At 40.8% G+C, this 72,089-nt stretch overlaps 1 protein-coding gene and 1 long non-coding RNA gene across 2 annotated transcripts; one reads left to right on the top strand and one right to left on the bottom strand.

Annotated features, from left to right (window-relative positions):
- The first annotated feature begins 3,393 nt into the window (after positions 1-3,393).
- On the top strand, positions 3,394-14,426 carry LOC117197261 (uncharacterized). The gene is made up of 3 exons (XR_004477795.2): positions 3,394-3,719; positions 11,904-11,998; positions 13,873-14,426. It is a non-coding gene; the product is annotated as an uncharacterized LOC117197261 (long non-coding RNA).
- Positions 14,427-27,246: 12,820 nt separating this feature from the next.
- On the bottom strand, positions 27,247-37,955 carry DYNLT3 (dynein light chain Tctex-type 3). The gene is made up of 5 exons (XM_004281333.4): positions 37,828-37,955; positions 35,332-35,373; positions 30,110-30,233; positions 29,388-29,465; positions 27,247-29,098 (listed from the first exon to the last, which is right to left on the bottom strand). The coding sequence occupies exons 1-5, from the start codon at positions 37,855-37,857 to the stop codon at positions 29,022-29,024; spliced, it is 351 nt and encodes a 116-aa protein (XP_004281381.1). The 5' UTR covers positions 37,858-37,955; the 3' UTR covers positions 27,247-29,021.
- Between the last annotated feature and the right edge of the window lie 34,134 nt (positions 37,956-72,089).

Consider the following 72,089-nt stretch of genomic DNA (forward strand, 5'->3'; position numbering starts at 1 on the left):
ATTACCGTGATAGAATTAGCTAACACTTCCATCCTGTCACATAATTACCATCGCTTTTTTTGTGGTGAGAACATTTAAGATATACTCTTTGCAGTATCCCACAGGTTTTGACATGTTGCGCTTCCATTTGCATTTGTTTTGATATACTTCTTGATTTATCTTTGATTTCTTCTTTGACCCATTGGCGTTCAGGAACATGTTGTTTAATTTCCACATATTTGTGAATTTTCCAGTTTCTTCCTGTTATTGATTTCTAGCTTCATACCATTGTGGTCAGAAAAGATACTTATGATTTCAATCTTCTTAAATTTACTAACACTTGTTTCTGACCTATCATTTAATCTATCCTAGAGAATGTTCTGTGTGTGCTTGAGAAGAATGTGTATTCTGTTGCTGTTAGATGGAATGTTCTGTATATTTCTGTTGGTTCCATTGGTCTAAATTGTGTTTCAGGTGCAACATTTCCTTGTTAATTTTCTGTCTGGATAACCTATCCATTGTTGAGAGTGTGGTATTGAAGTCCCCTACTATTATTGGATTGTTGTCTATTTCTCCCTTCAGATCCGTATTTGCTTAATGCATTTAGGTGCTCCAATACTGGGTGCATATACATTTATGATTATTATATCTTCTTGACTAATTGGCCACCTTATCATTATATAATGACCATCTTTGTCTCTTGTTACCATTTTTGCCTTAAAGTCTATGTTGTCTGGTATAAGTATAGCTACTCCTGCTCTCTTTTGTTTCCACTTACGTGGAATATCTTTTGCCATCCCTTCACTTTGAGCCTATGTGTGTCCTTAAAGCTGAAGTAAGCCTCTTGTAGGCAGCATATAGTTGGGTCTTGTTTTCTACCCATCCAGCTACTCTCTGCCTTTTGATTGGAGAATTCAATCCATTAGCATTTAGAGTAATGATCGATTGGTAAGGACTTACTAATGAGATCTTTTAAATTGTTTTCTGGCCATTTTGTAGTTCTATTTTTCTTTTATTCCTTTCTTGCTGTCTTCCTTTGTAAATTGAGGAATTCCTTAGTGGTATGCTTTACGTTTACCTTCCTTAGTGGTACCCTTCCTCTTTACCTTTTGTGTATGTACTGTACATTTTTGCTTGGCGGTTCCCATGTGGCTTACATAAAACATATATATAACAGTCTATCGTACACTGATAATTTCATTTTGATTACATACAAAAACTCAATCCTTCTACTACGCCCTTTTATATTTTTATGTCACCATTTACATCTTTTTATATTGTGTAACGATTGACGTTAACAAATTGTTGAAGCTATAGCCATTTTAATACTTTTGTCCTTCAACCTTTATATAGAGTTAAGTAGTCAACACATCACCATATTACAGTATTCTGAATCTAACCCTATGCTTACTTTTACCAGTGTGTTGTATATTTTCACATGTTTTCATGTTACTAATTAGCATCCTTTTGTTTCAGCTTGAAGAACTCTTTTCAGCCTTTCTTGTAAGGCAGATTTAGTGGTAAGGAATCCCCTCAGCTTTTGTTTATTAGGGAAAGTTTTTATTTTTGCCTTCAATTCTAAAAGGCAGCTTTGCTGGGTAAAGTATTCTTGACTGTCAGCTTCTTTCTTTCAGCGTCTTGAATATATCATCCCATTCTCTCCTGGCCTGCAAGGTCTCTGCTGAGATATCCACTAATAGCCTTATAGAAGTTCCCTTGTACGAGAGTTTTTTTTTTCTTTTGCTGCTTTTAGAATTCTCTCTTTGGTTTTAGACAGTTTTTGTTGTTGTTGTTGTTGTTTTGTTTTGTTTTACATCTCTTGGAGAAGATTGTTTTGGGTTGAAATTTTTAGGTGACCTATTAGTTTCATGAACTTGGATATCTAAATCTCTTCCCATGTTTGGGAAGCTCTCAGTCATTATTCTTTAAATAAGCTTTCTTCTCCTTTTCCCCTCTCTTCTCCTTCTGGAACTCCAATGATGTATACATTATTTTTTATGGTGCCCCATAATTCCCCTAGGCTTTCTTCATCCTTTGCCATTCTTTTTTCTTCTTGCTCATTGATTGGATAATTTCGATTGGTCTATCTTCGCACTCATTGATTCTCTCTTCTGTTTGCTAAAGTCTACTGTTGAAGCTCTCTGTTGAATTCTTCAGTTCAGTTATTGTATTCTTCAGCTCCAAAATTTCTGTTTGGTTCTTTTTAATTTTTTCTATCTTTTTTAGAACTTCTCATTTTGTTCTTGTATTGTTTCCTGATAGCATTAAATTGTTTATCTGTGTTCTCGTGTAGCTCTCTGAGCATATGTAGAATAATTATTTTGAATTCTTTATTGGGCAATTCCTGGATCTCCATTTCTCTGGGGCCAGTTGCTGAAATGTTACTGTATTCCTTTGGTGGAGACATGTTTCCCTGATTCTTCATGATCCCTGTAGCCTTCAATAGATGTCAGCATATTTGAAGAAGCAGTCATTTCTTCCAGACTTGATGGACTGACTGCTGTAAGGGAAGCCTTTTACCTGCAGAAGGGGGCATACTGGATCATGTTGTGACCCTGGGTCTACTGGTGCAGGGTGCCAAGTGTGGTCTGGAGAAGTGCAGTGTCTCTTCAGCTCAGGCCGCTGTGTGGTCCTTGGTGAGTACTGCATGGGGCGGGGGCTGGGGGCAGTCTGCAGTGGCTGCAAGGGCTGTTAGGATCCTAAACTGTACCTCCAGTTCCAGTAGCTAGTGTAGGCGGTGGGGGTGGCCAGAACTGGTGGTATACATACACTTGGTTGTGGAGGCCAGCTGCAGGTGCCCATGTAGTGACTGAGGCTAGTTGCAGACACACTCGTAGTGATGGGAACCAGGGCAGGTAGCAAGGGTCGGGCTAACTATGTGCTCTCTAGTAGCTGCAGGGGACCTGGCTGTTCACATGCTTTCCTGTGGCTGCATACTCTCCCCTGCTGGGTGTGCACCCTGCAGTGGAGGCTGGTGATGGGGTCAGGCTGGGGGCGTGCAGGTGCAAAGCCGGAGGTGGGCACAGGTGGGCAGGGTGGTGCTGGCCAGTGACAGACACGGCCTGATCTGGGCCCACAAGCAGCTGTGGTTGTGCGTGCACTCACCCATGGCTGCTCACTCACCCGTGGCTACACACCCTCCCCCGGGCTTGCAGGCTGCAGTGGTGCACAGCTGCAGGGGCTAGCCTCCAGAGCAGGCCGTGGGATCACCTAGGGGTGGGGGGTAGGCTGGGATTTTGCACTTAGGCAGCTGCAGAAGCTCCACCCGGCTGTGAGCATGGCTCCAGGGCTCTGATAGGGGTGGGGAGGGACTCAGACGGCTGGCCTCTTACACTTGCCCAGCCGCAGAGAGCTCACTGGCTGCAGGTGTGATCTCGCTTCTGGTGGGTGGGGTGGCAGTAGGTGGGGAGCGGGGAGAGACTCAGGTAGTTAGCGTCATTGAACAGAATACCTGTGGGGCAAAAGCTGGAGATATCAGCAGCGCGTCTGCAGCAGCTGTGCTGGCCATTGGCTTCATCAGTGGGAAAACCTGAGTTTCTGTGCAGGGCGGGTCTCTGTGAATCACGCTCTCTCCCACTACGTGTCTGCTAATAATAGCCTCTGCTTTCCTTCCTAGCTCGTAGCCGGCTGTATTGACATTTCAGCTTTGCTGGTGGGGTGGGGTGAAACTGAAGCAGAACCTTCGTGAGGGGTCCCAGGAAGCTGAGGACGCTGTCACTCACCCCACTCTTAAGGAAGGGGTAAGTTTTGGTGAGGGGAACTCTTTCTAACTGGGAGCTTCCTTCTTAGCCCTGAACAACGCCAGCTGCAGGGGCTGGGGTGGAGGGGTGATGGGGGCCGAAAGAATTCGTTTTTCTTTTCTTTGTGTGTGATTGTTCTCAGGTTTTTTGTTCCACGGTGTTGCTGAAAGTCCCTAAGTGGACTCTAGAGGTCTCCCAGAGCTGTTTCTGTTCAGGGAGAGTGTCCAGTCATTAATCTTTGTAGGGAGATCAGGAAGCTGGGTTCTCCTACGTCACTATCCCGTAACCTAATTTTCACTTACGAATGGACCTATTAAGAAATGGAGTGATTTTGCTTGGAGAAAAGAAGCCTTCAGAGTGGCTCAATAATATTTATGTAATCTACATTTTTATATTTATTTTGTGCATAAAGGATTTCTATCTGACAGAAAAGGCCAGTTATCGTCAATATTGTGTGTGTGGGGGGGGGTGGGTGTGTTATGAAGTAAAATTGCATGAGGAAGAAGCTAAGTTATAAAAGGACAATTTCTCAACTCTAAATGTTGTTGTGTATATACCATTCTGTGGACAAAAGGAAGTACTAAGAAACATTAGACATAAATAGTGGCCGCTATGAATTTATTTTCTTGATCTTACTCTGAGAACTGTACCTGTCTGATTTCTGGAAACAGCCCAAAGTATTATATTCTGAAACTTCATCCTTCGGAGAAGACTACTCCAAATACAGTTAATCTGACTTATGTTTTAAAAATTAGGCTCAAAAGACCTTCATAAGTTTCAGAATTACATTAGAATATTAAGTAATCACCAAGTTTACCATTGTGTTAGATCACTTGATTACTAAACATGGCTTCCTCTTTCCAGTCATGCAGTTCCCAATTAAGTAACAAGAAAATCACCAGCCCTCCCACTCACATAGAAGCTAAACATCACTCTTTCAGATCAGATGGGGGACGGTGGGGAATTCAGGGCAGAAGGAAGGAATCACCTTTGTCTTTCCTGAGATTTTAGAGCAAATTTCAGATATCCTTGCATTGGTTGATAAGAAAAAAGAATCATGCTATCTAAGCATTACCTGGGGTTAGTTAACGCACCTGTAGTGGCTGAAAATCACCAGAGCACACGATTCACATGGTAGTTATTCCATATGTAGCTAATGAAGGTCAGCACACCTATCTGATGATCCTGTTTTCCAGTTGGGACCTCTGCAGCACCTATCCAGGGCTAAAGTATTAAACTCAGGCAACTCTGCTGTCAACTTCCTGGTGCATTTATTACTCGGTGTTTCATTCTTCTAGGGCCAATGTGCCTGTGACTTTACTGAGATCAAAGGCCACATCCAACTCACAATGAAAGTAGACTGTAAAACTCCTTTCAGGAATATGACTTTTTGCACTTTTTTCCTTTGTAGAAAACATTCAGCAAATTTTACTTTCCACTTGGTAGGTAGAAAAATGCATTTTGAGAAATCTTCCTCTTTAAGATATTGTATATGGAGAGTGGAGGTGGAAATAGGGAAAAAATGAAACATCACTAGATGATACAGCATTAATTAGACGGAGTGAAACAAAATAGGGAATATTAAAATTAAATGGAGTGATTCTTTTTCCTTGCTTTAAAAAAAGTAAATAACATTTCAGTTGATTGCAGTGTGGCCCCGATTTTCCACTTCTCTCTGTATCCATGTCCTCTGATATGTGGCTTCACAGTTTCTTCCATCAAGAGGAGTGTATTTGCTCACCGCTTGAATCTGGGCTATTCCTGTGACTTGCACTGACCAATAGAATGCAGTGAAATTGATGTGTGTGTTCTAGAGTCTAGACCTCAAGAAACCTGGCATGCTTCTCTTCTCTCTTTTTCTCGTCTACCTTTTCCATGATAGTATGCCCAGGCTGGCTTGCTCAAAGGTGAAATGTGTAGAATGGAGCAGATTCGACCTAGTAGTGCCGAATCTGGAGGGGTCCAGGATGAGAGTTGAAGGTGATTATATTCATGCTCACATTGCATGGGAAAGTTTTCTGGGGGTTGCCATAAAGAACATGTTGGCTTCACTATGAGTAAAAACACTATATCCTTTGAATTGTCATGACTTATGTGGAGTTTTACTTGCTTTGAAAATCCCTGGGATCATGGATCCCAAATTGTTGCCACGTAGAAAATACAGGAAATTTATTTTAGACAGTTCTACCCAAATGACTAGCATGTTGTTCTATGTAGAAATAAGCTATCGGGCAATCTTACTGTCTGAAACAGAACTAAAAACTGGGGATGAGGGCAGGAGGAAGTGTCTGAGCTGCCAAAGTAGAACTAAAATCCACAAACAGTACATTAAACTCTGAAACCAAATCTGCCAAAAACAATCTGAAATTCAGTCAGAGCTTTTTCACACTTGCCATAACAAGCTTCGTGATCTTGGTCCCAGGGTTAAAAGAAAAGAGAAGAATTATTAGAGGTATACACACAATAGTACCAAGTGACATCTGAGAACCTAAAGAAAGGACAAAGAAAGAAATGCTACAAACAGACTCAAAAACTCAGAAGCGGGCTTCCCTGGTGGCCCAGTGGTTGAGAGTCCGCCTGCCGATGCAGGGGACACGGGTTCGTGCCCCGGTCCGGGAAGATCCCACATGCCACGGAGCGGCTGGGCCCGTGAGCCATGGCCACTGAGCCTGCGCATCCGGAGCCTGTGCTCCGCAACGGGAGAGGCCACAGCAGTGAGAGGCCCGTAACTCAGAAGCACAACAATCTGGGGTCATTTAGTGTAAGGGCAAAGAGGTCCATATACCTCAGCAGAACTTAAAGGCATCATGGTACTGTATTTCTTTTTTTTTTCTTTTGGTACTGTATGTCTTCATTCATTCATTCATTCATATTCAACAAATGCTATATACACTGAGCTTTTTCTCTGGTCAGTGTACTGGCCAGAACCTAAAGGGCTGGGAATACTCATTAGAACCTACAATTTGACACAATAACATGTGTAATGGCAATGATGTTTTTAATGCTCCATTCACAAAAGAGTTAAATCATGTTGAGTCAGCTAAATATTCATGCACAGTGGTTAAGATTTTTGCCTATGTTTAAAGGGTAAATTTTCAGTTATCTGGAAAGTGCAGATATTGAGAATGACTCATTTCAGGGTGTTCCTAGACAGCTTAAGTTTTGCATTATTAGTATGTCTAATAATAAGTTAGTATGTCTAATTTCCAGTACAGGAATGTCCACATTTCTTGGAGAAAGGGAAGGAGAACTTGTATAGGTTTTCCTTAAAAAAATAAACTTTGTTTACAATTAATTTAAAGATAAAAATCAAGAATTAGGTTGCTTTAAAAGTGGGGAGGGGAAAACAAAGTTACATGATATTTAAGGCATTGAAGAAGAAAAGTAGTTTTATTCTTATAAAAACAATTCCTTAAATCTTCTGCTGAAAGTGAAAAATACAGAATATACTAAAAAAAGTTTTTCTTTTAACTTTCACTTTCTTACTGGTATTTAAAAACAAAATTAGTTATTTTCAGAAATGAGGAAGTTTTGACCTGCTGGATAAAGTTCTGCTGAAGGTGGTATTGATTGCTTTCAGATGGCAGAGAACTTACAAGCTCTTCTCTAAGTGAAGATTATACTGGGAAAATGAATCCAAAGCATACCCAGCATTTAGAAAAAACATAGCCTTGTTAAATAGTCATGAAACCCACAAGTCACATGGAAAAGACAGATTGAACTACACAATAAAAATTGAGACACTTACAGTTCAAGATGGTGAACTGACCCTAAGCAATTCTCCTTCTCTTTCTCCCAAGACTCATAAAGCACATTTAAAAATCATAATAGTATAACCCGTGCAAAAAGAATAGAAGAGGACCATCAAGGGATAAAAGATTTCAACATATTCCTAGAAGCTGGATAGTTGGTAGAGGAGTGGTGATTCATGAACTGGGATGGAGGAAACCAAAACCAGAATTATGTGAGGAGGAGACTAAAGCTTAGGAAGATGCCTACCTATCCTGAAGAATGCCAGAGGGTTTAGGGACATGGAGGTACCAGAGATGAAGGAGAATAGTGACAACTGAGACTGACAAGAGTAGAATCCCTCATCCAACCAATGAAAGTTCCAGAAAGAGTACAGAGATAGCAGGTGGGAGAAAAGCATCAAAGAGATAAGATAATTTATCTGAGCTAAATGACACAAGTCATCATGCTGATAGATTCCACTGAGTAACCAGTACATTGAAAACACATCCCCACATCTAGACACAATTTTACAACATTTCAGAATATCAGGTTAAAGCAAGATGGCAATAGCCTACAGAGAAGAAAAATTAAAGCAAAATCAAACAAATCAAAACACAGTTAACCCGTAATGCAGAAAGACTCAAACTGTTTCTACCAACACTGGCAACTAGAAGACCATGAACTAAGGCCCTCAAAGTTTTGCTGGAAGTTATATTCAACCTTGAATTCTATGCTATCTCAGAGTAGGGCCTCTCAAAAGCAGAGTTTAAAGCAAAGATTAAAGTGGTGATACTTTGCTTGCTAGGTATAAGCCCAGGGTGTTGAGGGTGAGGAACAGGGGAAGTGAGGCAAGGAAGTATGAAGCACCAGATGTTAAGCATCACTGCACTGACCACCGATTCACATTGAGCCCCAAACTCATTACGTGTGTATGCTCAGTGCTTGAGTCTTCTCTCGAAGGCCTTCGAAAGGCACTGCACCTCCAAGTGGTCCAAGAAAGAAAGGAGTGGGAATTTATCTTGCCAGTGTATTCCTCTTGTCCGTTTTCCACTGGTCAAGATCCATTCCATGGGACTGTAACCTCCTATGACATTGCAATATAAGATATACATATATTCCAGACTACTGGCCAGATCTCCTAAAACCTTTGTAATTTCCTAAGCAATATAGGTGCTAGGAACATCTTTTGTTCTAATATTTGGTCTTTGACCCCAGTTGCTGATACAGAACTCCTAAATCTCTTGGAATTTCCTGAGTGATGGGAGCATCTTTGGTTCGAATGTGGCGACTGTTGGTGGACAGAATTCTAGAGAGTTTTAGTATAGGGGCTGGTCACCTGAAAGACCAAGCCATAATTAGAAGCAGGGAAATTTCAGCTCCACTTCCCTATCCTCCAGAAAGGGGAGAGGGGCTGGTGATTGAGTTAATAACTGATCCTGCCTGTGTGATGGAGCCTCCGTAAGAGTCTCTGAACTGCAGAGTTCGGAGAGCCTCCAGGTTGCTGAACACATAGAGGTGCTGAGAGGGTGGCACATCCCAAGAGGGTGTGGAATCTCTGCGGCTCCTCCCCCATACCTCAAGCTGTGCATCTCTTCCATGTGGCTATTCCTGAATTGTATCCTTTTATAATGAACTGGTAATCTAGAAAGTAAAATGTTTTCCTGAGTTCTGTGAGTTGATCTAACAAATTATCAAAGCTGAGGAGGGGATTGTGGGAACCCCAATTTATAGCCCGTGGGTCAGAAGTACAGGTGACAACCTGGGACTTGTGATTGGCATCTGAAATGGGAGCCATCTTGTGGGACTGAGCCTTTAACTTGTGTAATCTGTTGATAACTCCAGGTAGATGGTGTCAGAACTGAATTGAATTGTAGGACACCCAGCTGGTGTTGGAATATTGGTCACACTTTTGGGTTGCATCGTCCAGCCTCAGTGACGTGTCAGGAACTAGGAAGACATCATACTCTGCATCGGGACATTTCATTGAAGTCTGTGTGGGGAGGAAAGGAGCCAGCCCACACAGATGGGGCTCTGACCCAGAGGCAAAGAAAGGAGGCATTTGAGAGAATCGGAGAGAAAGAAGCACATAGTTTACATCCCATAACCCAGCTAAACACTCCATGGTGAGGCAGAATAAAGACACTTTCTGACTTCCATTTTCCTTTTTTTGAATTATTTATTTTGGCCATGCCTCGTGGCTTGCGGGATCTTGGTTCTCCCACCAGAGATTGACCCGTACCCTCAGCAGTGAAAGCACCGAGTCCTAACCACTGGACCCCCAGCAGTTAGCCAGGGAATTCCCTCGAATTATTTATTGACATATAATATATGTAAAGCAAGTTGTATAATGAGCACTAATCTTGACTGTACAACTCGAGAATTTTTTACATATGTAGGCACCATGTAACACCATGAAGATCGCGATATAGAACATCTCCAGAACCCGATTTCCCTCATGCCCCTTGACAGTCAATCCCCTACCCCTTAGAGGTAACCACTGTTCTGACTTCTAATATCATATACTTGTTGTTTTTTGCAAGCTCTGAATTTCATACACATGGAATCCTGTAGTATATGCAGTTTTGTGACTTTTGCTCAAAAATCTTCCTGCGATTCATCCATGTTGTGTGCAGCAGAAGTTTCTTCTTTTTTATGGTGGTGTAATCTTCCATTGTGTGATGCCACTGAAATTCATTTATCCATTCTTCCATTAATAAACATGTGGTTTGTTTCCAAGTTTGGGTTATCATGAGTAAAGCTGCTCTAAACATTCTTATATATCTTCTGGTAGACATATGCATATATGTAGGAGTCAGATTCCTTGATCATAGAATAGTGTATTTTTTGAAGGTTTTTATTTTTTATTTTTTTATTCCTGGCTGTGCTGTGCAGCATGCGGGATCTTATTTCCCCAATCAGGGATCAAACCCATGCCCCCTGCAGTGGCAGTGCAGAGTCTTAACCACTGGACCGCCAGGGAAGTCCCTGAGTAGTGTATGTTTAGCTTTAATAGACACTTTCAAACTTATCCAAAGTGGTTGTCCCAATTTATAACTTACTAGCACACTATGAAGGTATAATAATTAAGAAAGTGTGGTATAAGGGCAAGGATATAAAATAAGCTATATATATATTTTTCAAGTTTATATGTATATTCAACTTAATACATATTGATAAATCAAGTTAATATATTAACTTGATGTAAACCAAATGTACGATTGCAATTAAGTCAAGGGAAAGGATGGTCTTTTCTATAAATGGTGCTGGAACAATTCTACATCCATATGGAATCATATAAACCTTGACCTCTACCAAAATTAGAGATTAGCATAGACCTAAGTGACCTAAATGGAAAAGGTAACAAACAAAACTTCTAGAATAAGACATAGGAGACTATATTTATGATCTTGGGGGTAGGCAAAGATTTCATAAACAGTATACGATGAGCACTAACCATAAAAGAAAAAAGTTAAAAATCCGACTTTATAAAATTAGGAACTTCGGTTCATCAAAAAATATCATTAAGCAAGTAAAAAGACAAGTCACAGATGGGGAGAAGATAATTACAATACATATATCCATAAAGGACTCATATTCCAAATATATAAAGAACTTGTACAGATCTGTAACAGAGACAAAAAAAATTCAAAATGAATAAAACACTTGGGCAGTCACTTCTCAACAAAATATATCTAAATAGCCAATAAACATGAAAATTTCTCAATATTATCAGGCATCAGGAAAACTCAAATTAAGATCACAAGGCAATCCTACCTCGTATCGACCAATACAGCTAAAATTAAAACTTTTGGTGTTAGTGGGTACATGGAGCAATTGGAACTCTAAGACATTTTCAGATTTTTAGGTACACTAAAATTAACCTCCCGTAACTCTTTCCTGAGAAGTCACTTGAGGCTGTATTTTTGAAAAATGAGGAAGTAATCTAAAACAAATGAGGAAATAGGATCTAGAAAGCAATTGTTCTAACCCAGGAGAGCAGAGAAAAAATGTCCCAGGATTATGGCTGTGGTGTATTTCAGGCTGAGCAGCTGTTTTAGACAGAAGCAGGAGAAGAGTGCTCCAAAACGATCTCCAGGAAATAAAGGAAGTTGATGGAATAAGTAAAGTGTTAGAGAGCTGGGTTTCTTGAGCATGTGGGAAAAGCATTTGATGGGAGTTAAAAAAAAAAAAAAAAAAGGAATCCATTCAGACGTCACTCTAGGAATATTCTCTCTTTAGTGGTATAGACATGACATTAGATCCATAGAGAAGGAAAAATAATACTAGCACAACTCAGCTTGAAGATAATAATACTAATAAAAAATAATGATCTATATTATGTATAATGTTATAATGTCATAATAATGTAAATGTTGTTTATTGGTTTTCTGATTTCAGAATTATTACAAGCATACGTCATTTTATTGTCCTTCCCTTTATTGTGCTTTGCAGATATTGTGTTTTCTTACAAAATGAAAGTTTGTGGCAACCCTGTGTGGAGCAGGTCTGTCGGCACCATTTTTCCAACAGCATTATTTTTAATTAAGGTATGTACATTGTTTTCTTAGACATAATGCTATTGCACACTTAATAGACTACAGTATAGTATAAACATAACTTTTATATGCACTGAGAAACCAAAAAATGTGTGTGACTCGCTTTACTGAGATATTCGCTTTATTGTGGCTGTCTGGTACTGTAATATCTCTGAGGTCTGCCTGTAGACAAATCACAGGAGAATTAGGTATATGTAAAAAGTTCTGGAAAGATGCACACCAAAATAATGATATGATAATCTGAGGAAGTAAGAGAGATTTGGGGTTAGGTGAAAGGGAATTCTCACTTTTACTCCATGTTGTGTTGTGTTGTGTTATGTTATGTTATGTTATGTTATGTTATGTTACTTTTTGGATATTCTGATCAGATTTCACATGATCAGAGTCATGCATAGATATTGCTTACAAAACTTTAGCCTATTCTGAATTTCGGTGGGAAATGCAATCCCAGTCAGTCCATCTTATGTCTTTCCTCTTTTGAAAAACTTTCAAGGCTTCCTACTACTTCAGAATAGAGCCCCGACTTTTTAATGTGACTTAAAAGGGACTGTGTTTACTTCTTTGGCTTCACTTCTTTACTTCTTGATTTTGTACCTAATAATATTGATATTATGCCTAATATCAAGGGAACTGGAAAGTGCTATCCTGCCACACGCCTACAAGTAATACTTGACACTTGTGGAGAGCACCAGTAGTTCATGGTCCTTTTGTATACAAAATACACGCAGCCCTTGCAGAAGGTTGACAACCCCAAAGGTCTCCCTTCCTGTCACAGCATTAAGCTCAAAGTCCAGGAATGTTGGTTGATACCCAGGAGTTACTGTAATTTCTACCTGCAAGCCAGTCAGTTCTCAGTTAACAGCCAAGAGCACGTTGCCAACATTAAGTTTTCCATCTTCCCCTCCTAGATCTACAGGCTTAATAGATACATGATTTTAGATACAAGTGACTACAGGCAACATTTTTAACAAATGCTTTGCCTCTTGCATAACAAAGATCTTCACTTTTTCAGCCTTCAGTATCTGCTTTTTTGCCACTCACCAACAGATCGCTATGTCAAAGTCATTTATTTTAGAGTTTTTTTCTTTAAGTTTTCCTTTTTTTTTGGCTGCATTGGGTCTTTGTTGCTGCCTGCGGGCTTTCTCTAGTTGCGGCGAGCGGGGGCTACTCTTCATTGTGGTGCGCGGGCTTCTCATTGAGGTGGCTTCTCTTGTTGCAGAGCATGGGCTCTAGGCACACGGGCTTCAGTAGTTGTGGCACATGGGCCCAGTAGTTGTGGCTCACGGGCTCTAGAGTGCAGGCTCAGTAGTTGGAGTGCATGGGCTTAGTGGCTCCGCGGCATGTGGGACCTTCCCGGACCAGGGCTCGAACCCGTGTGCCCTGCATTGGCAGGTGGATTCTTAGCCACTGTGCCACCAGGGAAGGCCTATTTTAGGTTTTGTCACAGTATGCCCTACTTCTGATCTCAGTTTCTATGTCAGTAAGTCAGGATTAGGCTCTGCTGCAGTAACAAACAACTTCCAAATCTTACCAACTTAAAGCAATAGAAGCTTACTTCTTGCTCTACTACGTGACCATTGCATGTTGGCTGGGCTGAGGGGAGACTGTTCAACATTTTCCTCCTATATGGACCCAGGCTGGGGCAGGCTCCATCTTCTTGCTTCTGCTATGTGCTAAAGATGCTATATGCTTCACCTCATTGAATCCTCACAACTATTATTCCTGCTTTTCAGAGGAGGAGATTGAGGCATAGAGATATTAAGCAATTTTCCCAGTGTCATACCTCTAGGAAACAAAGCAGTTAGGACTTGAATCTGGGTGGTGTGTCTCCCACCAAGCTTAACTACTACCCTGGATCTTCATAGAACAATGACGAAGGATCGAGGTAAATGAATGAAGACACTGGCGTTCACTGGGATGGAGGGTAGGAGTTTACCTCAGAAGATGATCTTGGAAAATCACTTCTATGGTATTCTTGCTAAAATTGCTAAAAATGCATAGCCTGAATTCAGTCAAGATCAGACAAACCCAAATTGAGGGACATTCTTAAAAAATACCTGGGCAGGTACTCTTCAAATATGTCAAGGTCATGGAAGACAAAGACGTTGAAAGTCTGTTCCATATTAAGGGAGACAAAACAACTACATGCAACATGTGGACCTGGACTGGATTCTGGACCAGAAAAAGAACATTAGTCAGACAATTGATGAACTTAAGGACTGTGGATCAGATAACAGTATTTTGCTAGTGTTAACTTTCTTATTTTTATCATTTCTCTGTGGCATGAAAAATGATAACATTTGGGTAAACTAGGGGATGGGTATTCAGGAATTCTTTGTGGTATTTTTCTCACTTTTTTTGTTTTTTGCAAGTCGAAAGTTATTTCAAAATTAAAAGTTGAAAAATGGAAAAAAAAAAAGATGATCTTGGAAGAGAATCCTACTTTCAAACCCAGAAGTTTAATTAGTGGCAATATATAAGAGCGAAATTAGATTATGATGTTAAGTAAACAGTTAATCATTGAGTAAGAATAACGTGCACCTATTTTAGTAATTCCATTTACTTTGACAAAATGCTTAAGGCATAATCCTTGAATATAGTGCAGTATGGTTTCCTGATCTAGGGCCACCGTGGGTCCTGGAGTACCTGTGATTATCTGGGGAGATTGGATGTGAGAGGTGAATGGCTGTGGAAGGGGTTGGTGTTGCTTGAAGCCCTAGGTGCTCTGTGGATGGTCAACTCGAAGCAGCATTCTAGGTGGAAAAGAACCACCCCGAATGGAGAAAACTGGGTTCCTCTTACAGACTTCCTCCAGGGCGTGCTGGACAGGAGCTCTGAGTGATGTGTCCCTTTGTCTCCTGCTGTGGGATGAGAGTTCAGCTGTCTACCATCTAGTGGGGCTCCAAGAAACAGGAAACTGAGAACGGAACACAGAGGACAGTCGTGTTTCGCGGTCGTGTATGAAAATTGTCTCTAACACTTGGGAAAGGAGGACTAGCAAGTGTTGGACATGACAGAAAAGTCCACTGATATCAGTGAGATTGTGGGGTAGGCAGCAACTGTCACCACAGCTGCAACCACAAGGGATGCCATCCACCTCCTTCATGCATGACAACTGATCACACCCTCCCTCCTTGTGAAACTCTCTTCCCTGGACTTTTCGGGACCCCACCCTCTTCTCATTTTCTTCTGACTACACTGCCTGTCCCCCAGGCCTTCCCACTCCAGTGTGTGGAAACTCCATTTCCTTACCCAGAACCTCAGCCTGCCCTTGACTCTTCTCTTACACACCACAGGCAGTTCATTATCAAGTCCTCTCGACCGTATCTTGAAAGCATGTCTAAAATCGGACCTCCTCTGCTTCTCATCACCTCCACCATAACTACCTTAGTCTGAGCCACTGTCATCTGTCACCTGCACTACCGCAGTGGCCCTAACGGGGCTCTTTGCTTCTGTCCCCACCGGCCTACTGTCCACTGTCAACACAGCAGCCATGGGGATCACATTCCTTCTCGGCTCAAAAACATCAGCGCAACGTCATCTCACGCAGAAATGGTCCCATGTGATCAAGTCCCCTGGTACCTATTTGGTCTTATTTCCAATTAAGTCCCTCCTTTTCTCACTCAGCTCCAGCCACACTGGCCACTTTCTGTCCCTTAAACATACCAAGATTGGTTTCACCTCAAGATCTTTACGCTTATGGTTCCGTCTGCCTGGAAGGCGCCTTCTCTCAGGAATCTGTGTGATCCACTCCCTCACCTCCTTCCCTTCTCAGATGAAATGTCACCTTTATGAGAAAGGTCTGCTCTGACCACCCCATCTGAGACAGCAGCCCTGCCACTGTCCCCTCCCTGAATCACCCCCCGGCCAGTGTAACTTCTTACTTATTATGACTTCTCTATGGCACTTTTTACCCCCTGAACATACCTGTTTATCGTCTGCCTCTCCAATAGGATGTAAGCTCCACGACAGGAGAGTTTTGTTCATTCGTTTCCCCAGAGCGTGGAATGGTGTCTGGCACGTAATCAACCCTGAGTAAATATTTACTGCATGAATTACTGACTTCATGCTGTACGTGGGAAGAGACTGGGGAAGTAAAGTAGGTCTTGGGAGTGTGGCAAGAGGAGGCCCAGAAGGGCTACTGAGGAATACAAATGAGACACCCAGCCCAGAGACCACAAATGAAACAGAAGGATTTGGAATTCTGGTGATTTCTCTGAGGACGAGTTGCTACAAACCAGTAACTACTCTGTTTCTCCTACTTATACTCAGAGGCCTGGGAAATGCAGGTTCCAGTGTGATAGGTTTAAACTCTGACATATTTTAGCCATTTGAACAAATGGATATGTTTTATGGGAAAAGCTGGAGATCTCTGACTATCCATCTTGGGTAAGTGATCAAAGCCACCAGAGAGCCATGGTTTGGAATCTCAGGGAGAGCAGAGATTTTGAAGCTTAGACTTCAGGACACAATCAGTGGCGTCCTTCTGTCCCCTGGTGGCAGCACAGCTAACCTGCACAGGAAGACAAATGCCTGGAAGAAGAGAGGCAAAACAAAAATGTCAGGGTTCTCTCTCTCAAAGCCTGTAGCCACCAGAAGTGTGTGTGCACATGTGTGTTTGCCTGGGATAAAGATCTCGCAGTGTTTTTCCTTCCTGAAACCTGACCATGCTTCCTTACCCACATGACTTCAGCATCCCAGGGGACTGGTTTTAATGGGAGACATTACCCCGACAGCTAAGTTTTGATGTAAAACACACCCCTTAATCCAGGCTGTAGACAACCTCCTCTCATAACCGTCTGCCACATGTGCTTGTAGGAAGGATTTCTGTATGACTTCATGATGAGCCCTTCTCACTCCACTCCCTTCTATCAAGAGTCTACGAGTCCGGGGCTTCCCTGGTGGCGCAGTGGTTGAGAGTCCGCCTGCCGATGCAGGGGACGTGGGTTCGTGCCCCGGTCCGGGAAGATCCCACATGCCGCGGAGCCTGCGCATCCGGAGCGTGTGCTCCGCAACGGGAGAGGCCACAGCAGTGAGAGGCCCGCGTACCGGAAAAAAAAAAATTAAGAAAAAGAGTCTATGAGTCCAGCCATCCCTAACCTTCCCACTTCAGACTTTCACTTGCCGGAGGCATCTCCATCCCCCTTGTATTCTTCACTGTTTGCATCTTACCTCTGCCTAGCAACACATGTTTTACTCTTGCTTTTGTGTGACTGGAGAGCTTATGTTTAAAATGTGTCCTGAACATAGTGGACTCCCAAGACTAATGGTCCCCTTAACTTTAACATGCATACAGATCACCAGAGGAGAATGTCAAAAATGGAGAATTCCAGTTCTCCCCTACCTCGCCCTCTACCTCTGATTCAGCACATCAAGCACGCACGGAGCCTGGGCATTTTCCTTTTAGCTGGCACTTCCGGTCTTCCCACTGTAGGTGGTTGGTCTATGGACAACACTTGGGGAATACTGGCCCAAATGGTAATAGAACAGACAGGGTTCTAAGGCCCCTCCTCTGACACTGCCCTGAACCATTAAAGCCAAAGAGTCAAAAATTTGTAAATATCATACGTAGAATTGATATGGGTTTTCTCATAAGATATGTCCTGTGGGCCGACTTGGAGAAGAATATCATCCGATGTTGCAAAGCCTTCTGGCCTCAGCTGCTGGTCATTCTCCGTCTGTCTTTCCTGTTTCTGGATCACGGCCAGCTTTAGCCAGGCTTGTTGCTTGAACCTGCTCCTTTGCTTGGTGCCAGTCTAAAACACTGGATTTTCTATTTGTTCCATTTTAGTTCTGTAGAGCCCTATAACATATTATGAGGGAAAAAGTACCAGAGAAGCTTCTGGACAGATGCAAATGGTTGATGTCGTGTCAAATATCTGTTAGATGAGAAGACTCTTGGTTTGGATTTTTTTTTTAGTCCATGATACTAAAGTTTAAAAGGCCCTAACCTGGGTCTTCCCTGGTGGCACAGTGGTTAAGAATCTGCCTGCCAATGCAGGGGACATGGGTTCGAGCCCTGGTCCGGGAAGATCCCACATGCCGCAGAGCATCTAAGCCCGTGTGCCACAACTACTGAGCCCACGTGCCACAACTACTGAAGCCCGTACACCTAGAGCCCGTGCTCTGCAACAAGAGAAGCCACCGCCACGAGAAGCCCGCGCACCGCAACGAAGAATGGCCTCCGCTCGCCGCAACTGGAGAAAGCCCACGCCCAGCAACGAAGACCCAACGCAGCCAAAAATAAATAAATAAAATGTATTACCTGTTAAAATACATTAAAAATCAAATAAAATAAAAGGGCTTAACCTGCCCTCTTCATTGTACAGATGAGTAAAGTACAGCTGAAGAAAGGTGAAATGATTACTTCAAGATCACATAGCCAACCGGAGGTAGAGCCAGAACTAAAATGGAGGCCTTCTTACTCCCAGTCAAATGCCATTGTTGGCAGCAAAGAGGCAAAGCTACGGGCATTAACGAAGCTGATCCCAGTGAATGGTGCTCCGTGTGATTTTAGATACTTCAACAAACCTTGTTCAGCTCAACCGATGAGAAACCAAACCCTATGGCATCCTTAGTTTTTCTCTCTGCTTGGCTCCCTAGACCTACCAGTCATGAGTTCCAGATAATTCAAACTCCATTATATTTCTTACATTTACACATTTCCCTCCTACTTCCACAGCAATTGCTGTGGTTCAGGACAGTCATGCAGAAGAAACCCTACTGCAAGTTCTATGCAGCACACACACACACAAATACACATAATCACATATAAAGACTTGGGCGGGTAAGATATCCTAGGAATGAGAAGAGCAGGCCCAGCGTGTATGATTTTTGTGCTTTGTGATTCCCGATGAATCCCATTAGAATGGGTCATTTTAAGGGCTGGCACAGGGTCTCTTTAGCCATGTGTATACATGTATATTTGCACATGGGAGGGGAAATTCCCTCCCATGTACAAATATATCTGCTTGCTGTTTTCAAGAGTCTGAATTACTTTCTCTCTTCTTAAGACAAATTACAGAAGAAATACGATCTATTAAGACTTAAAAGGTACACATCTTATAACCCAATGATTCCAATTCTAAAGTGTTCTAGAGAAACATTCACACGTGGACACAAGAAGCTTTGAGCAAAGGTATTCATATCAGCATTGCTTGTAAGAGTGGAACATTGGTGGAATGTCCACCAATAAGAAATGGAATAAACTGTGGCCCATCCATACCATGTGATACAATATAGCAGCTAAACTCAACAAGGTGGCTCTGTATATGTTGACATGAACAAAAATCCCAAAGGCATACCATTGCCTGAAATGAGCAAGCTGCAGAATAACATGTTATATACATTTTTCAAATAATACATGCGTACATGTATATAAATGTGGAAAAATCCCTAGACTCATATACATCAAAATGATAGCAGTTATTACCTCCTATTACCCTTGGGAGTGGATGGCAAGATGGGAGATCAAAAGGGGATAAGATAGGGAGCAAGGGGCTTGTTAAGCTTTTGTTATATGGAAAAGCTTTGCATAAAAAATGTATTCATGTATTGTGTAATTTAAATTACATTTTAAAAAGTAATGTATAATTGTTTAACTGTTTCTAACCGTATAATACATAAAGTGAAATGTGATACTTCCCCTTTTCTTCTCCGTAATTTCTCTCTTCCCCTATTGGTGGACATTTTAGTTGTTTTCTTCTGTTTGTTTAATTTGCTTTTACAAATAGTATTGCAAGGAAAATGTTTGTTTTTATCCATTCATGTTATTATTTCTGTTGTATAGATGTTAAGAACTGTGTTCATGGGATATAACACTTAAAAAACTGATAGACGTTGCCAAAGTGCCCTCCCCAAAGAGCATACTGATTCACAGAACAGTAGTTCTGTGGTAACTCTCTAGTTAGTATTATCAAGGGTGCAAGAATAATAGCTGCTCCCAGACATACTGCGTTGGCCTTAAGGCCAGACAACAGCTGACTTAATTTTCTTCCCCTTGCCTGTTGACCATGTGTAGAACGATCACAGTGCCCGACCACATCAGGCGAACGGTGGAGGAGACTGGGATAGGGTGGGAGGGGAAGGTAGAGGCTGGTAGACCATGAAATTGAGGCAGACTAATGACCCATGGGCCACATTAACCCACGGACATGTTTTCTTTGGCCTGTACAAGGTTAGGCTACACAGTGTTTAAAAAAATAAATCGGAATCAGTGACAAGTGTTAAGGGAGCAGTGCTTCATCCCCACTCCTGTTGGGATTTCATATGAAAGGGATTTCACATGGTTCTCCATGTGGAGAATCATCAATTCACAGAGCATTCCTGATCTTTCTTTACTCTCTCACTCATTCCCGCCTTGGGAAGTGGAGTGGCTTCTTCTTACCTTCCTCTTTATTGATTCATCAGAGAGTATGTTTCTGCTTATGACTGGGCGGTAACTCTAATTCTGGGGGTCAATATTAAAAAGACCAGTTTCCCTCAGTCCCATTCTCCAACGGAAGGGTGATTTTTAAAAAAAATTTTTTTTTTATTGAAGTATAGTTGATTTACAACATTGTATTAGTTTCTGGTGTACAGCAAAGCGATTCAGTCATACATATCCGTATATTTTATATATATATTCTTTTTCATATTCTTTTCCATTATGGTTTATTACAGGATATTGACTAGAGTTCCCTGTGCTGTACAGTAGGTCTTTGTTCTTTATCTATTTTCTATATAGTAGTCTGTATCTGCTAATCCCAAACTCCTAATTTATCCCTCCCCTCCCTTCTTTCTCCTTTGGTAACTATAAGTTTGTTTTCTATGTCTGTAAGTCTGTTTCTGTTTTGTAAATACATTTGTATCATATTTTAGATTCCACATATAAGCGATATCATATGGTATTTTTCTCAGAAAGGTGATACTTTTTTTTAAAATTTTTTTTATTGGGGTATAGTTGTTTTACAATGTTGTGTTAGTTTCTACTGTACAGCAAAGTGGATTCCCCTGTGCTATACAGCAGGTTCTTATTAGTTATCTATTTTATACATATTAGTGTATACATGTCAGTCCCAATCTCCCAATTCATCCCACCACCCTCCCCCCACTTTCCCCCCTTGGTGTCCATGTGTTTGTTCTCTACATCTGTGTCTCTATTCCTGCCTTGCAAACCGGTTCATCTGTACCATTTTTCTAGATTCCACATATATGCGTTAATATACGATATTTGTTTTTCTCAGAAAGCTGATACTTCGATTTTAACCTGTCTTTCTCCTTGCCTCTTAATTTGTTCAGAACTCAGGAAGGGAAGAGGTGTACTATTTATGAGACCCCCTAGGTCCAAACACCAATGCTGAAAAGAACTGAGGTTTTGAAATTGAGACTTCATATGTTACATGGTGAAAGGACTTTGCAGGTGTGATTAGATTAAAGATCTTGGGATGGGAGATCATCCTGGGCGGGCCCAATGTAATCACAAGGGTCCTAATAAAGGGAAGGATAGAGGCAGGAGGCTCAGAGTCAAAGGAGGAGATGACAGAAGCAGAGGTCAAAGAGGAAAGAGATTTGAAATTGCTACATTTCTGGCTTTGAAGATGGAACCACTGACCAAGAAATGTAGGTAACCTCTAGAAGCTAGAAAAGGCAAGAAAATGAATGCTCACCTAGAGCCTCCAGAAGGAATGCAGCGCTGCTTAAACTTTGACATTAGTCCGGTAAGACTGTTGTGGAATTTTGACCTCTAACACTTACTGTAAGAGACTAAATTCATGTTGTTTCAGGCCACCAAGTTTAAGCAGCAATAGAAAACTAATACAAAAGTTAACAAGAAAGTAAAGTATTTCTTTTTTTTTAATTGAAGTGTAGTTGATTTACAATGTTGTGTTAATTTCTGCTGTACAGCAAAGTGACTCAGTTATGCATTTATACACAGTCTCTATTCTTTTCCATTACGGTTTATCCCAGGATACTGAATATAGTTCCCTGTGCTATACAGTAGGATCTTGTTGTTTATCCACTCTGTATGTAATAGTTCGCATCTATTAACCCCAAACTCCCACTCTATCCCTTCCCCACTGCCCCTCCCCCTTGGCAACCACAAGTCTGTTCACTACGTCTGTGAGTCCATTTCTGTTTCGTAGATAGGCTCATTTGTGCCACATTTTAGATTCCACATATGAGTGATATCATATGGTATTTGTCTTTCTCCTTCTGACTTGAAAGTAAAGTATTTCTTATATCCATATCTATCCCAAACAGGAAAACAGAAACTAGATCAAGATGACTATCTATTTCAGTAATTACGTGAGAGGATTTCTTTGTGGGAGTGTAGTGGGCATTGTTGATTACTTACCAGCATCCAATAGTCACCTCACCTTTCATACCATGTGACCCAGCAATTACGTTCCTAGGCATATACCCGAGAGAGATGAAAACGTATGTCCACATAGAAACTTGTTCACAAATGTTCATAGCAGCATTTTTCAGAAGAGTGAAAAATGAGAAATAATCCAAATGTCCACTGACTGATAAACAGATAAATAACTATAAAAAGTACCCTGATTTTTACTGAAATATTTAGCCCTCTTCCATATCTCTGATATACTTTAGGGAACACTAACACTTCTTTGGTCTAAGTGTAATTCTCTCCTTGCTACAATGAATCATTCAGAAGCTCACATTTAAGAGAGTCAAGGCATAGAATTTTCCAGATTAAGAGATCAACTCATTGCAGAAGAGCTTGGCTTTTCTGGCAACTCACTTTTTCTCTTTTATTATGTCTCTATCCAGTGGTATATCATGGGCAATGGTGGGAGTGGTCTTCCCTGGGTGCAAGCAATAAGAGGGCACATTGTAGAGAATTTATAGACAATAAAACCGACCAAAAGTTGATCTGCTTTTTTATGTTCTTTTATATGAAATTGTCTTTAGTCCATCTTCATTTTTTTTTTAATTTATTTATTTTTATTTTATTTATTTTTGGCTGCATTGGGTCTTCATTGCTGCATGTGGGCTTTCTCTAGTTGCAGCGAGCGGGAGCTACTCTTTGTTGCGGTGCACGGGCTTCTCATTGCAGTGGCTTCTCTGTTGCGGAGCATGGGCGCTAGGTGTGTGGGCTTCAGTAGTTGCAGCACGTGGGCTCAGCAGTTGTGGCCTGCGGCTTCAGTAGTTGTGGCTTGCGAACTGTAGAGCGCAGGCTCAGTAGTTGTGGCACACGGGCTTAGCTGCTCGGCGGCATGTGGGATCTTCCTGGATCAGGGCTCAAACCCATGTCCCCTGCATTGGCAGGCAGATTCTTAACCACTATGCCACCAGGGAAGCCCCCATCTTCATTTTTTAATTGAAAGTTTTATTGATATCATTATAAATTCACATACAGTCGTAAAAAATAGTAGAGAGAAATCTCCTGTATCCTTTTCCCAATTTCCCCCAATGGAAACATTTTCCAAACCTCTACTGCAATATCACAACTAGGATATTGACATTGATAAATCCACCCACCTTATTCAGATTTCCCCAATTTTACTTGTACTCGTTTGTGTGTATTTAGTTCTACCCAATTTTATAATGTGTAAGTTTGTGTATCTACCACCAAAGCCAAGATACTGAACAGTTCCAATACCGCAAGGATTCATGTTGGCTTTTTATAACCACCCCCCCTCCCTCCTGCCCCCTTCCCTCCTTCCCCCTCCACTATCTCCAACCTCATTTTTTAAGCTTTTGTTTTAAACACGTCATATAAATGGAATCATACAGTATTCTTTTAGGATTGGCTTTTTCACTCAGCGTAATTCTCTGGAGATTCACACAACTTCTTGTGTGTGTGTTTTCTGAGTAATAGTCCACGTATGTACCACAGTTTGTTAAAGCACTCACCCATTGATGGTCAAAGCGATTTCCAGTTTTTTGCTGTTACTAATAACACTGCTATGAACGTTTGTGTACAGGTTTTTGTTCTGTTTTTTTTAATCACCCTATGCTGGTGATTCTAAGCCATCTACCAGACCATTCCCATCAACCAGCTCCCTGCCTAACACACCACTCTCTCTGCCACATTTGCTGCTGACACCATTCTCAACACTGCTGCTGGTGTCGCTGGTACTGGAAGTTTGGTCTGTCTTCCCTGGATTGGAGGGTGGTAGCGAGAGGAGAGGGCAGCTGTGATGACAGTTCTGCTAATAAGAAAACTTGGATGAGTCCTTGACGAGACTTCTGCTTTTCTTTTTCTCTCCCCCCGTTTTCTCCTATTGAATAATGCTCTCCTTATTCTCTGATCCAAAATTCAGAGAGAACTATCAATACTTTGCTGGCTTAATGTATCCCAGCCACCTTATGGATTAAAAATCAATCTATGGATAAACCATCACTGGGTCAGGTGCTCATACCTAGTGCAATATGTAGCCATTCCTGGGTAAAGAACATCTACTTCCCCAAACTGTGGGGTAGGGTCATTTCATCTGTGGGCTGTGCAGTTTCGTGTGTGTGTGTGTGAGTGATTTCTAAGAGGAGGCATTGAATGGGCGACTGCCATGTCCAGTATGCATGGGTGATTCTCTGGGTAGAATAGAGTCCATCCTAGCCACAAGAAAAGCAAAAATCAGTAAATAACAAAACATTAACCTTTTTATAATAACGTTCCTTTAACTAAGGTTGTAAAATGAACTCCAATATAATAAGATATAAAATTATCTGTAAACTTGTGAAAAGTTAGGTGATATACATCAAAAAAGGAATACTTTAGTTTTGGAGAAGTTGATTTGTAGCCCTTCTTTCTTTTAATAAGGAGAGTATAGGTTTGGTTTACTGGTAAGGCCTCTGAGTCCAAGATAATGAAAACATAACATATAAAAGTGCTTTGTGTTCCATTGTTTATAACTGAGAACAACAAAAAGAAAAAAGTTCTCAAATTATTAAGGTATAATTTTTTAAGTGGCTAGGAAACACCTCTTACTCTAATACAGGGGTTGTTAAACTATGACCAGCCTGCCACCTGTTTTTGTAAATAAAGTTTTATTGGAACACAGTCGTGCCCATTCATTTACATACTGTCCTGGGCTGTTTTCAAACTACAACAGCATACTTGAGTAGTTGCAAAGGCCTATAATGTCTCAGATATTCACTTTTTGGCCCTTTACAGAACAAGTTTGCTTTAATTTAATTATTCAGAGACCACTACTCTAATCCTCATCATTTTGGGTGGTATTCTATATGAGCATTAACCGTGAAAGCCTATGTTAGCTCATGCAGCTTAATCCAAATTCCTAGCCTACAAAATTACAGGTTAAGGAAAGGTTGGTACATGATACAATCTTAATTTTCACTAGGAATGAAAATAACAGAACTTTCATTGAGTAATAATACTGCCTCATGTAAAACTCTGCCTTGAGAAACCCAGACTGAAATATCTCAAGTTAGAAGTGGGCATACATAAAAATATCTAAAAAGACACAGCATTCAGTAAAATAAAAAGGTTTATTTTGGCATGAAGAAAGTTGAATATACATTACTGGATAAGCCCAGGCATCAAATTCCCTGACCTGGTTAGGCAGAACTGCAAAGAAACTTCCCCATATAGGCTTCACCGTTAAAGCATCCCAGAGTGGGGATAGTTGCCCACATTTTGTGTCCTATAGGGAAGATACATACCATCCCGGTGGTACTGTGAGTGTCTGTACAAAGTTCCCGCTTCATCTCTGAGATCCTTAGAAACCATTTTGGGAAGAGATACTCTTTATGAAGCAGTTAGGGGCCATCTCTAATTAGGCCTGGATTGTCAATATATCCTACATATCCAAGGATGACATGGGGTGACATTGACTGGGACCACAGTGAGAAATACAGGATTTGCAATTAGACAAGGTGGGCTAGAATCTCCTGGACCACTGAGGTTAATGTATATTGATGGTGGCTATCTAAATCTTGTAAAGGCTGAATGCTTAAGATCCTTTTATAGGGAATTTAGTAAATATGCAAAGGTCAATTTTACTGAATTATTAGACATTGAAACTATAAGCCTCTTTAGCCACAAGTATAGCTCCACCTTCTAGATTATAAAACAAGTTCCCCTTGGGTAGACTGTAGCACATGGAGTGAAATTTTCAATTCATCTCTCAAACTTTGCTTTGCAGGCTTCCCTGGTGGCGCAGTGGTTGAGAGTCTGCCTGCCGATGCAGGGGATGCGGGTTCATGCCGCGGAGCGGCTGGGCCCGTGAGCCATGGCCGCTGAGCCTGCGCATCCGGAGCCTGTGCTCCACAACGGGAGAGGCCGCAACAGTGAGAGGCCCGCATACCGCAAAAAATAAAAAAATTTTTAAAAAAAGACCTAGTTCCTTTGCTACAAAAAAAATCACAGATTATTCTCCCGCTTTTAAAAAACTGTTATCAAGGATAGACAAGGTTTTTTACTCAAGCTTTAAAAATATAATCCGCAGCATCGTAAGATTACCTTTAAAATGTGATGATGACTGTAGGTGGTGAAAATGCTTTCAGTGACTCATAATTAGATAACATCCAACGTGGAAAGAAGAGCAAAAAAGTACTTTTTACCACAGAAAATGTAATGAGATGTTGCCATCATTTAGGGCTGTATACAGGTACTTTACAAACATAAAATTATAGCTTTACAAAAATCCGAGTTAGTACTTACATCTGAATACCCTAACTTTACATACTTAAAGTCTTTAATTAAAAACAGAAAAAACAGCAACAACTTGATTGAAAGTTGACAAATAGGACAAAATTCCTTGCCAAAAAATAGTTATTAAAGCTAATAAATAGTTATAGAATATATTTTATACTGCCTTTTTTTTTTTTCTTTTTTTTTCTTTTTGGCGGTACGCGGGCCTCTCACTGTTGTGGCCTCTCCCGTTGCGGAGCACAGGCTCCGGACGCGCAGGCTCAGCGGCCATGGCTCACGGGCCCAGCCGCTCCGCGGCATGTGGGATCTTCCCGGACCGGGGCACGAACCCGCGTCCCCTGCATTGGCAGGCGGACTCTCAACCACTGCGCCACCAGGGAAGCCCATATACTGCTTTTTAAAATAACTTTTTATTAAAAATAATAAAAGGCATGAAATAGGAGCTGTTATTTATGTTGTAATGGTCAACACTGGGTTCGGGTTGCTATTTTAATGGCATTTATTCTGTACAATGTATCTGTGGTCTGACATTCATTTCTCTTCCTCATTCCTGTTATTTAGAATTTCTTAAAGACAATGCCATTTCTTTAACTATTCAGTGAACATCCAGAAGCAAACGTACAGTGCAGGAAGATAATCTTTATTACATTTTAACTAGAAACAGAACAGACAGCAAGTTCACGAGGTATTTCTGATTATTATTCTTTTAAAATCAGGCTTCAATAACAATAATCAAAAGCAAGCCTTAACCGCACAGATGTATTTTGGTCACTATTATAATCTTCAAGGCACAAAAGCCAGCAGCGTAAACTAACATAAAGGTAATGACTGATAAATTTTGACGTGCCCAAAATGTAGATCGCTGCATTAAACTCCATCCTTGTATTTTCTTCATCTTCTTCTTACACACTGAACAATTATTGTTACTCAGCAAAATATCAAACATGCACATAGTATTCCTAGAAGAATACTATCTTAATATTGTCAACATTAAGCTTTTCTTTCCCCCCAGAATTCAATGAATCATGGTTCCACTCCCTATATATATTAGTGTTAGTGGTAATATGCAAAATTGACTTTGTTTTCAAGGTTAAATAGCAAATTGACTTCGCATTTGGTGGCCAGCTGTGTACTCTAATTTTTCATCTTTTATTTTCTTAATAAATTTAACTATATTTCATAAGCCCTGAGATATTCAATAACCTGCTAATGATTGTATACGTTTTATACTTTACCCCACTCAATTTGAACCTCACATAATAAGTATTTAAAGTTATTTACAGATGATTGTAACTAAAGCAATGACAAAATTTACTACTTGTATATTATACTGCTAATAAGGCCTTTAACTAAGAGTTGCATATTTTATGCATTTTTTTGCTTGTTAGGAGCAATTCTTAAAATTACATCTATAATTCTGTCAGCAATAAGTGCTTTTCATTTGCTTACTTCTACCTGGATAACCAGATTCACTTTTTTCCTCTCTTGTAAAACAACTCTTTTTTTTTTTCTTCCCAAACATAAATGTCAGTTGTCCCACTGAATAGGTACCAAAAGAAACTTAGAATTTGAACAGCATATTGATAACTATAATTAGCAGAGAAATAGCTCATAACAGACATTCAGTAAATGTTTGTAACACATGGAATGAATGAAGTGTAAGGCAGCTGTTAGAGTCATATACTTTTCATCATACACTGTAACTAATTTTGTTTACCTTACCTGATTTCATTCACCTTCAAATGTAAATAAGAATTTGAAATTTAAAAAGCTGATTTAAGGGAATTCCCCGGCGGTCCAGTGGTTAGGACTCTGCACGTTCACTGCCAAGGGTGCGAGTTTAATCCCTGGTCAGGGAACTAAGAACCCACAAGCTGCGTGGCACGGCCAAAAAGAAAAAGAATGGAATTACTTTCCACTAAATCATATGTACAACTAAGAAGGAGAAATAAAAAACTAAGAAGTGTTAACTAATTATTATCATTTTCTCCACATTTTTCCTTGCAGTATTTTTGTTCATATATTTATCCCTGTTAACTTTTCTAGCTGAAAGAGAATTTAATTATCTGAATGGTTTTCCCCATCTTCTTAGGTACATATTATTAGTGAAAAGCCAGTGTAAATATAAGGTTGTATTTTCATGTCATGCCATATTTCTGTATTTGTTTTTTGCTAATGTTGAGGTTTTCCTATTCAAATGATGCTGTATGGAATATGAGATAATCTGCCAACTTCCTATGAGATTGCTTGCTTGCACTATTCAGTTTTTGTTGATAGTTTTGAAGCATATTGCACACTTGTCATCTAGCACACGAATAAGTAACTGTTACTCTTTTTAGAAAGGATACAGTGACAAATTCTTGTTAATGGTTTTGGCCGAACATTTTTAGCCTGTTACAGGACAATAGCAATGGCAAAGACATTGACAATACAGTTCATGGTTCGGTTTTCCCATCTTACAGTACAGGTTCCTGAAAACACACAACAAAAGGACGTTGAAATACCAGCAAAACATCAGAATTACCAGGAAAAAATATATATATACATTTTTCATAGGTTTTAATATCACATTTCCTGCAATCTGTTCAATCTTCATATTTCCTATTTGTCTGACGGCATACTGGTCACTAGGTACAAAGCAATTCTGTTGATAAAGTCTTGTGGGAATTTAATTAGAGATAAATAAGGATTCGATAACAAGTACACTATTTGACTTTGCTAGAAGTTGGATTTTGTTTGAATCAGCTTAAAGTCTCTTACCATCAGATGTGGTGTCCCAAAAACATGAGCTGGCTGTGTGAAAGCCATATGCACTCCTCTGGACCACCGCACAGGTCACTAAAAATAAAGTTGCACAGTAAGAACACTTACAAACGAAGGAAAACGTATCTGAGTGTTTGAGTTCGGAGCTCTAAAAGCTATAAAAATAACAGAAAACAAAGCATTCAGCGAATGGATTGAAAAAAATAAGTCTCTCATCTTGATTATTTACCAGCACGATTCTGACCCCACTGGGTCCAGTCTGTTTGCTGCCCAGTGCCATAACCAATGGTGACGGCACTGCAGGAAAAATCTGGGCGAAATTATGTGCCTTGTCCCATGGGCATAATTCAGACACAAAAACAAAGAAAATATTCCACTTTACAAGTATTGTGTGGTACTTCACAGTCCTACACGTAAGGAGGCATGGCACTGATGAAAGGAAGACAGTAGGGCTGAGGGAATCTCACTGAAAATGTAAAGGATGATGCTACCAAGGCAAGTAGATGGTTGGCAGGAGCTCACACTGCTTTTGAGTTGTGAAAGATCTCCATCTGTTAGGTATTATCACAGATTATTTTTGTGATGAATAAGTCAGAAGTCCTTCACCCCCTATTAGTATCCAACTTGAGTGTCTCTCATTCATTTACATTCTGTAAATTCAGAGAAAAACCACAGGAACAAAGGTGAGCAAACTAGTGAAGAAGGACACCGATACTTACCAATATACTTATAAGCTTTTCCCAGCTTAACCAGATGTGCTAAGGATTGTTCCACTATGCTTGCGGTCCATTGGTTGATGTTGTTATGATTATAATCTTCACCTCCCAAGACCCCATCTATACACTAAAAGGGCAGAGGACAATTAAACAAAGTATACACATATCACATCAAAAAATTTATTCAAAACATAAAATACACTTATAACCTAATAAAACATCTTACAAGATATGCATCTGTTAAGTATTTATTATGCATCATCTCTAACTGTTGTAGAATTTTCAAAGCATTTCCGCATGCGTCATCTCACTCTGTGAGATATTACAGGCCATATAAAGATAAATGTGACATGGCCTCTACTGTAAAGAACTTAACGGTCTAGCAGAGAAGCTAATAAAAGAACTCTATAATACAAGGAAGACTAATCAAGGGTGGTAAGTCATTATGGGGTGGTGGAGATTTTAAAAGGGTGATATCAATTGGTTAAAGAATGGCTTTGAAACAGCTGGGATTTGAACTAGGTTTCAGATGCTAGAAACAAAGGATGAGACCAACTTAAAAATATATTTCTCATGTACAATAATTATATCCTATTTCATATTATGTAACTGCTTAGCTATCAAACAACAAGCACACCTGCCACTAAAAGTAAAACATCAACAAACGCTAGTTTTTAGGCACTCTAAAAAGAGAAAGTTAATTTTCCACGGTGTTTACGTGCATCCACTTCTGATACTTGATTAAGAGTACCGGTTTAGTATCACAGTCTTAGGTTTTAAGGTCACCTCAGCCACCCCTGTGTGACCTTCTACAAGTGACTTAATCTCTTGAAACCCCTTATTTTCCTAATCTTTAAAGTAGGGATAACAGCCTCATCAAGTTGTTGTGAGGATGGGGTGAGATAAGGAAAGCCGTGTGCTCAAACACAGTGACTGCCACAGAGTAAACACATAAGTAATGACAGATATTATTACATCATTATAATTATTGCTGCTGTTATCTTATTTTTTCCAGTTTTATTGAGATATAATTGACATACAACATTGTGTCAGTTTAAGGTGTACAATGTGATGATTTGACACGTCATATTGTGAAATGATTGCCACAATAAGGTTAGTTAACACATTCACTTCCTCACATACTTACCTTTTGTTTGTGTGTGTGTGTGTGTGTGTGTGTGTGTGTGTGTGTGTGTGTGTATTGAGAACATTTAAAATCTACTTTCAGCAACCTTCAAGTATACAATACAGTACTGTTAACTATAATTATCATGGTGTATATTAGATCCTCAGAACTTATTCATCTTATAACTAGAAGTTTGTACCCTTTGACCGACATTTTCCCCACCCCATGGCAACCACCATTCTACTCTGTTTCTATGAGTTTGGATTTTTTTAGATTCCACATATTGGTCCGATCATACAGTATTTGTCTTTCTCTCACTTATTTTGCTGCTATTATTTTTTTATTCAAGTGATAGAGCCTGGAGAATAAAGCACTCATTCAATTCATTTATAGAATCCAGCTTAGTAAGACAGACACACACGTGCACGTTGCAGCTTTCATTTACTACAACTGGACTATAGTAGAGGCACTAATTAATATGGAATCTTAAGCTGAATAGTATAAACTCTTCACTAATCATAAAACGCAAAAAGAGAAATTAAATATAGAGGGGTTGAAGAAAGTAACAACGTACCTCAAATTACTCTCCTAGAATGTAACATGAAGAGTTAGGAGGGTCAGTGGCCCAAGGATCATGGGGACAAAGATTAATCCTGACTTTACCATACCCAAGCTGACGGCCTTTGGGAAACCTCTTCCTCTCCCTAGACTGCTGTACCTTAATGGGAAACTACCAGCCCTTGTTTACTTTCAGGTTATCTAATAGGACTGCTTCAAGTTCTGCTCCAAACAACAGAAATATCAGGGGCCTGTGGATGCCACTGTAAATAGCCCTGCTAATTACTATTAATTAACATTTAGCCTTCTTCATTACCACTTAACCAGGAGGCCCACTAGATAATGAGGTCCTTAACCTGCTCTGTATTCCCAGGGCCAAACTCAGAACTCGGGCAGGGAGCAGGCACTCAATACATGTTTGTTGTTGAAGTAATACTGGCTTTGATATACTCTCTGGGCATCCTGAATCAAATATACTTTAGATTAAGCACCAAGTTAATTCCATTTGTAACTCACTTTTTATATGAAAATTTGTGGGCAAATTCTATTACTGACAATAAATATAACATGCATATCACCAGTAAGTGAGTGGCTCTAAGACTTCAGCAGGAAAAATATATTAGCATAGGGGCTCAGAGGAAGGACTCTAAGAAAATAAGGAGATCAGCAAAAGATAAGAAAAACAGAAATGCCTGCTGAAACTGTATAATCATCGGGGAAGTGCTGAAATGTTTTCAAATAGTGCGCTCTCGCTCTCTCTCTCTCTCTCTCTCTCTCTCTCTCTCTCTCTCTCTCTCTCTCTCTCTCCTCTCCCCCCGCCCCCCATCACCTTTCAAATACCTCAGTGGCAAAGACAGTTGGCTCATGGGAAGAGAGGGGGAGGGAAGAGGATACACAGGTACCTGAATGCCAGCTGTGGCAAACCTGAGATGTCTTTCGAGTCTCATATTTTATATGAAAATTTCAAATGAAGCTTGCTTTTGACTCCATAATGTATCAGTTTGTTTTCATTTGAAAATGGTGTTAAATTATTTATATTACTTAACTCCCTCTTGCAAGTATGGAAGTAAAATTGATGCTCTAAAATGCACCCAGTGGGGACTTCCCTGATGGTCCAGCGGTTGAGAATCCATCTTGCAATGCAGGCGACACCGGTTCGATCCCTGGTGGGGGAACTAAGATCCGACATGCCGCGGGGCGACTAAGCCCGCGCGCCACAATGAAAGATCCCACGTGCCGCAACTAAGACCCGACACAGCCTAAATAAATAAATATTTTTTTTTAATAAAAAAAAATGTACCCAGTGGCTTCTAGGACCTCCTAGCCACCACTCAATATGGGTATCTCATTTTAAGAAGCATGGTTCTTTTAACTGAACAAACCATCAAAGTAACCCATGCACATGGGTTTAAAAATCCAACAGAACAGAAGAGCTTACAATGAAAAATAAGAATCCCCTCCCCACCCTTTCCCATCCCCAGCCCCCTTCCACAGAAGAAACACTTTTAGGGTACAACTGTTTTTTTATCTCTTAAGGGTCACTCACATATCTAAATAATGTTTATATCACTATTTCTTGATTTATGAATTCTAGACAACATCCCTAGAGCTCCTGCTATGACAGATGAAAATTTAGTTCCCTAGGACCACCTGCCACCTCCTTCCCCCCCTCCCCACATCCCTCAATATAATGAATTTGCTATTTTTACTTCAATATATTTACACTATTAGAAGCATGTTTCTTTTCTACTCCGGATGTTTCCTTCCACGCAGAGGATTTTTTCCTTATCATCCCTGGCCTCTCGTCCCACCTGTTATTATTCCTCCCCATGGAGGTGGAGTGAGCTACTGGTTGGTACCTTTCTCATCTGGGAGGGCCAATCTCCCAAATGCCTTGGACTTGGCTATTTGGTTTCTCCTTCCCTCTTCACCCAGAGCAACGAAAGGCACCAGCCTGGTTGAGTGTTTCTCTCTGCTGACTCTAACTTTCCCTTGGATGCCTCTTCCAAGGTCTGAACTGAACAAGTAGGGAGTTAGCAAAACAAGCTCCAATCTCCAACTCAGTTTTTATCAATAATAAAGGTGATATTTGGTTCTCTTTCTACTAACTCTTTGGTCTTTTCATATGGTTCATAATGTGGGTAAAGAAGAAGGTACTATTTAAAAGATTCCTCCAATACCCCAGCATCCTTTGCTTCATGTTCCATCCACCAAGGACAGTCTCTCTTGACTTTCCACTTTGAAGTTGTTATCACTCCTGCCCTCCCATGACCTCCATCCCTTCTTCCACCCCCCCCCATTGCCCTCATTTGTGCTTTTGCATTGTCAAGGTATCGAAAACATTTGCATTTTGTTATAATAATGATATATTCCTGGCTACAAAGTTCTAATACATGATTTTGAACTATTAAAATATGGCGGGATTTTCAGGTGCCTATCCAGCTCTCTCAGACCTCACGGTGATCCTAGTTTCACGAGGCCAGCCCTGGGTGAGTTCCGGGTGAGCTCGTGCCCTAAGCATTCAGGCAGGTGAGGCATCGTCTCAGGACTGAGATGGTGCTCAGTGCCCAGAGGGCCAGCCAATCCAGCCAAGCCTAAAGGTAGTTGGGGCCTGCTGCTAGGACACGGGCCGCAACAGCCATGCCCACAATACAAGCCTACCTTCCGGGCCAGCTTATTTTTTTCTAGGATTTGGTACAGTTAAAAATGACTCAGGACTATTAAAAGTGTTCATAAATACCTTACCCACAGTTCGTCTGTATGTGATACCACTAGAATAATTAAAGTTCCTCTGCCAACACTGAGTCCCAAAGGGAACTTCTTGTCTATTTGCCTAACACGAGGACCACATATCATATTTCAAATATTTTTCTGAAGAATTTGATTTACCGTCATATCAGTGTCTAAAAGATATTAAGTGATTGCTTTTCCAATCTGTGTGTGTGTGTGCGCGGCCGTGCCATGAGGCATGCAGGATCTTTGTTCCCCGACCAGGGATCGAACCTGTGCCCCCTGCATTGGGAGTGCAGAGTCTTAACAACTGGAAGTTCCTGTTTTTCCAGTTATATTGGGCAAAAAAAAAGCATACAATAACCAAAGCAGATATTTCTAGGGTCTTTTATTTACTTGATATATATATACACACACACACATATATATGTATGTATATACTATAATTATATGTTTATTATACTATACATATAATTTACCTATATACTTTTAGGGCATTAACATTTAAAATAATATTTGGCCCCATTGGAATAAAAGTTCTTTTATTCAAAAGACAGAGAATCAGTTTAGAAAACAGCAAGCCAGTTTTCTAGATCAATATTTAAATATCCCTTTCAGGGTAAGCCCCAAGATGCCTGACAGCATCCAACACAACAAACATAGAAGCACCCCTATAAAGAATTAGTGAATAAATATGAAAAATCTTGCTTTAATACTAAGGTTTCTAACTTTGTGCCGTAAGTCAAAATACAGCTTTTTAAAATTTCAACCAATGCATCAATCTTCAAGATGAACAAGATATGTAACTCACCTCTTTAACGATATTGTGGGCTTCATCAGCATTGAAGCCGACCTAAAGATGGAAAACAAAAGATAAAGTTGTTTTCAATACAGACTTCCTTTTCCTGGTAGCTATGATGCTACACAGAATAACCTAGGCTGGCCTAGACAGGTTTTAGTGACAGGAGACCACAGTGAAAAGGGGCATTAAGTCTACTGAGGCTACTAATCCCACCTTGATCATCTTTAAAATCGCAAAATGCTTTCCCCACCTACCTCCATGGAGATCTTGACTGATTAGTTCTGAAGCAGAGCCTGGGCAACTATGTTTTTTTAAAAAGTGCTTTACTCATATAACACTACTATATATAAAACAGATAATCAACAAGGACCTACTGTATAGCACAGGGAATTCTACTCAATACTCTGTAATAATCTATATGGGACAAGAATCTGAAAAAGAATAGATATGTGTATATGTATAACTGAATCACTTTGCTGTACACCTGAAACTAACACAACACTGTAAATCAACTCTACTCCAATATAAAATAAAAAAATTTTAAATAGATATGGACAGCACAGGAAAAAAAAAAGTGCTTTACTGGTGATTCTGATGAACACCAGAGATTGAGGATTATTGGATTGTAAAGCTCAGGAAATAGGAGGTGGGTATAAGGATGTGTTATCAGTACACAGGAAATAGTTGCAGCTAAGTGAGAATGAGGGGGAGTGAGAAAAGAATGCTGAATAGATAAGTTTCAAGTTTGTTTTTAACCTATGCTTGGCAAAAATGTGGCTTTTCTGAGTTAAAGGTTATGAAAATACTTGATCATTCCAAATTAATGTCACTTTATAACATATAAATAATATGTTAGACCTATAATCTATATAGACCTATAATATAACAGGTCTGGCAACTTAGTCTTTCCTGTGGAGTGGCTTGATACAATCTTGAGTTAAAAGCAACCATGAATGACAAGGAAATGTCCTAGAGTCAAGAACTAGGCTACGTGTTAAGATTGCAATCTAAACCAAAGCACTTCAGATAGTACATGATTTGTTTCCATAGAGACGTTTTTAGGTGCTGTATGACATCAGCATGTTTGTAAATCCCACTATACAACAAAACAGTTCAAAAACCAAGTAAATTCTGAAAATAAGTACCATCTTGAGTACAGATTTAAAATATTTTCAACTCATTTAATTACACCAGATAATTCCCCAACAACAAAGGAATAAAAATACCCTAAATAATCAGAAATATCATGAAAACAGGTGTCACAACTGCCCCTATTAAAATGGTCATTTTACCTTCAAATAAGGTCCTTATCTATTTTCAAAAGTGGTCTACAAATTAAATGGGATGTCCATTCCACTTCAGTTTGGAAGGTCACCCGATAATCAGGTTGTACTGGGTGGCCATGGTAACGCATGTAATTTTCTTTTTAAATATAGGTATTTAGGGGGTACTGCAGTACAGAACCTCTTAGGAGTCAGCAGACTAGTGCATCTTGAGGGTGAAATTGCTTGTGCTTCAATTTCTAAAATGAGAATACTTTAACACTAACCTTGAGGTGTGTATGCCACCTGCAGCATAGAAGTAATGAATTTAAATGTGGTCTTAGCTTCTGCAGAAGCCCACATCCTAGAGATGAATGGTTCAGAAGCCCCTTTCAGGGGTCTAATGATACACCATTTTATGCTGCACCTCCACCACGTGCCTGCCTACTTTTATTTCACCGTACCATTCACCTGTGGCTACCACTGGACAGAAGATGTCTTTGTTTATACTGCCCTGTCACGGGTTATCCTGGGATCCAACAGGCCTCATCCTCATCGTGGTTAAAGTGAAGCCAGAGTTGTAGTTGTGTAGTCAGAGGTCTGGGTTCAAATGGAGCATCTGTCATTCCTGGCAGTTCTAAGTTTGGGCAAGTCACTTAGCCACCATGAAAGTCAGAGTCCCCCATCAGTAACAGGAAGATGACAGATGACATCACGGGATTCTGGTGAGGTTTCGGGAAGCCTGAGTCAGTAAGCAAGGGCTCCTTAATCCATAAGGCGCCTCCTTCCAAACCACCCAGACGAGAGTGCCCGGGAGCGGGACCGGCTCTGCCACCAGGGCTTCGCTTGGCGGGGATGCGGCACCTGCTTTGGGACACCAAGGGGCGGAGGAAGCAGCCAGGAAGACCGGTTCCCGAGGCCCGCCCTGCAGACTGGCGGCTCCCTCCGCCCCATCCCTACCCCACGCACCCCGAGTCAGGCCTTCCATCCCTCGGCCCCGACCTCACTGCCAGCCCCCTGTGCTCCCAGCAGCCCCTGCCACCCCGACTCTCAGCCCACCCTCAGGCCCTCGGGGTGGGGAGCCGAGGATGGGCGGGGCGGATCCCGGGCCCCGAGGAGAGGACCCGGGCTCGGAGGACGTCGCACCCCAACTCTCGGGGCCGCCGGGTGCCGGGAGACCACCCGGCCAAGACTAAGCGCCAAGGCGGACGGGGGTCGCTCGCGGGCGGTGAAGGGGCGGTACCTCGTCGCAGGGGCGATGGTACTCCTCCATGGTGGCGCCAGCTCTCCTAGGGGGCTGAGGGATGGGCAGGTCTAGCTACGCGGCCGCGTACTGGCCCCGGGGAGGCCCCGCCCCCCGGTTATGGCCCGGGGCGTTCCCCACGCAGGCCCCGCCTTTGCGTCACAGCGTTACCACCTTCCTGCCCTCCCCACCCCTCCACCCCCCCACCCCCGCTCCGACTCCCATCCCACCCTCCCGCAGGATTCCTGCGACTGGAAGTGACTCTCTGTTACCTCCAACCTTTCTGGAAACCAGGGTTGGGTGTTAAAAAGCTGGGATTTGTGCCGGTGTGGGTCAGATGGGGTGACCTAATGTCAGTCCGTCTAAACTCTGCAGTATTTATGAGTGCCCACTGCCATGGTTATTTGCACATATTCGTGCATCATCATCCAGCAAATAAGTGTAGTGAATGCAATGGTGAACAAGCTGCTTTGATTGGTCTTCTTACTAGCTATGTCACTTGGAAAAATTAACCTCCCACAGCCTCAGTTTTCTCTTATGAAAACAAAATTACACCTATTTCATGGCTGGTTGTGAGGATCAAATGAGATGCTGTATGTACTCCAACTCCTGAAGCAGATGCTCTTACACCCCTCCTCCTCCATGACTATGTAAAAGAAACCAAAAAACAAAAGAACTTTAATTTGTAGGAGAGAAGGTACAAATATCCTAAATCAAATTATAAATATTAGCAGAATAATGGTTACCTTTATTTAAAAATTACGAAGTTTCAGATAATCCTAAGGATTTTCTCCTTTAAACCCGTGAGAACCCAGCAGGTTTGGTTCTGTTACCATCATCCCATCTTTCAAGATGAAACTGAGGTACAGAGAGTTTATTTGCCAAAGGTCATATATCCAGTAAGTAGTAGAAGAAGGATTTAAACTTAAGGAGGCTGATAGCAGCTAGCAGCACCCAAGTTCTTAATCACTGTATTAGTTTCCTATTGCTGCTGTAACAAATTATCATAAATTTAGTGGCTTAAAGCAGCACATATTTATTGTTTTACAGTACTAGAGGTCAGAAATCTAAAGTGAGTCTGCAGGAGTATGTTCCCTTTGGAGGCTCGAGAAGAGAATCCATTTCCTTGCCTTTTCCAACTTCTAGAAGAGGCCTACCTTTCAACGGCACAAGTGTCGTTTGGGGACCATGCTTTAAAACCACCATAGCTGGGCTTCCCTGGTGGCGCAGTGGTTGAGAGTCCGCCTGCTGATGCAAGGGACACGGGTTTGTGCCCCGGTCCGGAAAGATCCCACATGCCGTGGAGCGGCTGGGCCCGTGAGCCATGGCTGCTGAGCCTGCGCGTCTGGAGCCTGTGCTCCACAGCGGGAGAGGCCACAACAGTGAGGGGCCCGCGTAAGGAAAAAAAACAAAAAACAAAAAAAAAACAAACAAAAAAAACCCACCATAGCTTTATTAGTTAGTATCCTGGTTGCAAGTAACAGAAGATTCAAGTACGATGAGCTGAAATACTAAGGACATTTGTTTTCTGGCATAGCCAGAAATACAGAGGTAGAGATGTTCCACGTTGGGTCAGTTGCTCAACAACTTTTTGGCGTCTCTGTGCTTTCCGTCTTTCCATTCTACTATCCTCAGCATATCAGCAATATTTAGTCATGGCCACACGTGGCTGCAGCAGTTCTGGTATCACAAGGAACGAAGGTATCACATCCAATGAAGAAAATGGACATTGACTTGGGTTGATCAATTTATTTTAGGAAGGCAAATCTTTACTTGAAATCCTGTGGGGTCTTCTCCTGAGGTCCCTCCCATTTGCCAACATTCAGTCATGTGATTCCTCCCTTGGCAAAGCCTGTGGGAAAACACATGTTTGGTATTTTCACCTTCAATGGTGAAAAGTGAGTGCTACTGGAAAGAAAAAAGGGATGTGACATAATTGTTGGTAGGAAAGTCCTTACCAACTATTTTCATGCTGTGGTCCATATATAAAAGATAGTAATATTTGCATGCTACATTGGAGTGAACTAGAGGGGCTTTGGGGTATTTTTATGTTGTTTGATTAAAAAATATTTTCTTTAAGTTATATAATTGTAAGGAAAAAATAAAATTAAAAAGGTGTTAAAAATTTAATTTGTAAAAACTTCCAAATGAAATCTTTCAAATCTTTTAATGAGACCCTCAATCTTGCTTTCATGAATAATATTTTATATCTGGATTTATGCTTAAAATAGCTATATGCAATTTCTGTTTGAGACATTTTAATAACTATTTTTCCTCCAAATCTTAATAGATTCTATTGTTGAGAAGTGTTCTTCATAGAAGTAACTGATAAAACATTTAGACCCATTTTATAAACCATTCAAATTATATTTAAGGGCTTCTGTAATGGTGGTCTAAGCAATTAGAACTAACCCTTTCACTGCCAATTAGGAAAGTTGTGCAAAATATAATAAGCATTTGCTCAAAGGAATTGGAGTTTTAATAATATGGGGAAGAATTATGCATCTAAGACCTGGAGAAGCATGCAACCTAGAAGCACGAGCAGAGCATTTGGGACAAATATTTTCCCCCTGTGGGGGTAGAAGATGCAAAGCCTTTTGCTTATGAGCCAAGAGGTAATATAATCAGGTTCCATGCCCTGCCAAGGAGGAGATCTTTTGTAACAATCATATTGTGGGTTGAGAATCCAAGGATTACACCCTAGGAAAAGGTGTCAAACAATAAAACTTGATCTTGCAGGCACTGAAGCTCAGTTTTAAATCACTTCAATTCCTGAAATTGAATTAAGGTGATCTGGCATTGCTAATGTCTCTAGCCAACTTCCCAGAAGCAAATGTAAATTCTTTCTGGAGGAAGAAAACATCATCCTAGGCCTCAAATTAGATACATAATTGTTCACGTATATCATCGGATGCACAATAAAATATAACTAGGCACATACAGAGACAAAACAGCATTATCCTAAATCAACAGACAATGGGAACAACTCAACAAGGGATCTAGATGGTAGAATTATCAGAATAGGCTTTAAAATGTGTGTCTTAATGTATGTGAGATAATATTAAGAATTTCCTCAAAGAACTGGAAAGTATGAAAAATGTCCAAATGGAATTTCTAGAAGTGCAAAACACAATAACCAAGATTGAAAATTTAAAGGATGGGTTCTATAGTAGTTTAGACAAAGCTGAAGATTTAATTAGTGAAATTTTAAAAACAGGTCACAAGAAAATATTTGGAATGGGGCATAAATGAATATAAAATATGTAAGAAATCATGGAGGCAAAAAGAACACCATGAGAATGTTTAACGCATAAAATTGGAGTTCCAAAAGGAGATGAGAGGGAATGGACAGAAGCAATATTTGATGAAATAATAGCTGAAAATCTTCCAAAACTGATCGAACAACTTATTAATCAGATCTTCTAGAGGAAGCAGAGGAACACTCAAAATATAATAATTCAGTAAGGATTTATTTACACTGATGTGTGTTGGGGAGGTGGGTACAGGGGAATCCATAATGAATAGTTCAGGAACCTGATAACAGTCTACCACGTTTGGCCTCAACATTCATCCTCTTGACCAGCTACAGAGGCAGAGACTATCACAACTATTTCATGTTACTTGAGCCTCTTCCAACTCCACCATCTTATATGTAGGACACAAATTATGGCTAATGTTTTTGGTTTCAGGTGGTTGCATGACCAACTTGTTCTCGCATTAGAATGATACCGTAGTTGATGGGTCACCTCTATGTGTTAAGCAGCACATTTTTAAAAATATTTATTTATTTATTTATTTTTGGCTGCGTTGGGTCTTCATTGCTGTGCACAGGATTTCTCTCGTAGCGGGGGCTACTCTTTGCTGAGGTGCGCAGGCTTCTCATTGCGGTGGCTTCTCTTGTTGCGGAGCACGGGCTCTAGAGCGCAGGCTCAGTAGTTGTGGTGCACGGGCTTAGTTCCTCCGTGGCATGTGGGATCTTCCCGGACCAGGGCTCGAACCCGTGTCTCCTGCATTAGCAGGCTGATTCTTAACCACTGTGCCACCAGGGAAGCCCAAGCAGCACATTTTAAACTGCACATCTATTGCATTTATATGGACCTAGTGATTACCACTGTACTGTCACCAATGTCATGGATCAATGTGATGTTGTACAATTATGGGAAATGAGGGACTCTGGCAAACCTGCCCTGGAGGCCTTCTAATTTTTTAGTGCATGTTTTAAATTTTATATTCATAACTCTTAATTTCTGTTTTCCCTATATGTGCTTTCCAAAGTTACAGTAAGATTCCAGGTGACTCTCCAATCTTTATTAGTACTTTTGTACTATGCTACAACAACTTGACCCCCAATGCCTTGCCCTCCACATGCATTTCACCCTCTGGTGATAATGTGAGTAATCATGATGTCACCTCATGCCATGAATTACTCATGCCTCATGATTCTCAGCAGGAAGATTATCCATGAACTTCCTCAGAATATGAACATTTAAGGATTTATTTCATGAGGATCTAATTCCTGATACCCTGTATTAGTCAGGGTTCTCCAGAGAAACAGAACCAATAGGATGTGTGTATATAGAGAAAGGAATTTATCTTAAGAAATTGGCTTGCACGATTGTGGAGGCTTGGTAAGCCCAGAATCTGGTGGGGAAGGCCAGCAACCTGAAGATTCAGGAAAGAGATGCATTTCAAGTCCAAAGGCAGCCTTCTGTAGAACCAGGAGAGCCTATGTTGCAGATGAAATCAGAATGCAGTCTGCTAGAGAATTCTCTTTTACTTGGGGGAGGTCAGCCTTTTGTTTTAGTCAGTCCTTCAACTGATTAGATGAGGCCCACCCACATTATGGAGGGCAATCTGCTTTACTCAAAGTCCACTGAGTTAAATGTACATCTCATTCAAAAATACCCTCACAGAAACATTCAAGATAATGTTTGACTAAGTATCTGGGCACCATGGCTCAGAAAACTTGACACCTAAGATTAACCATCACAGGCTACTTTTGGTACTAGTTACTGTATCAGTCAGGTTGCCAAGGTGAAGAAGATGGCACACTCCAAATGGCATAAATTGAGGTGGGCTCATTTACAAAGGGACAAATTACAAAGGTGTGGGCAGGTGAATGACTATTGATATTACAAGAACCTGGGGCTAGCAATGCTGGAGCTGTCACCACTTCCAGGCCCAAAAGTTTAAGGGGAAAGAGAGGCTTAAACAATCATGTAGAGAAGGTCACTTTGAGAGGAGCAGTAATCTTTTGTCAAGGGATACAGCAAACCCAGGGTGCCTCCCGAAAAGGGAGCCAGAGGAATAATTACCCTGATCCCTTCACCCTCCCGCTGATCTCCTACTAATGCTCCTCATTGGCTGCACTCAACTTGAAACCAGAGGGCATGGGAGCTATTGTAATCCATATAGGTCAGCTTCTCAAGGCAGAGGGGTCAAAGCACGGACGTAGAGACGCAGAGAATATCTAGCACAGACCTCAAGCCACAGGTCTAAGAATCCCAAAGATTCCCCAAGCAGAATGAATAAAATAAAACCTGTATTTTGGCACATCACGGTATAATGATTGAAAACCAAAGGAAGCTGAAATATTATGAAGTAGCATCCCCTCCCAACAAAGAAGACAAATTACCTACAAAAGTCAAACAAGAAGACTGACATCTAACTGCTCACAGAAACAATAGAAAACCAAAGGCAATGCATTTGCCTTCAATGATAATGCATTTTGACACCTTCAAAATACTGAAGAAAATTCCGTGAACTTAGAATGTGTACCCAGCACAAATAACCTTCAAAAACGAAGATGAAGTGATAAAAAATTAGGCAAATAACTGAGAAAATTAGTCACCAGCAGAAGTACACTTACAGAAATACAAAAATCTATTATTTGGGGGCTTCCCTAGTGGCACAGTGGTTAAGAATCCGCCTGCCAATGCAGGGGACATGGGTTCGAGCCCTGGTCCGGGAAGATCCCACAAGCCAAGGAGCAACTAAGCCCATGCACCACAACTACTGAGCCTGCACTCTAGAGCCTGCGAGCCACAACTACTGAGCCTGCGTGCCACAACTACTGAAGTCCACGTGCCTAGAGCCCGTGCTCCACAACAAGAGAAGCCACCGCAATGAGAAGCCCACGCACTGCAACAAAGAGTAGCCCCTGCTCGCTGCAACTAGAGAAAGCCCGTGCGCAGCAACAAAGACGCAATGCAGCCAAAAATAAATAACTAAATAAAGTTTCCTTTAAAAAAATTTTAAAATAATAAATAAAACGTGAGGCTTCTTAAAAAAAAAGTCTATTATTTTGGCAAAAGACAAATAATCCTGGATAGAAATCTGGGCAAAATAGAAAGAAATGAAGAGTAAAGGAGTAAATTTGGGGATAATTTAATGATTATCAACTCTATAAAACAATAATGATAATGTCTTATGAAGTTTAGCAGATAGGTCAAATTAAAATACAGGATAACAATATCAGTTGAGAGGAAAAACAAAATTGAGTTAAAGTGTTCAAAGACCCCTTCATTGTCAGGGAAGTGGGTAAAAGTATCAAGTTGTATTTTGACAAGTCAAGGATGCATTTTGTATATGATAAGCAATAAAGGAAAAGTTAAAAAGAAATGTATAGCTACTAAGCTAATAGAGTGGGGAAATGGAATAATAAAAATACTCACCTCAGAACAGGCAAGAGGGCTTCCCTAGTGGCGCAGTGGTTGAGAGTCCGCCTGCCAATGCAGGGGACGCGGGTTCGTGCCCCGGTCCGGGAAGATCCCACATGCCTCGGAGCGGCTGGGCCCATGAGCCATGGCCGCTGAGCCTGCGCGTCCGGAGCCTGTGCTCCACAACGGGAGAGGCCACAGTAGTGAGAGGCCCGCGTACCGCAAAAAACCAACCAAACAAACAAACAAAAAAGTCAAGAAAGGAGAGGAAAACATAACAAAGTAGAGGTGGGACAAATAGGTCCCAAGTAATAAGATAATATATTTTAGCCTCAATATATCATAATTATGATAAATATAACTAGATCATATGTTTCATCTAAAAGGCCAGAGGCAAAACAAAATATAACCCATCTATATGCTGTTTAAAAGTGACACATAAAAAATATCAGGGATGCATAAAAGTTGAAAGTAAAATGATGGAAAAGATATACCATGAAACATTATCATATATATATTAATAATATCATATATATACACATATACTATATATTAATAATATATTTGCAGCATATATAAATTAATATCAGATAAAGGAGGCTCTATGGCAAAAAGCATTTCTTGAGGAAAAGACACATTTCACAATGATAAAAGAGTCAATTCACTAGGTAGACATAACCGTCCTACATTTGTATGCACTTAACAAATTGCCTTAAAACACAAGTAAAAATTAATAGAATTAAAAGATGAAATAGATAAATTCATAATCGTATGGGAGATTTTAATACCGCTCCCTCAATAGGTGACACAACAAGTTGCCAAAAATGTACATCAGAAAGAATATAGGAGATTTAAACAACATGATGAATACATTGTATCTAATTGACATGTAGAACGCAATGCAACAACCACAGAATATTTATTCTTTTGAAACACAAACAGAACTTTATAAGAACTAGATTATCTTGCATGGGGAATTTAATCAACATTATTTTTATGAACAATGATTGCAATATGGTGATAGATATTATGCCGTTTTGTAGCTTTTGGTCCTTCGATTTCAAATCGGAGAAACACATACTCCCATAAGAAACCTTTTCTAGGATTAGAAGATATTAATTTTACTTCAGAGCTATTCATCTTTGAGAACCAGAGTTCATTTTTCAAGCCACTAATTACCACCTTGGGAATGAAAAACTCTGTATACTGGATAAGACACTTAAAATCATAGTTATTAATGTTCTCACTAGTAGAGCATCATATGTTATGTAAATAGATGGAACTCTCCAATTTGTAATACTAACCCTGCTTCCCTATAGGTTCTGTTTTGGATATCTGCTTCTATAATCCTTTTGTTTCCAGTATGTAAGCCACTATAAGTGAACACTTTCACATCATAGTATTTTAAAGCCTTTGTGATATCTGGTCCCAATATGACAGAATAAGTTTTCTTCCATAGCATAAGCCATTATCATAAAAGAAAATTGCAAGGTAATACAATTTTTCTCATTACCAGAACTAATTATCAAGAGTAGAACACTAATTTTTTAAAATTTTTATTGGAGTATAGTTGATTTACAACGCTGTGTTAGTTTCAGGTGAACAGCAAAGTGAATCAGCTATACATATACATATATCCACTCTTTTTTAGATTCTTTTCCCATATAGGTCATTACAGAGTACTGAGTAGAGTTCCCTGTGCTATACGGTAGGTCCTTATTAGGTATCTATTTTATATATAGTAGTGTGTATATGTCAGTCCCGATCTTCCAATTTATCCCTCCCCCCCTTACCCTCTGGTAATCATAAGTTTGTTTTCTACATCTGGAGAACATTATTATTATTATTATTTTGCGGTGCGTGGGCCTTTCACTGTTGTGGCCTCTCCCGTTGCGGAGCACAGGTTCCGGACGCACAGGCTCAGCGGCCATGGCTCATGGACCCAGCCGCTCTGCGGCATGTGGGATCTTCCCGGACCGGGGCACGAACCCGTGTCCCCTGCATCGGCAGGCGGACTCCCAACCACTGCGCCACCAGGGAAGCCTTGGAGAACATTAATTTTTAAATTGGCTTACTTAGGACGAACATGGATCAACAATGGGGCAGGGAATAGAAGATACAAATGGCCCAGGAAGTTACTATGCTGACATACACTTTCTTCCATTCCAAAAACGCTGATCAATAATGCAGATGTATGAGGAGAAATGCCCTATCTATGAGGATTGCTATGCTATGAAATTGGTCTTCGGAGGATTGAAAAGAACAGGATTTGAACCCAGGCTGCAAATCAGGATCACAGGACGAGGTTTTTAAAAGTCTCTATGCTGGACACCACCCCCCGATATTCTCATTTAATTGTTCTGAAGAAAGGCCTGGCATCAGTAGTTTTTCAAAACCTTCATCCAGATGATTATAACATGCAGTCACGGCTGAGAACCCTTGGTACAAAATCAATTTTAACCCCACCGCCATGTCATTAAAACAAGGTAAGTTCACTTTTGCCGATAAGGCTTAAATACAGTTTTGCTGGAAGTTCGGACAATAACATTAATTCTTGGGATTTTTTGGTGACCTATGGTTTGGTGATTCCTTCATTCATCAAACGTTTGCTTAGCACCCACTGTGTGCTAGGCATTGTGTTAGAGCAGCGGTTCTCAATCAGGGGTGATTTTTGCCCCCTCTTGGACCCCAGGGATATTTGGAAGCATCTGGAGACAGTTTTTTTTTGTTTTTTTTTTTGTTTTGTTTTGTTTTTTGCGGTACGCAGGCCTCTCACTGTTGTGGCCTCTCCCCTTGCGGAGCACAGGCTCCGGACGCGCAGGCTCAGCGGCCATGGCTCATGGGCGCAGCCGCTCCGCGGCATGTGGGATCTTCCCGGACCAGGGCACGAACCCGTGTGCCCTGCATTGGCAGGCGGACTCTCAACCACTGCGCCACCAGGGAAGCCCTGGAGACAGTTTTGATTGTTATAACTAGGGTGGATGGTACTGCATGTAATGAGTAGAGGTCAGGGTTGCTGCTCAACGTTCTACGATGCACAGGACAACCCACCCCCACGACAAAAATTATTTTGCACAAAATATCAATAGTGCTCAAGTTGAGAAATCCTATGTTAGATGTGGGTGAATGGGAGAAAGTCCCTGTCTCTCTGGAGTTTATGATCTAGTGGAAGTAGCAGGCCAATATGCAAATACTATATATTTTGTGCATATATATGTGTGTGTGTGTATGACGTCACGTAGTTTGTTATAACTGTTACAAAAATGATTTAAGCAAAGTAAGGGAATAAAGTGTGATTGGGGAGAGTCTCTTTTACATGAGGTGATGAGGGAAGGCTCCTCTGAGAAAATGATGTTTAAGCAATCATTTGCATGTCAAGAAGTTAGATGAGAACTTGGGAATTAGGCTCGAAATTAGATTAGAAACTGGAAGTTAGTGTTTTCTCAGAGAGTGAGAAATAGTTAATTAGGAAAATATGATAAGACTTAAGGCCGCTCCATTGGGCTTTGTGGTCGTTATTTCCAAGTGAAAACAATTATTGAAGTTACGGGGCTCTAGCCACGTTCAGCTCTTGGAAGCAGGTGCAGAAGAGTAGCGTTAAGGAGGGGGTGGATTTTTCCAGGTCATTCTAATTGAGAAGGAGTGGCACATGGGATCCGAAGGCATTTTCAGTGAAGAGACTGTGCAGATAGCTCATGGATTCTAGGCTGGGTAAGTAATGATGGACAGAGGAAAAGTGATAGGGTCTTTGCTTTCAAGGTCCAAATGGGGTCAGAGAATTACTGTGGTGAGGGTTCTAGAAGAAGTGAGATGGGAAGAAAGAGAGTAAGGGTCAGAAATTCAGATGATTGAAAATAAAACCTTTTGAGGCCAAGATCTAAAGAGCAAGGAGGAGCCTCTCTTACTTGGTGCCTCCTTTATAGCCCACTGTGGGCAGCGAAGCTAGGGGACAGGGGGATTCCTAGGAGTACAGAAACTTTGTATGTATGGGGTGTTCTGAGCGCATTGGCTGTGAGGAGTGGCGCGAGCCGGGCGGGGCGAGTAAGCAGGCACCAGGGAAGAAAAAGAAGGACTTTTCCATACAGGTTGATCCTCTCCTCCAAACTCATAAATTCCATACGAGATGTCGATCTCTTTTTCTTGTCCTTGTCTCTGTGCGGTACGCGGGCCTCTCACTGCTGTGGCCTCTCCCATTGCGGAGCACAGGCTCCGGACGCGCAGGCTCAGCGGCCATGGCTCACGGGCCCAGCCGCTCCGCGGCATGTGGGATCCTCCCGGACCGGGGCACAAAACCGTGTTCCCTGTATCGGCAGGCGGACTCCCAACTACTGCGCCACCAGGGAAGCCCACTGTGTGAATTTTTATTATGATTTAGTACTTGTTCATGTAGCTAAAGGTGAAATGACATTTATGTCTCTGGTATGCTCTGCTTGTCCTCACAATTTCATGACAACAATGAGAATGTTGGGGGCTAAGGTTTGGAGGATTCATTTATTTGTATGTTTTGCTCCCTCCTGCTCCTGCCATTTCTAGCGAAGGTAGTAACTTTTGAACATTTTCTTAACTAAAAATTTTGTGTATGTCATGGGCAATCCATGCCCCATCTCATCCACAAAGTGCAAAGTTGAAACAAATCTAAAGACTCAGAATATTTCCTTCCATTACAGAGAAAAATAATCTGTTTCTTATTGTCTTTTAGTGAGAAGAAAGGCTGACCTTTTCATTCAGGGTCTATAGCCTGACCCTGCTGTCTATTATAGCGCTTTATTGCACTGATGGGAACTATAAACGGGTTAAAAAATAAATGTGCTTCATGAATCTGCTCTGTACTGATTTAGGGAAAGTACAGGTGCAAAGAGACCAATTAAGTCTCACCCAGCCCTTCATTTCTGTGATTCTTCTGAACCATGTCTCATGAAGTACATTTCTTGATGATTTTGAAGGCTTGGAGTAAAGTATTTGCAAGGATAAAATGCCTTCATTAAGTTTAGTCATTTTGCTCATCAAAATTCTGCAGGAAATCATTCATTGTCCAAGCTTACATGCTAATGACCCTCTTCATAGGCAAAGCGCATTATAAATATTTATTCGCAGGCCAGATGAGAACTTTTAAAGTGGTTAATTTTAAAACAAGTTTTGTACAGGGAGAAAATAACACTGAATATGAACAAAATGAGCATTTGTGTCACGGTTTCCACATAATAAAGCATTCGCTAAGCACGAGTACTAATCACACATATATATTCAACACATCATACAGCCTGGTTTTCAAATGCATAATCAAATATAAACATATATAGTTTGACCTCAGTCGACCTTAAGGGATTGTGGATAGATTTTTGTTTTGTTTTGTTTTTTATTAATTTTTAATTTTTTATTTTTTTAACATCTTTATTGGGGTAAAATTGTTTACAATGGTGTGTTAGTTTCTGTTGTATAACAAAATGAATCAGCTATACATATACATATATCCCCATATCTCCTCCCTGTTGCATCTCCTTCCCATCCTCCCTATCCCACAGGACACGGGGAGGGGGAAGGGTAAGCTGGGACGAAGTGAGCGAGTGGCATGGACATATATACACTACCAAATGTAAAATAGCTAGTGGGAAGCAGCTGCATAGCACAGGGAGATCAGCTAGATTTTTTTTTTAATTTTATTGAAATATAGTTGATTTACAGTGTTGTGTTAATTTCTGCTGTACAAAGTACAGTTATACATATATATATTCTTTTTCATATTCTTTTCCATTATGGTTTATTACAGGACATTGAATACAGTTCCCTGTGCTATACAGTAGGACCTTGTTGTTTATCCATTCTATATATAATAGTTTGCATCTGCTAATCCCAACCTCCCAATCCATCCCTCTCCCACCCCCTCTCCCCTTTGACAACCACAAGTCTGTTCTCTGTCTGTGAGTCTGTTTCTGTTTTGTAGATATGTTCATTTCTGTCATATTTTAGATTCCACATATAAGTGATATCATATGGTATTTGTCTTTTTCTGACTTTGCTTAGTATGATAATGTCTAGGTCCCCTCATGATAATGTATGATAATGTCTAGGTCCACTCATGTTGCTGTGGGTAGATTTCTCATGATAACGATCATCATTATATTCCATTCTCGTTAGGTAAAGACATGGATGACACAGATGTTGAACAATGCACTGCAGCAGCATGATTTAACACATTTCTCATTCCTTTATTCCAAGATATAAAAATTAGGAATCAGCACCAATTAAAATGTTCAGGGTTCAGCTGTCTCCTTCCAGACAAAGACAAGTGCATAGAGTACAATAAAAGCTGTTTATAAAGGGTTTTCTGCCCACGTAGTCTTAACTCTGTTTCGCCCCTAATTAACGTTTGATAGAATGTAGGATTCAGAGCCTGGAGAATGCCGGCCTTTATGGCGAGGACATCAGGCCAGCGTGGCAGGAATTCGTTCAGATGTGAAGGAGGCCCTCACTGGGGGATTTTTACTAGAGGTGTCTCTCTTGGAGTCACTTTAGAATTTGGCTTTGGCTGTTTCTTTTAGAAGTTATCACAAAGTGAAGAAAGCTATGGTTTCGATTCCTTGTTGACTAACCGTTTAACACAGTTGAATGCTTCAAATGATCTAGCTCATCTGCCTTTTCTCTACCTAAATCCAGGCTGGTGGGAAAGCCCTTCAGTGAACGGAGTGGGGCCTCTATAACTCTGTGGTTTCCATCCACAGTGGGGTTTCTGGAAAAGCAGGGGAAACCTCTGTATTATTCTCTGGTCGGCTCAGCTCTGGCTCTCCATCATGGCCATTACAAACATTCTCCCCACTCTCCGACCCTCTGACTCCAGAACATTCCTGTCAGAATTATCAGAAGATTGCTTCCCACTTCACCAAGAAACTGAATCCATCACATGAGACCTCCTTTAACTTCTTGCCACCTAACGTAAGAACACACTTGCAAGCCAAGCTATTCCTTGCTTCTCTTATAAGAGAAGTGGTTATCTCTCTACCAGTTCTTTGATGTTTATTCTTTCTGTCTTACAGACTATGGTAAGACACTTTTTAAAATTCCCCCTTTGTTTATAATCCCCCTCCTTCTAGGGTTTATTGTAACTGCAAAACTGCGTGCAACTTTCATGCAAGTATAAACCCTGTGAGGGTGTGGACAAAGAAAGTCTCCTGCCATATCAGTAAATAAGGGGTGTTGTGGCCACCACACCATCAGCTGCTGCTCCCACACCTGACTGCACCCTGAGGGGATTCAGGACGGAGAAAAACAGGATACTGGCCCTAGATATTTAAGGTGCATATCAAAGGAGTAATTTCATTAAGCCTCAGCTCTTGCATCTTCCCATACATAGAAAAGCAGTAAATTCATTAACTTGAGAAGTATGATTTTTCTTTAATTAGCAGTCATCTTTTGATGTTCAACTACCTGGTTTGTTTTTATTTTTGTTTTGCAAAAACTTCTATACATCCTGGCTCCTCCCTTACCTCTTTGGAATAGTCCCTCAGTTATCTGAGGGGCTGTATCCCAGGCTTAAGTCCTCAGAAATGCCCCCAATAAAATGTAATTCATAACTTTTAGGTTGTGCATTTTTTTTTCAATTGACAGTTTTGACGGACAATGAAGGGACCCAGGGCAGGCTTCTCTCCTTCGCCTGAACACTACGTGGAACCTGAGCCTTGGTACAAGGAGAGGCCTTTTGTGCATGTCCTCCTCCTTGGAGAGTCCAGACGAATTTGGGTGAGTCTTTCCTGGCTTTCAAATCTCCTGATTATTGGTTGATGATCCAGAGTTTTATTTGGCAGTGTCTAACAGGTGCCTGGCTCCGCAGGTGAAAGATACTGGAAGAGCCCAGCTGAAAGACCCTGGGAGTTGCTTAGTTGAGAAACACTGAGCCCTCTGGACTGGCTGATTGGGTAAGAGGCTGGTCTAACATCTTTCCTAAATGAGGGGCGTCAGAAGGCCAGCCTCCAACTAACACCCCAGCCAGGTTTATGTACTTACATAACGTACACTTAGAAGTTCTTAATTGGGGGCTTCCCTGGTGGCGCAGTGGTTGAGAGTCCGCCTGCTGATGCAGGGGACACGGGTTCGTGCCCCGGTCCAGGAAGATCCCACATGCCTCGGAGCGGCTGGGCCCGTGAGCCATGGCCGATGAGCCTGCGCGTCCGGAGCCTGTGCTCCACAGCGGGAGAGGCCACAACAGTGAGAGGCCCGCGTACCGCAAAAAAAAAAAAAAAAAAAAAAGTTCTTAAATGGGAATTAAAGGAAATCTCGCCTTGAAAATGGCCAGTATGGGGCTCTTTTATTGCATATGCAGTTAAGTTAGAGAAAGCCAGCTTGATTAAACATCTTTTCAGAATTCTGACCTTAAAGAAACAAAAGCCCTTCTAGGGGGAACTTGCATTTCTCTCCCTGTGTCTCTGAGATGTAAATGTTCTACTTGATCTTCTTAGGTGGTTTTCGTGTGTGTGTGTGTGTGTGTGTGTGTGTGTGTGTGTGTGTGTGTGTGTATGTGTGTGTGGTCTGAGAGCTTGGTCTCTGCCAACCAAAAGGTACATACATGGTGTACATTTGGCAGCCAATCAAATAGACTGAGATTCTCAGCACACTTGTCTGATTGTGCCAACTCTCAAGGGCTTTTGCCATCTTAACCTTCATTGTGTCAGCCTGTACTTAGACTATTTTCGGGAGCATACTTTCTAGATCTTGTATAGGTGGCAACCTCACACTCTCTTGTGGGGCCGCCTCTTACATCTTATTGGTTAGAGTCACTATTTTATTTATTTATTTATTTGGTTGTGCTGGGTCTTAGTTGTGGCAGGCAGGCTCGTTAGTTGCAGCACATGGGCTCCTTAGTTGTGGCATGCAAACTCTTTGTTGCGGCATGCATGTGGGATCTAGTTCCCTGACCAGGTATCAAACCTGGGCCCCCTGCACTGGGAGCACAGAGCCTTGAGCCACCAGGGAAGTCCCTGAGTCACTATTAAGAAATATCTCGTTAATGGCCAGACAATGGATCCTTTAAACTGGAGAAACTTCTAAATTGTAAATTTTTAAAAACTCTCATTATAAACAGCTGTTTTATTGGTACCAATGAAAAAACAAATTAGAAGTTGGAAAAAATATATGTAATGGTTAACCTAAGAACTCTCTTAATTTAAAACAACTTAAAAAAAACTGGTTTGGGAAGGCTTATTTGTGGTCTCTGCTTTCCCACAATGAGTCTACAGATAGTAATAAAAACATTAGGATAATTAATGTTAATTAGGTTGATTAACAGAGAAATAAGAAAAAACTGAAGGAAATTCTAGAGACTTCTTCCCAACAAGGTAGAAATTTTAAAGGGACTCATCCCAAGAGGATAAAGAAATCTTTAGATGGTTATTTAAAAATGGGATAAGTAAAACAGGCATTAATGGGATTAAAACAAAAGGTTTTGATACAACATTACCTAAGGTTGGATGGGCCGAAGGGACCCCTTATTGGTTCCCAACATTAAAGGGCCCCAAACAAGTCTGCTCTATTTACCTCAGTTTAAATATATATATTTAAAAGACTGCAAGACAATTACACTGAGATACCTGACCAGCAATTGCTTGGGGCAACAGTTAGGCCAATTAATCAAGTTTTTAAAAAATTAACAAAAGGCCTGAGTCCTGTGGCTCAACCCTCATTGGGGATTCCAAGTATTAAATGGTCAGGATAAAAAGAAAGGTTTCTGGACTCCTTGTAAGAACAAAGGTTCCTGATGGGGTCCGAATAGAAACAAAACTTAAACGTATGTAAGTTGATAGAATTGAGATGAAAGCTTATATAAACTGGTATATTTAAATAGGCTTTATATAAGATGGTTACATCTCTTTTGCCTAATTATATTGTGGGGTAGATATGTTTCACTGGGGAATGCTTCCCGTGCTTGATATTACAAGACAGGGCATATAAATCTGCCCCTCAGGAAATATTAATTAAACATAGTAGTTGTTTCTGGATGGAAAAATAAGGGCAAACTAATATGAATACAGAAAGTTGTGTAAGGGAGTCCTGAAAAAAAAGGAGTTTTGTGCATGGTCAGCTGGGATTAGATTAAATTTAATTAGGTAAATGGATTTTGTTATTAAAAGTAGGCTGGTGTAGGACTGGATTTGGTTCCTCTCTCTTATGAGAGCAAAGTTTTCTTGGAATACTGCTTTTGATAGCAGGTTGTGTGAGTTTCTTTGCTTTTAAGTGATCTATATTTGCTTTTGAAATCTTTTGTCATTTTGGTTAAGTGAATGAGTATTGTTTTACCGTGACCTATGATCCTATTTGACCGAGTGCTTTGAAACCTTTTTGATATGTTTGACAAACTTCCCAAATTCTAACTGAAGTTCTTTTCATACTTGAAGAAACCCTGAGGCGTCTCTGAGAGGAATGTTAAACTAATTAGGCTTATTTGGTATGTTAAATTACTTTAGAAGCATTGTCAAGTAATCGGAGATAAACCTTCTTAGGTTATATTGTATGGGGAAATGTCATGAATATAGATATTCCTGAAGTTATATGGAATTCCGGAAAGTCTGATATGTCCTGGTGTAATGTTATCAGTCATAATTCTAGTTATTATCTTAAAGTGTTGTATGTCACAGAACTATCCAAGTTTCTTGTCAATGGCATTGTAATCAGATCTTTGACCATGCTATTTTATTTATTTATTTTTTAAATTAATTAATTTACTTTTTGACCATGCTATTTTAAATCTTTCGCCATTTATAGATAATCATTGTTTTACTCTGATGCTTTTATAAAATGAAAATCTTCAAGAAGATTAAAAAAAGAGACTTTTTGACAAATATAAGTTTCTGTTAACTTTTAGATCATACCACTGTACTGGGTAAGAAATAACAAAACTCTAATGGAAAACCTGATGACTTCATCCAGATCAACAGAAATTAATTACAGGGGACTGAATGTTCTGATAAATATTTATAAAAATTTATGACTATTTCTCTGAAAAATACTGGCTGTTAATCTTTGTTTTCCAGAAAAACTTTTCTCTTATGCTAACTATGACCTACAACAAGTTGATAAAGCATAGCTTTTGTAAACAAAGGTGAAACATTTATCTTTTTGTGTCTGCCTGCTCCCTCCAGAATTTGGCTTCTCCAGCTGGCTCCCCTGTGGTCTTGATAGCTTATTGTGACTAGATAACAACTACTTATACTAATCATTGTTCCACTTTGTTCTCTCTTTTTATTTTCAAATTATTTATGCCTGGTGCCTCTCTCTGCTGTACTATGACTTTATTAACATTACTAGCTGTATTACTTATATCCTGTCTATTTTATAAGAATGTTGTCTCTTACATTACCAAATGTGTAACCGGGCCTCCAACAAAATTAATGATGGTTAAACATGTTGAGGCAATCTATCTATCTATCTCTCTATCTACATACACACACAGACACACATGCACACACACACACACACATAGAATAATCGTAATAGTGCAACTCTAGGTATGGGAAGAAGCAACAAGAAAAAACATTTCCTGGATCATAATAGACCAGTAAGAAAGGCAAATCCAGATAATTTTAGATTATCAATAGGGCCTGATCCAAAAATTAGCACATTGTGTGTCTTATCAGCAGAATCTTTGCCTGATCTAGGAAGGAGCCTTCCTAGTGCCATGGGACAAAATTGGTCATGAAATGCCTCTCAAATGTTGGTCAAATGTATGACCAAGGGGAGGCACTGTGGACAAAGAATGTTGCCTCCATATCAATAAACAAAGGATGTTGAAGCCATCAAGCCTTCAGCCATTGCAATCAACTCCCAATGGTGCACCCTGAGGGGATTCAGGATGGAGAAAAACAGGGTACTGGCCCTGGGATAGTTAAGGTGCATATCAAAGGAATAATTTCATTAAGCCCACACTCTTGCATCTTCCCATACATAGAAAAGCAGAAGTCTGTTGATTGGGTGATCTGGGTTTTGCTGATTTGGGCTGGGCTCAGCTTATTTCAGCCTGGATCATTCGTACATCTCTGTTTAGATGGCAAGTCAGCTGGTGGCTTGCTGGTCTAGGATCGTCTCAGCTGGGATGACTACACTCTGCTCATTGTGGCCTCTCATCTTCCATCAGGCTAGCCTGGACTTATTCTCACACAAAGGAAAGAGTCCAAGAGAGAAAGCAGAAGTGTGCAAGGTTTCTTGCCACCCAGGCTCGGAATTGGAACCGTATTATTTCTTCTGCATTGTGTTGGCCAAAGTAAGGCACAGTTTGGCCCACATTCAAAAGGTGGGGGAAAGGACTCCACCTCTTGGTGGGAGGAGCTGAAATATAATGCAAAGGGTATAGATATGGGAGGGGAAGAATTGGAGCCATTTTTGTTATCAATCGACCACATTGTTGGTTTTTTTTTGAGTCATTTACTGAAATTCAAGACCATGGTATGGTAAATCATGATATCTACTTCATGAAAACAAGCATAAATGCTTACAGCTTGACTAAGTGGTTTCTCTTAGGTTACTTACAGGAGATGATTTGAAATGTCAGTAGTTGGTAGTCATAAATACGAATGGATATAAGCCACCTAGTAGCTGGAATGGTTCTTTTACTCCAGGTTGTATTGCTAACCCTAGTAGCTACTATGCGTCTTGAGGTCTTTTGTCCTTTCTTCAATAACTTTATCCTCATCTCGCCAGCCACGTAATGACATACGGACTCATCATTGAATTGCTTGGCTATCACGTGCCTGATTTATTCAGCAACTTGTTATACTGGTGAAGCTCAGGCAGACAGTAATAACTTCCTACTATTTTCATAGGAGAAAAGGAAGAGAACTTCTCGTAAATCCAGTGATCCTTCACACATCCGAAACAAACAACCGCTAGCCTAGTATGCTGAAAGCTGTGACCACAGATTTTCCCCTGACTGTTTGCCCCCATCCCGATCACACACAGATCTACCTGTGTCAGCATGGCTCGTTCTCTTCCCTTTCCCCCTCTCCAAGTTCGCTCTATGTGAATACAGGTTTGGAAAAGAATAAAAGCAGAACACTCAGCCTGCTTTCTCTGGATGAGTGAGTTTCTCTAATAGTGACACTCCCGAGTGCCACACAGAAGCTGTTGTCAGGTTGTGGGACCTGAGGCCACAACTCCCTCACCAGTTGTTCTTTGATGCGTCACTTCAGGAGCCATGAAACAGACGAGATTTAAGGGCAAGAATAGCTCTTCCCTCAGTTCAATGAAACAATCTGTCCCTTGAAAGTCACTTTATTTCCAATGGTACTTTCCATGCCAGTGTGTTAAAAATATCACTGAATCAAGCTTTTTATTAACTTGTCAGTGTCTCCAAAGTGTTCCTCAGAATCTCCGTGGGGGGATTTTTCTTGTCTTTTAAACCTACACATTGCCACATAGGCTTTCCTCCCTAATTAGCACTGACAGGTTCTCTTTAGTGCAAATATCCCCACTCTCAGAGCACAGGAGAGCAGGTGGGTGGAAATAGAGCTCGATCATTTGCTAGACACAGAAAGAGAAACCAAGAGTGCTAACGGCATATGGCTGTGATGGGAATATTGAACGAATGAGTCCATGGCAGTGAAGCCGTACAAGTCAACAGCGGACTGAGATATTAACACAGGCTGCTTATTCTGAGAAGACTGGAACATCTTGGATCCTCTGGGGACTGAGATTTTTCCTACTATTGGAGTGAAGAATCATTTTGGCCACATCCAAGTTTCAAATAAAAAAACTAATTTGCAATTTCCATATAACACTTAAACATACTATTAAAAGTGAAGATAGGGCTTCCCTGGTGGCGCAGTGGTTGAGAGTCCGCCTGCCGATGCAGGGGATACGGGTTCGTGCCCCGGTCCGGGAAGATCCCACATGCTGCGGAGTGGCTGGGCCCGTGAGCCATGGCTGCTGAGCCTGCGCATCCGGAGCCTGTGCTCCGCAACGGGAGAGGCCACAATGGTGAGAGGCCCGCGTACGGCAAAAAAAAAAAAAAAAAAAAAAAAGTGAAGATAGTGGACTGTTGGACTGCTGGTTTCAGCTTCAACATGTAAAGAGCTTGGAAGTTGTCACTCTCATCCTTATGACAAGAAAAAGCTGAACTGAAAAAGCAGTGATTTTTCTTGGACCCATCAGAGAACGGAGGTTTCAGGGCAAACCACCACTTGGAGAGAGAGGCACATTCAAGGAGTCACAGCTGAGACCTGTTTACCTGGCGAAGTGATTAGAGCCATAAACTGGTAGGAACACTTTCATAGTGATTTTGAGGAATTGCTGGAGGCTGAGTATGAACTAGGTTGAGAGGGAAAAACTCTTGGGGGATGCAGTCTTGTTGGGTCGGGGGTGGCAGTACTTTCTTGGGAATTACCTCTAAAATCCCCTCCAGGTTCTCATGGCAAAAAAGAGCTGGAAAAGATCCCCTGGTAGTTCTGACAGTGAGAAAGGAAGAGTTAACCATTGTGAACTGTGCCCAGAGTATTCTCCGTGACACGCCTACTCTCCAGGGAGAAATGACTTTACCAGAGACTTATCCCACTTTGAGGAAGGGCACTTTCCCCTACTCTACTCCCCTCTAACCTTCCTTTCTCACCAAAAAAGGGAAAACTAAGGCTAAGAAATGCTTGTGAAAGTCACAGCCCAGGGGCACAAGCCCATCAAAAGAGCAGCAAAATGCAATGAAGACCCTCTCGGAGGAGGAGTACTTAGGTTAGCCCAAAGTCAACAGGGGAGGCGCAAACCAAGACACTAGAGGAATGTGAAGCCTCTGGCACCTGTAGCTACAGCAAATATTAAACATAGCACAGGGACTTCCCGGGCGGTCCAGTGGTTAAGACTCCACACTTCCACTGCAGGGGGCACGGGTTCTGTCCCTGGTCAGGGAACTAAGATCCCGCATGCCACGCGGCATGGCCAGAAACAAACAAACAAAATAACATAGCCCAACTCCTAGCCAGATTAACATGACACCTCACACTAAAGGTCTACTTACCGCAGTTTCTATTATCTGATATATCATGTCTGGCTTTCAATAGAAAACTCCAGCTATGTTAAAAGGCAATAAAAGTCACAGTCTGAAGGCACAAAACAAATGTCAGAACCACACTTATCTGAATTATCAGACGGTGGATTTAAAATAACTATGATTAATATGTTAAGGCCTCTAAATGGACAAAATAGACAACATAGAAGAGCAGACGGGTAATTTAGTAGAGGGGTGGAAGTTTTAAGAGAGAAAAAAAGGTTAGAAATGAAAAACACTGTAACGGAAATGAGAAATTCCTTTGATGGGCTCATTAGTGGACTGGACACGGCTGAGGAAGGAATCAGTAAGCTAGAAGATAGGTCAATAAAAACTTCTCAGGCTGAATTGCAGAGATAGCATACTGTTTGAAAACCTTCAGCAACATATAAAATAACTTTCACCATAATTATATCCGCCAACAATTAAAACATATTTTGAGAAGCAATATGAGACTACATGACTTTCAAGAGAAAAACTGTATTGGTTTACATGTCTCAATAGGTTGGTAACTTATAAGCAGCTAATTTTGAAAGAGGAGGAGGGTTTCTAGCAAAGGCATTATAATTAGTGTCTTATTTGAGACAACTGGAATTATTAAGAAAGCAGTCTGTGTATACCGGTTTGGCTGTTTTAGCAGAGACTAAACAACAATGGCTTTAACAAGAAGGAAGTTTTATTTCTTTTCCATATGAAAGTCCAAGCTGACAGAACAAAAGAATAAAGAAGCTCTGGTCAGCAAAGTTACCAAAAGGTTATGATTCCTTTCTTCTTGTTGCTTTGCCAGCCCCTAGGATATTTTCCTCATCCCTGGAGCCTAAGGAAGCTCATCGTCATCACAAAAAAAAAGAAAAGAAAAGAAAAAGAAAATGAAGTAGAGGCCAGGCATCTTCCTTTTAGGGATGTGACCCAAGAGTTGCACGCCAGAACATGGTAGCCACACCTAGCTGCAGGGCGTCTGGGAAATGTAGTCTTTAGCTGGGTGGCTACCTACCCTGCTTAAAAGTAGAGGTTTCTAGTACTAAAAAGAAGAAGAAAGAATGAATATCGGGGACATTTAGCACTCAAAGCCACAGTCCACTCTCTGGTCACCAAAAATCCATGAATACCAATTTCCCCTATGGAAACAATCCAAAGGGCCATGCAGTTACTTTACCTGACTCAGAACCCAGCGTCTCTTGGTGATGCACAGTTCTGACTTTCACGTTTGGATGTGACTTCTCATGGTCTGGCGACCTATGAACTTAAAGACAAATCATCAGCCTTCTCATCATCTAATACACCGTGGTGAGGAGGGATAGGATAACCATACTTAAAGCTCTTCTTTTGGAAAAGGGAAGAATGGGAAACACATGATACTTACTGTCCACGGCAGTTATCAGATTCTGCTGTACAGCAATTGTGAAAAGTTCTTTCCTGTCAGTGGAGTGCCACTGGGTTCTACTCTGGAAGTAACTCTCTTGTTACTGGAATGCCACATTTGGAACGTATTGGGAAGTGTACCCTTCCTGGGGGTTGCGTAGTATTTTATAGCCTAATTCCTACTGGTACAGATTTGAGGGACTAGGGGTTGTCTTAGGGTTTAAATAGGTTTTGGCATTATAATTCCACCAAAAAGTTAGAAAACTACTAGTTTATTTGATTTCAATCAATTCCGTGTAAAAATAAACAGGGACAAGTAGTTTTAAGTTTGCCAACACTTTATTTACTAACCTCTGTGCTCAACTCTTGTCCTCTTCCTCAATTACGTTTCTTCTTCCTCAGTACAATGCTGGCTATCTTGAAGGCACCTAAAACAATGAGCAGAGAAGGTAAAACATGTTAATCTGAATTTTCCTGCTGGTCTGACTCCTATGGCCTGGCCAAGAACAATCATGTGAGATGCTCTGGAGAAAGGCTGGGAGCCACAGTCTTCTTTGTGGTATTGGGAGTGTGGAAGCAGTTGGTTTTTCCAAACGTGCAAAACCTTAAATTGTCAGATTCTCAATCAATTTAGATTGTTGGCTACAGGCTGAAAGCATCCGTTCATATAACTGTATTCCATTCCGTCTTTGTTTGCAAACTGGTTAATTCTTGCCTGTGTTTAGTTCTTGACTGTAGTACTTTGCTAAAAGAAGCCAAGATATGCCAACCAAATGACTTTTGTAACCACTTCCCCATGAGTTACAAGTTCAGTAGGCAAATGGCCTTCCTTTCAAATGCACTGACAATAGGTTTACCAGATGTTTGCTATGACATAGTAAGGGTCACCATCTATCCAGCCCACATGATGTGTTTCCTCACTGCCTGCTGCCCAAAATGTGCAAATAGCACATATTTCAGATTCTGTTACGTCAGCCCTGTTCCTGGTAGCAAACTCCATGTTAGTTTGTTTGGCTGCTTTAGCAGAGATCAGACAAAAATGATTTTTTAAAAGATACACAGTTTATTTTTCTCTCACAGAAAAGTCTGACATGGAAGGTAGACTGAGGAATAGGGAAACTGCTTTTAAAGGTCATCCAGGGACTTCCCTGGTGGTGCAGTGGTTAAGAATCCGCCTGCCAATGCAGGGAACATGGGTTCGGGCCCTGGTCCGGGAAGATCTCACATGCCGCAGAGCAACTAAGCCCTTGCACCACAACTACTGAGCCCTTGTGCCACAACTACTGAAGCCCACACGCCTAGAGCCCGTGCTCCGCAACAAGAGAAGCCACCGCAGTGAGAAGCCCACGCACCGCAGTGAAGAGTAGCCCCTGCTTGACACAACTAGACAAAGCCCACGTGCAGCAATGAAGACCCAACACAGCCAAAAATAAATAAAATAAATTAATTAATTTAAAAAAAATTTAAATAAATAAAAGTCATCCAGGGACCCAGCTTTCTTCTCTCTTTTTGCTATACCAATCCTCAAGGATGTTGTCTTCACCTCTTTGGTTAAAATTGGCTCACCACTACTTTATCTGTGCTCTGGACTACAAAAACTGGAAAAGGGGAAGTGGAATGCAAGAAGCTTCCTTTTAAGAATGTGCCAGAGATTTCACACATTACAGTTAATCCTTGAACAGCACAGTTTGAACTGCATAGGTCCACTTACTCGTGGATTTTTTTCAGTAGTAAATACTATAGTACTATACGATCTGCTGTTGGTTGAGCCTTTGAATGTGGAACCACGGATACGGAGGGCCAACTATAAGTAATACTTGAATTTTCAACTGTGCAGAGGGTCAGCGTCCCTAACCCCCGTGTTGTACAAGGGTCAGCTGTACTTCCACTTAATGGTGTACCAGAGCTGCCTCGCACCAGCTTGCACAAGCTCACAAGAGGCAATTGTTAAATTTTCAAGAATTTTGTTAGCCAGTTGTTAAACATAGCCATTGTAAAAAATTAAATATATAAATTTACCATTAAACAAATTGTATTGAAAAAGTAAATACTCAAAGCTTGTCTTTTCTCAGTTACTTTACTACACTTTACAATTCTCTATGTAATTGATGTTATTTGCATCTATGAATCCATACAGTGAGAATACAATATAATGCTATTGCAGATCATTTCCAAAGTGCGTTCAGTGACATTGTAGCTTTCAATCAGATATGGTGGGAGTATTCACAACATAGAAATCAGCAAATGCTACAAATCTGGGTTTCTCCTCCCTTACACCCAAGAGCTGGTGATTAAATATTTACCAACACATAATTGCTTCCACTATATCTCTTTGGCCAGAATTTACTCATATGGCCACACCTAGTTACAAGGGAGGCTAGGACATGCAGTTTCTAACTGGGTGGCCATATGCCCACCTATAATTTAGGGATTCTGTTACAAGGAGGAAGTGGAGAATGCATATTGGAAGACCATGAGCTCTCTCGTGTTTTGATGTAGAAGAGGAAACTCTGGTCAGGTTTCCAGAACTGAGATGCACTCCATCAGTAGTTCTTTGTAGAGATGGTAATAAACTCAAAATGGAGATTTTACTGCTTGTGTAGTTCACCATCACAGGATTAGTGGAGAGGGGAGCAATTTCAGTTTATGATAGTAGACTGAGCACGTAAGACAAGCCTCCCTTGTCCTGTGTCCTGTTCCCAGAAAATGCAAAAAATATATTAAAGTATAAATAAATGTATAAATGTGCCAGAAAACAAGAAAGTGAACCCTTTGTACCTCCAGAAACTATGAGGAATCACTGAGATGAAGAAAGATGATGTAGGATTTAAGAATGTACCTAAAACCCAAAATATGCCTAAGTGATGGGAGCACTTTGAAAACTGGAAACCACTCACAGAGAATGACTTTCAGGGAAATCCAAGTTAAGACATTGAGTATACTCTGGAATAAAAGAAAGTCTGTACTTTTGATTTGCTAAGGAATTGGGATATATGGAGGTACCTAGCCCCTGCCTCTTCCTTTCTCAATGTGTTCTTATAAAGGGCAGATCTTGTTTTAAAGTTTGAAGTCTGGGGGTATTTTATTTCAGCTAATATACCAAGCTCTACAATTTAGTGCCCAATAGAGACTCCTAAGGCCAGAAAACATATGATGAGCGACTGAGTGCAGTGCTTATGTTGGGTATTTGCTTGCAGAGTAAACATTCATGCAAGCTGTTTGCTCTTTCTATATTAAAGTATAATGAGGATATTTGGACTATGGAATATGGTCAGAGACTTGTCTTATGCATACATGAATTATATTAAATGAGCATTCTATCCAAACATTTTATCCTTAAAATCATGTTAGAACCAAGTACAAAAAAAAACAGAAGTAAAAATATTCCCAGGATGATGGATGTTAAACTTCTTTCTTCCTCCTCACAAAAAATAAAAAATTGTAGGTGTCTGTTTTTAGCAGCATTTTCCACAGGAGATCAGAAAAGCCTTTACAGGGTTATGGATGAATTCTTGGGGTTTGATGATAAGTTCCATGACTAACGCGTCTATGGATTTAACAGAGCTGGAAAAGGCTGTACAGATAAACAATACTTTAGGATATTGGGCATTTGGATTCTGGAAGGAAGAAATATAAAATTACAAAATTATATTCAAATGATTTATCTATTTCTTTTTTTTAAGGAGTAAATAATTGTTTTTATTAAAAAATTTTTTTTTACAGTAGGTCCTTATTGCTTATCTATTTTATATATAGTAGTGTGTACATGTCAATCCCAAACTCCCGATCTAACCCTCCCCCCAACCTTTCCCCCCTGCCGCAACCATAAGTTCATTCTCTAAGACTGTGAATCTGTCTTGTAAATAAGTTCATTTGTATCATTGTATTTCTTATTTTTTGATCATTGGACACATACTTGTAATAATATTAATTGAGCACCTACTATATATAAAGTGCCACTAAGTCATAAAATAAACACAACAGTGCCCTCGAGGAGCTTGCAGTCTAGAGCAGAATATAAGAGAGACATTTCAGGTCAATTTTTTTGTAAAAATATTGACAGCAAGTACTTATGGACTGTCCCACATTTAGAACAGATGCTATCTTTCTCAACAAGTTGGGGGATTTGGAATACTAGGCAAGAGAGCTAGAATTCCACAATTTCTTCAGTATTCAAAGGGCACAGCCTGAATGTCCTAGTTTAGAGGGAGAGAGAAATCCTTTGTAATAAGCCTGCTTTTCCCTAATTGGGCTGAATGAGCATAGGAGGGAGAGAAGACAGGACTGAACAGACAATTTTCCACAAAAACTTTGCAGTGTTGCCTTTAGCTCTGACGGGAAGCAATTTTAGTAATGTATGCGTATTTCCAGTCTTTTCCCTACTTTCTCCTTTTGAGAATCCTGGGTTGTTGGAGCACTGATGCTAGAGTATGACGTGGAGAGAAGAATTGGAAAAAGTGAAAACACTAAGTTAATTTACGCATGAAAGGGTATAGAGCTACTCCCAGAAGATGAGAATAGTCTGGAAAGGCTGGCGATCTGTGAGAGAAAGGCACCTGGGAGATTTATGTGAGGAGAGAGCATGAGGAAATCAACCACAAAGGAACTAGCAGACTCATGCCTTCAAAAAGGACTTTGGGGAAGTCTTGCTCCCTGGTGAAGCTTAGTTCTTCTTTACTGCTTCGTGAAGAGACATCAGGAAATGCCTTCGCGGCTTTACAATGCTTTTTAGAATCAGACGTGTGGGGTTTCTGCACGTGTTTTGTTTGTTTGCTTGTGTTGGATGTCACTCCACTACAATATGGGCCTTAAGCAAGGGGTGAGAATAGCCACGTTAACTGAGAATAAACGGGAAAAATTCTGCCACCCACAAGGGTGCACTCTGAGGGGACTCAGGATGGGAAAGAACTGGATACTGGCCCTAGGTAGCCAAGGTGCCTATCAAAGGAATGATTTCAAGGAGCCCAGTCTCTTGCATCTTCCCATACAAAGAAAAGGGCTAACTTCATTCACTTGAGATGACTGGTTTTCTTTCATTAACACCATTCTTTTGATGTTCCTACTACTTGGATTTCATTGCAAATCCTATACATCCTGGCTCCACCCTTACCTCTTCAGAACAGTCCCTCAGAGCTGCCAGAGAGGCTGTCTCCTGGGCTTAAGTCCTCAATATGTCCACTGAATAAAACATAATTCTCAACTTTTAGGTTGTGCATTTTTTTTTCAGTCGACACTGTAATCGTGTTCTCTAACTTATTAGTTGGTACAAACCTGCTCTTCCTTCCAACAGGTAGTTGCATCTTTATATAGAGGACTTCTAAAGATTAAGTATGCTTTGACGCCTAACGGAATGGTAAGATTTCAGCACAGAAACATATAGTGCTGGGGAGGTGGAAGGGGAAGCTCTTTTTCAAATATATCACAGAGGTCTTTCTTGAGGACAAAGCTAAACATATTACTCCAATGTTTAATCTTTCCATTTCATATTTAATTATGCTTTAAAGAATAGTACCAATTTTCTACTTGAACAATAACTCTCCCCCCATCTCACTTCTCCAGTCCTATTTTCATCCTTATGTGATAAATGGACAAACTTTCTCAATTTGACTTTTCAGAGCATTACTCTCTAAGTATATAGAAAATTGAGGGAATTCCCTGGTGGTCCAGTAGTTAGAACTCTGCACTCTCACGGCCAAGGGCCTGGGTTCCATTGCTGGTCAGGGAACTAAAATCCCACAAGCCATGCAGTGTGGCCAAAAAAAAAAGAAAAAGAAAGAAAGAAAATTGACATTGGGTTGTTCAAATAATGCCTTTACAGCCTTATACTAAAGTATTCACTGGGACTTCCCTGGTGGCCCAGTGGGCAAGACTGCGCACTCCCAATGCAGGGGGCTCGGGTTTGATCCCTGGTCAGGGAACTAGAGCCCACATGCATGCCTCAGCTAAGAGTTTGCATGCCGCAACTAAGAAGCCCGCCTGCCACAACTGAGCCCACATGCCACAACTAAAGATTCCACATGCCACAACTAAGTCCTGGTGCAGCCAAAATAAATAAATAAAATTTTAAAAAAGTATTTACTATAATTGAAATAGAAGTTTCAAATCTAGATGCAAATGTTACTGAATGCAAGTGCATGTGCCCAACACATACTGAGGCCAAACAAACCGAAACGTTGAAGTTTGGAGCAGAGAAAGTTTATTGCAGGGCCATGCAAGGAGAATGGGTGGCTCGTGCTCAAAAAAATCCAAACTCCCCGATGGTTTTTGGCAAAAGTTTTATAGGCAAAATTTTGGATGAGGCTGCAGGGTGTGTGACTTTCTTCTCATTAGTTGGTGCTGGGGTAACAGGGCGGTGCTCCAGGACTCTTGTGCTCAGCCTGAAGTTACCATCCTCCACCTGGCTGGGGGCCATAGTTCCTGCAGAAGAACTTAAAGGTATTAGGTATTGATATATCCCTTCAGCAGGAGCCAGGATCCTGCACTGTCGTTTCTTGGTTGTTCCTCCTTTGTTCCTGTATTCCCTCACTTCCCTGATTAGCAACTGTTTGAATCTGCTCTTTGGAACTCAGGGATGTCTAGGGGCTGAAGCCTTTATCCTGCAAATAAGAAAGGGGGACAGGGAAAGGCTTTTGTGCCCAGGAGGGCCCCACAAAGTCCTGCTCCATTACATAAACACATAGCATAAATGATTTAACTTTTTTTCTCTCAGATTTAACAGTTCATACTGGACATTACAAAATCCAGGATTTTTATACTAGAAATGCAATTAAAAAATAATACCTCACCTTGGGCATTCTAAGGTAAATTAATGTTGTAATGGATGGGAAAGAGAATGGGAAATTACTAAGAAAGAAGACCAGAAAGATAAAATGTAAGGTAGTGGGAATTACAAGTAGTTTATTTTTTATTTATAGTTTTCTAGCTTTTAAAAGTGAGAGTGTATAATTTAAAAAATCATGAGAAAACTAATTTCATTAAAAATTAAATATGAATAAGAGATCTACTTTTGTAATCTTCAGAGAGTTAACTGAATCTGCTAGGATTACTGAATTTAAGAACCAGTTTTAGTAACTGTTTGGGCCAATTGTTTCATTTTGGGGATGAGGTTATTGAGGTCAGAGAGGTTCAGCGCCTTGCCCCAGCTCACACAGCGAATGAGTTGGCAAATCTGGGTATGGAATTTGGATTTCCTGGTGTCTCATCCAATATTTATTCCACTGTGCCCCCAATCAATTCTACATGTCCATCTTCACAGGCTATTAAAGACAGAAGATGTGGCAGGCTCTCTGTTAGTTTTATTTTTTTTTATGTTATCAAATAGAGCTGTATTTTGTAATGCAAACTATACTGCACAATGATAAACACTTCTCTACTGTAAATGTCAAGATAGAAGATATCGGGCTGGCCAAAAAGTTTGTTCAGGTTTCGCTATGCCATCTTATGGAAAAACCCGAATGAATTTTTGGACCCAATAGAAAGTCAGTGTGTGGGGCAGCTGTATTGCTAGCCTAGGTGGTGGAAGAGGGCAGCTCTGCCATGTGCCCTGGGAGTGTTATCAAGAAGTTCAGCATGGAGACTGTTCCTCCGACTCTTCCAAAGCTCATTCTGTGAGCTTTTCATATTCATTTACAATTCTCTTTCTGCTTAATTAGATTCTGAAATTTGAATCCCAGAACCTATCAAATAAGCTTGCCTACAGCATAACAGCCAGTAACAGGAAGATCTAGAGCTTGAAGCCAGGTCTGACCCTCTTGGTTGACAGTCTTCAATTCTAAGTTCTTAGAAAGAAAAGGGAGAGGTTTACCCTGACCTTATTCCAGAGTGAATTTCTTTAGTTTTCAGAAGCAGTTATGTTGCAGGAAGGGGGACCCCTTCCAGGGCCCGAGATTGGGCTCTTGTCTAACACTCGGAAATGAATTGTCTGAGGAGACACACGTGCTGACAAAGCAAGAGACTTTATTGGGAAGGGGCGCCTGGGCGGAGAGCAGGAGGGTAAGGGAACCCAGGAGGACTGCTCTGCCACGTGGCTCACAGTCTCAGTTTTATGGCAATGGGGTTAGTTTCCGGGTTGTCTCTGGCCAATCATTCTGACTCAGGGTCCTTCCTGGAGGTGCATTCATCGCTCATCCAAGATGGATTCCAGCGAGAAGCATACTGGGAGGTTGGTAGGACTTACGGACTGGCATTTCCTCTCTCCTTTTGACCTTTCCCGAATTCTTCCAGTTGGTGGTAGCTTGTTAGTTCCGTATTCCTTACCAGGACCTCCTGCTGTAAGATAACTCATGCAAGTGGTTACTATCTTTCCTGGCCAGGGTGGGAACTTTGGTCAGTGGTTCCCCTAGCAATCATACCATAAGTAGAGAAGCTTTGGGTGACGAAAATCTCTAATCAGACACTTTATTGAAAGGATTGTTGGTTCCACTGAAAAAGCTGGAGTTATGAGCAGAATGGGAGAGGATATCTGCTGATTCCTTTGTCAGTGTGGCATCAAGGGAAACCTAAATGGCCTAGATGTTAAAGGAAAGACATTAGGCTGCAGATGATACTGAATTAACCACAGCAGCCAAGAGTAGTAAGCAGACAGGTAGTGGGAGTGTTTTTGCAGAGTTAGTAACAGGAACTGTAAGTGACCTGGAGAACACTCCTGTTACCGAATGTAATTTTGTGTGCCCGACGCATAGTGAGGCCAAAGAAACCAAAATGTCAGAGTCTGGATCAGAGAAAGGTTTATTGCCGCGCCAGGCAAGGAGAACGGGTGGCTTGTGCTCAAAGAAACCCCGAACTCTGATGGTTTTCGGGGAGAAGTTTTTATAGGCAAAATTTGAGGGAAGGGTTGCAGGGTGTGTGATTTTCTTCTGACTGGTTGGTAATGAGGTAACAGGGCGGTGCTCCAGGAATCTTGTGCTCAGCCTGACGTTACCATCCTCCACCTGGGTGGGAGCCTTAGTTCCTGCAGAAGAACTCAAAGATACTGTTATGTATATTCCTTCAGCAGGAACCAGGATCCTGCTTTAATCATTGCACTATAGTTTCTCCTCCTTTGTTTCTGCATTCCCTCACTTCCCGGATTAATAACTGTTTGAATCTGCCCTTTGGAACTCAGGGAAGGTCTAGGAGGCTGAATGAAACCTATTTCCTATAAACAAGAAATGGGGGAAAGGACTTGTACTGGGAGGGGCCCCATAGAGTCCTGCTCCGTTTCACTCACCGTGAAGTGGTGGAACACCATCAGGCCCCGTGGGACTTCCAGTTGCATCATTTGGCTTGTTGCATATTATGTAGTGGAATTATTCTTCTTTACCATAAAAATCCCTTGTGTTGTGTGGCCAGAGCTCTCTACTGAGCAGTCCAATGTAGACAACTATCTAGGTTTTTTTTCTTGGAGGTTCATACTAAGAAAGAAAAGTTAAATTGTCTCTTCTACTACAGATATTGTTAATCTTAGAGATAGTTTTAGATGACACATAGGTTTTAATGTTTTCATAATAAGGTTATATGAAGCCAAACAACTCCTGGATATGGGATAGGCTCGTGTTTGGGGGATGATCATACAAAGACTCTTTATTAGAAACACTTAAAAGCAAAGTACAATTTGCCTAATAATAGCCCACCCAGTAGAAAAGAATTTCTTTAACTTCTCTTGAATGCTTTAATCTCTACTCTGACAAAATGAACGCCTGTTGGCAATTTAACAGTTCCTTGGTTTTTAGCTGAAACAAAGTCAAAGAAGTGGAGTGCTGTTAATGTTTGAGGTAAATGTGCAGTCTTGCAAGACTGGATTTAACTTGTTTTCCAAAACATATCACTTTAAATATATGTGATAAAAATGTATCGCAATTATACTTCATTTAGATTTTTTCTGCATTATTTTATCTTTATTGTGTTATACTGATGCCTGATATCCCCAAACCTATGTGTATATTGGCCTTGCCACTGTGAGAGAGAATTAAAAGCGAATCATGTGTGAATGAAAAATGTTGCCTGCCATATCAACAAACAAAGGGTGCTGAGACAATCAAGCCATTAGGCACTACCACTGCCCTGACGGTGAGCCCTGAGGGAACTTAGGATGGGAAAGAACCGGATACTGGCCCTAGATAGTTAAGGTGCATACCAAAGGAATGATTTCAATGAGCCCAGACTCTTGCATCTTCCCATACAAAGAAAAGGGCTAAATTCATTAAGTTGAGATGTCAGGTTTTCTTTCATTAACACTAATCTTTTGATGTTCTAAGTACCTGTTTTTTGTTGCAAAAACTCCTACACATCCTGGTTCCTACCCATCCTCTTCCCGAGCAGTCCCTCAGAGCTGCCCGAGAGGCAGCCTCCCGGGCTTGAAGTCCTCAGAAAGTCCGCCAAATAAAACAGAATTCTCAACTTTGAAGTTGTACAGTTTTTTCAGTTAACAATGCGTCCTCTTAAGTTTCATATTTTTATTTTCCTCTGTGTAAGAATCATCCCCAAACACTCCAATTAAAGATGGTCAAAGGATCTAAATAGACATTTCTCCAAAGAAGATATACAAATGACCAATGAGCACATGGAAAGATGCTCAACATCACTAATCATTAGGGAAATGTAAATCAAAACCACAATGAGATACTACTTCATACCCACTAGGATGGTTATAATTTAAAAAAAAAAGATAATAGTAAATATTGATGAGGATATGGAGAAATTGGAACCCTCATAGGGTTCCACCCTCACCCTCGTAGAGTTAAGCACATGACCCAGCAATTCCACTTCTAGGTAGACACCCAAGAAAAATGAAAATATATGTCCACACAAAAACTTACATATAAATGTTCATAGGAGAATTATTCATAATAGCCAAAAAGTAGAAACAACCAAAAACGTCTATAAACTGATAAATAGAATGTGATATGTCCATACAATGGAATATTACTAAGTAAAATAAATGAATGAAGTACTGACACATGCTACAACGTGCATGAACCTTGAGGACATTATGCCAAATGAAGGAAGCTGGTCATAAAAGAACACACATTGTGTGCTTCCATTTATGAAACACCCATAACAGACCATTCTGTAGAGACGGAAAGTAGATTATTGGTTGCCTAGGGCTGAAGAATTGGGAGAAAATGGGGAGTGATTGCTGATGGATATGGGGTTTGTTTTTGGAGTGATGAAAATATTCTAAACTTGATTGTGGTGATAGTTGTACAACTCTGTGAATATACTAAATACTATTGAATTGTATTCTTTAA

Source organism: Orcinus orca, chromosome X (genome assembly GCF_937001465.1).
Source record: "Orcinus orca chromosome X, mOrcOrc1.1, whole genome shotgun sequence".
In the NCBI taxonomy this organism is placed as follows: domain Eukaryota; kingdom Metazoa; phylum Chordata; class Mammalia; order Artiodactyla; family Delphinidae; genus Orcinus; species Orcinus orca.

Bases quoted from the DNA above. Each gene is read 5' to 3' on its own strand.
- DYNLT3 (XM_004281333.4), bottom strand. From the start codon at position 37,857: ATGGAGGAGTACCATCGCCCCTGCGACGAG. The intron at 35,374-37,827 runs GTACCGCCCCTT...TTCCATCTTTAG, and splicing joins ACCATCGCCCCTGCGACGAG to GTCGGCTTCAATGCTGATGA. The intron at 29,466-30,109 runs GTAAGTATCGGT...CTTTATTTTTAG, and splicing joins AAAAGCTTATAAGTATATTG to TGACCTGTGCGGTGGTCCAG.